General features: G+C 44.8%; 1 protein-coding gene across 1 annotated transcript; it reads left to right on the top strand.

Moving 5' to 3' along the window:
* Positions 1-63,849: 63,849 nt before the first annotated feature.
* Positions 63,850-65,131, top strand: LOC124687239 (protein MKS1-like). Its single transcript, XM_047221041.1, has one exon. The coding sequence runs from the start codon at positions 63,975-63,977 to the stop codon at positions 64,707-64,709; it is 735 nt and encodes a 244-aa protein (XP_047076997.1). The 5' UTR covers positions 63,850-63,974; the 3' UTR covers positions 64,710-65,131.
* The last annotated feature ends 6,958 nt before the right edge of the window (positions 65,132-72,089 follow it).

Raw genomic sequence — 72,089 nt, 5'->3', positions numbered from 1 at the left:
TCCAGTATGCCATGTTGACTCGTCCCGAGATAGCTTACGCTGTACAACAAGTATGTCTTCATATGCACGATCCTAAAGAGCCCCACTTTAACCTTATCAAACGACATCCTACGTTATCTTAAGGGCACCCTTGATCATGGTCTCCTCATACATTCTTCCTCTTCTCATTCCCTAACAGCCTACTCAGATGCCGATTGGGCCGGATGCCCGGACACCAGACGTTCGACGTCGGGATTTTGCATGTTCCTTGGTGATAATCTGATCCCATGGTCCTCGCGTCGCCAGACAACAATGTCACGTTCCAGTGCAGAGGCAGAGTATCGAGCTGTTGCGACGGCGGTGGCTGAATCTTGTTGGCTTCGTCAATTACTTCACGAACTCCATCGACCCATTGACTGTGCTACAATCGTTTATTGTGACAATGTTAGTGCAGTCTATCTTTCTGCCAATCCGGTTCAACACCGTCGGACAAAGCATATTGAGTTGGACATTCACTTCATCCGCGAGAAGGTCGCCCTTGGTGCAGTTCGTGTTCTTCACGTTCCTTCGTCTTCTCAGTTTGCGGAAATTTTCACCAAAGGATTGCCAACCACATTATTTCAAGAATTCCGGAACAGTCTTCACGTCGCTGCTCTCCCCGGTTCAGCCTGCGGGGGCATGTTGGAGTATATCGCACCAGACGTATCAGCAGGATCTCGTATATCCGGCAATGTAGATTCTGTAGCAGCTACCGTATCATTTTGGGTCTCCACGCCAAGTCAACTAGCTAACTTGGGATGTAATCCTAACTCTCATTGTAACCCGTATATATATTTGTATAAGAGCTGGACGAGGCTTGCAATCTGCAGCCCGTTCTTTTCCTAAACTGCACATCCCTCGACAACACAGACTCCATATTTGTTGCATATTCAATTTACGAGAGCTTTCATCATGCTCCATGTCACTTGATGCTTCACGGGTAGCACTCTCAACAGTCTGTCTGGCGTATGCACTTGAGGCAGAGGAGGATTAAGCTGAAGATTTTGAGGAACCATCATCGAGCTCACTCTCAGTGGGTCTCCACTTTTAAATCCGAGGATCATCGATAGAGATATGTTCTCGTCCATCTCTGATGGCACGTCCCGGACAATGGAAGAATGACATCTTCTACAAGGTAATCATCTGGCAAGTAGTGTGCCTGCTGAAAACATGAAGAAACTATGATGCGCCTCTATAGCACTGCCACTTTTAATAGTCAATGCAAGCATAGTGGCAACTCCAAGATTTTTGCTGCACATGAATTTCATTTGAAGTGTGTGTTCTTAATTGATGTTTCAAGATTGTGGCTGTTACACTGACATTGCACACCAAGCTCATAATGATACTATTATTCCACCTTTGAAATTTCAATCCTCGAGAAGCAAAAAACCATAGGATGGAGTATAAATTATGCAGATTTGAGGTGGCTTCAATGTTTCGATCAAAGCAAAATAATTAACAGAAGCGCATCATCCAGCTTCACATCCAAATCATGGCCATCGGCACTAGACTAGAACACTTCACGTACAACTCCTTTAAAATGAGCAAAACAATAAACACCAAGGGCAGAGACCTCCTTATCGTGTGAAGGGAAACACATAGCACCACAGTCAACCTCAGGTGTATGCACATCAGGAGCAAAGGAGGGGTCGGCTAGATTACCATCTTCGGGACGACATAAGCTGTACCACCTTTAGGAATCGTCGTCGTGGCCACAAGATTAACACATATGAACGAGCAGCATTCAACAACATCTTGGCGAGAAAATCCATCAACAAGGAGATGGCAGCCGACATGGCCACCCCTTTCACTGTTTTAAACCTCACCAATTGGACCTCCTGCCAGAGGGTTTGACGTAGGAGTCGGGGGCGCCGGGACCCTAGATCTGTTGATTCTTGCCGGCGATCCGCCAAAGCTTGCCTTCCTGACTTGGCCCAAAATGAAGCCAAAATCGGGCCCGACCAGGCTTGCCATCGTTGCATTCGTGCATGCATTCCTCTCCATCGTGGTGAATCTGGCAGAGGGTATCACTCTCTCACCAGGGAGATCAAGCTCGGGATCAGGAGGAACATGGAGAGGACCAAAAGGAGCCCTAAAACTACTTTATTTGGAGGTGAAAGAAACCTAGAAAGACTACCTATTCAAGTCCAGACCTCCCTCCCTCTCACCGCCGGCCACCGTTGCCTCCAACGGCGGGGTAGAGGGAGGCCAAGGGAGGGCAACCATGGAGGGCTCAGTCGCCATAGGCCAAGTCATCAAAAAGCGATAGATCGACGATAGCCAAATTAGATAGGACCAAATATGTATTGTAGTAGCATGATCCATCCCACCATGAGGGTAATATTGTCCCTTAAGGACACATGCACAAAGGGAGGTGGTGCTAGTATGTTTAAAATAATATGCCCTAGAGGCCATACAAAAGTGGTATTGTTATATTTTTAATGTTTATGATCATGTTTATATTTCGTGCTAGAATAGTATTATTCTCTCAATGCAAGATGCCGAGGAAAACCTGATTATATGTGTGGAAAAATATAAGCACCAAAATGAGATCGCCAATCTCGTCTCTAAGACTCTCATATATTATTGATGGTCTCATATCTTCATGACCATGTGCATAATTGAAGTTTTATGAGGTTGCCGGTAATACGTGAGAACAACATTGTATGTGTAAATAATGGTGTTGGATATACCCCGTCCGTATTTTCTAATGACAGGCATTAACATTTACTTGTTTTTATTAACTATGATAATAACGTAGACTTGGATACCTAATGGTTGCCACGAGGTCATCAAACATTATGTTCATACTTGCTGAGGCGGTGTGCATCACGGGCTAGGTGCTTTGGCCTGATGCATTTCCCCCGGCTGATAATCTGGTTATTGCCAACCGGCTTCGCGATGCCTCCAACTCACTGCGCATTCTCCTCACGCGATCGCACATGACCTAGCCAGCTACGCCTTTTCCATGACAATGGTGTGGTCCAAGGCCGAGTATGACCTGGAGCGGGCTTCCAGCCGAGATCCTACTAGTCACATAGTGTACGACAACCTAGATAAGGCGGGCATGGGTGCCGATCACGTGACGGCCTTCCTTGTTCCTCTTCCATGAGACATGCATGATATCGAGTAACCTTTGTTAGTTACCGGCTTGGCGGATGATTTCACGATAAACTATGTATCCGGTATGCTAAACATGCCCAGCTTATGCTTGAGCGCTCCTAATTTCCGCCATTCAGCCTTATCTTTCCTCTATTTGTCGAATCCAAGCGTCACACTTGTTGGCCGGATAGCTTCTCCTTAGTATGTCACTACTAGGAAAACAACCACTAGTGGCGCACCATTTTTTGGTGCCAGTGGCACACCATCGTGTGCCACTACTAGTGCGCCACGGTATGTGCCCTACAGTGGCTCACCACGTAGTGCAACACTACTATGATTTTAAAAAGTGGGAGGCAGTGAGGAAGAGGAGGGCATGGAGGAAGGGAGGAAGAGGAAGAAGAGGTAGGAAGAAAGGGGAGGAGGCATGGAGAGAGGAGGAAGAGAAAGAGAAGGTAGAGAGAAAGGGGAGAAGGCAAGGGTGGATAAGGGATGTGTGGATGGGGATATGGCGGAGTTAGTGAGGGAAGGTTGTTGTTTCGCTATTTCAAAACTAGTAGTGGCGCACCACCACAATCTGTGCACCACTGCCAATATTTTTTTAATTTTTTGCGTCAAAATCTATAACCTTTGAAAACCCTTTTTTTTTGTTTTTTAGGATTCTAAAAAATTGGTAAGTGGTCTTTGAAATCAGATGTAGCTTTTTATGTTGATACGTTTTCATATAAGTTTTTTTCATCCGGTGTTGTATGCAAAATTCAGAGCCGTTTTACTGAGACATGGCGTCATTTTGCAAAAAAATATCAAAATTCATGTTGTTATTTTTGCTAACAACTAGACATCTAAAATAATATATCGTTTTCTTTTATTTTGTTCAAAACTGCAAATGCGATAAATGGGAAAGGGGTGAGAATTTTGGTCCCCACTTACCAGTGGCGCACCACATCTTAGTGCGCCACGGGTAGTGGGGCACCCCTAGCCACCCTAGTCCAGACTTACCAGTGGCACACACTGTTTGAAGTGGCGCGCCACTACTAAGTTCTTGGTAGCAAACCTGCAAATAGTTAGTTTTTTAGTAATGTGGGCCTCTGGACAAAGTGCATCCACCGGTAGTGACGCATATATTATTGAGAAGCTCTACATATAATGGTGCAAGGTTTAAGCGCATCTCAAACAAATTTTTGGATTTCAGACTTTGGTTTCACATGTAGCCTCCTTCTGATTTTGAGCTATTCGCGGGGCCCGTCGCTACCCTATAGGCACAATCTAGAAACTTGTATCTGCAAAGGGAGCATGGACATGAGGGTGCCACCGATCTACTAATAGCTTGGAGCCTTGTCCAAGGAACCGTGGCCGGCTGAAAAGCCTCAGCCGATAGTTGGACAAGTGTGCGTGGGCTAAGAAACTCGGCATGTTACTTGCTAGGTAGAATTTCAGGGTGGTGCTAAAGATGAGAGACACGGGCCACTTCACCATTTTTTTGAAAAGAGGGAAAAATCCTTGCCCTATTTTATTAATTAAGAAAAAGAGTTTGGACAAAGAGTCCATTTGCAACCCAATTACAAACCCGATTACAAAGACCGCTACTCTCGCGGCATCAAATTACTCATGTTACCCGTAAGCACCCAAAGCCTAGCCTCAAGCTTGATCTTATGAAAAAAGCACCGTGGGGGCGCACGTTTCTTCTTAAAGACCCTAGCATTCCTTTCATTCCAAACTTCCCAAGAAAAAAGAAGGGTGAGTGAGGCCAAGTCTTAAAGACCCTAGCGTTTCTTCTTAAAGACCCTAGCATTCCTTGAATTCGGATGTAGATTTTTCGTGGGAACATTTTGATATATTATGCATTTTTTTTCGAGTTCGTATGCAACCAGAAATCCAGTTTGATGATTTTCCCACGCAATTTTGCAAAAAAAGTCGAAATTATTGTTTGTTAATTCTCAGTGGTAAAAGATGACATAATACATAGGCATCTTGAAGGGATTTTTTTTTGAAATTTTTATCTATTTTTTTTATTTTTTACAGAGGTTAAAAAGGCGATCCACGGGGGGGGGGTGGAGTTGCATGGAACTCATGTGCGCCACGAAATAAGGCTTTCGTGGCGCACCATCCCACGTGCGCCACGAAAGTCTTAGTTCCGTGGCGCATCGGGAACAATGCGCCACGAAAGTCTTAATTCGGTGGCGCACCGGGCCGATGCGCCACGGAATGTCTTATTTACGTGGCGCACGTGATCCCGTGCGCCACGTAAATAGTGAAACCAATGATTTGGGTTGGCCCCACCAAATTTCCGTGGCGCATGGATCCCCGGTGCGCCACAAAATTAAGCTATTTCTGTGGCGCACCGTGTCAGGTGCGCCACAAAATAATTTTCTGTGGCGCATTTTAAACGGTGCGCCACAGAACTAAGCATCGCCTATAAGGGTTTTCCTACTAGTGAAAGCATCTCCACCGGGGCGGTCCATAGCAGCATCGGTAGTGTTTTGCGGGCCAGCGTGATTTTTAGGTTCACACCGGTAAGCCCCAAAAGGCGCCGGCTAGACTGTAATATCCCAGGTATTGGGGTTACAAAAATAGAGGAAACAGATGTGTGCATTGCATTCATGCATAGAAAATCTGGGAAATTTTCGCGCTTTAAAGTAAAACAGTCACAGTAACTGAAGTTTCACTTGACCTTGGTGGAATTGAAGTGGCTCATCAAGTCAAGTGTTATAAACCTCAGTGTGACCTTGTTAAAACCTGTTTTGGGTAGAGATGATTTGACCTAAGGGGTTAGATCAAATGGAACTAACACAACAACACTTTAATTCAATTGCTTGATCTTATAAAAGATCATAACATGGTATTCCTTGCCATAACATAAGAACATCTATTCAACTAGAAATCCAAGTAACAATAAATGGAGAATCCATTCTTCACTTATCTTTTCCATGTCTTAAACTAATCCATGTTCTTACCATGAACCTCATGGTAATTCTTGAACTAAATTCTTGAACTCAACACCAACACAAGCTTAGCATTAAACCCTAGAGATGGGAGAAGCCTATATCCATCAAATAGATAATAATCAAACTCTAAGTTATTAACACTTAAAATTTAAGAAACTACACTTAGGGTATAATTGAATTCACTTTAAAACTAATTACCAAATATGGTAAAACACAAGGACCTAAGTGCATAAAAGCCACACATTCTGATTTCAATCATAACTTATTAAATATGTGGAATATCACAAAACTAAATTCGTTTACATTACGAATTATAGTTCAAACTATTTGAATAAAATAAACTATGAGTATTTTGAAACTCTTATGATCATGCCTTGGTGAAATCAAACATTACCATTCAAAATTGGGGTATAATCCTTATCCTTGACATTTTGATCCCAATAATAATAAAAATACAATCACATATGATATAGTGACTCAATCACAAGCATAAAATCATTCAAAAGATATTTAATAACAAAAGCCACTTGGCTATCCAAAAATAAATCACATGAGAGGATAATCTCAATGCCACATAGGATGAAAATATCTACATAGCTTGAATCCTAAGCTATGCCACCTCATGCTTAAAGGATTGCTATGGATAAGAGCATGACAACCAAGCACCTTACTCATCAAATTAAAGCAAGAGTCATCCACCCATGTGTCATGATATTAGAGCATGCCCAAGCCTATAAAAGGAACCCTCTACCTCATTCATCTCATCATCTTGCACCATGATGCAAGAAGACCAACACATTGAGCCACTCCATAAAATAGTTAGGATCAAGATGAAGCAGCTAGGAGGTGGAGGCATGCCACAAGATGCAGGTTTATCAGAATTCCTGAAGAATAAGCTACAAAAGATAGCAAGGTAGAAATTCTAAGGAAGACCACATATATAGATAATCACATCATCATTCCTAGAGTAGAACCTTAGATTATAATCCAAGTCCTTGTGGAGTGAGAGGGGTAATTGGTAAAACCATATCTAAATATTTCTAGTAATAACTTAGGAAGCCAAACCTTGATCATTATAAATTGTGTAGTGATCATAAACCCTAAGAACTTGAAGTAGAAGATATAAGCTCATAAGTAAAGCTTAGAGTTAAAGCCTATAATATATATGGTAAAAAGCCATTCATCATTATCACCAAAGTTAACTATAAAAAGAATTATAGCTACTTTAGTTACTTTAACAATAGATTAAGAATATAAAAGAAATCTATTGGTATAAGATAAAACCAATTCTCAAGTCCTTTGTAACTAAAGGAGAACAACAACTATTAAGCAAGTAACCACCTTATCATGGAAAGTGGAAATTAAACCCTATCCAATGCAATATGGTGTCATCTCATCTCTATAACCAAAATTGCATCCTCATTAATATCTTATGCTTCAATTCATGAACATATATAAGAAAACCTTGTGCCACATTTTATGATTAAAACCATATGTGTAGTGATCAACCATTTATCTTTGTAACCAAGGTCAACCATAATGGAAATCATACCTACTTAGATACTTTCAAAGGTAATGATAATATTAACCTTAAAGGGGGTTATGATGGAAATTATAAAAACCCTAATCCATTGGTGCTCACATAAAATCATATGTAATTGACCAACCTCTTAAATATGTAGACAAGTCCTCATAATAACTCCTAAAACATTTAGACCAAGAACAATGAACTCTAATTATCCAAAATGGTGTTATATTACAAATGAGAACATGAATTAAAAGGAATACCTAAATTCATGTCTAATTAAAAATTGCAACAAGGCTCACATATATTTAATGTTTAATCAAAAACAATGCAGTAATACAATGATCCTTGTATTAGACCTCATGAAAACCAAATTGTGAAACAGCTGCAAAATAGACAAGAATTCAAATTTGAATTAAAGCCAGAATTCAAAACAAGAAATAAAACAGAAAATAAATAAAAGAGATAAAGGAGAGGAGACTTACCTGGACCTTACCAGCCAACGCAGCCCAGCAGCAGCCCAGCAGAAGTCCACCAACGCAGCCCAAGCCACCACCCTGGAGCAGCCCACTAAGCAGCCCATACCCCTTCGTCTAAATATCTCGGGACGAAGTCGTCCTCATCCTCTCCGTGAGCTGGAGGGCAGCACGACGACGTGCTCCCTTTCGCCTCAGCGCTGGCGTCTCCTCCTTCCTCGATGGTGTGACGAGGCGTGCTCCCGCGTGGTATAAAACTCCTGGACGAATCCTAGCTTCCGATTCTTTCCCCTCTGCTTCAATTCCTCCCATACCGAAACCCTGGCTCCGCCAGTCACCATTAACGCCGGCGATGGAGACCTCCCCAGGCCAAACTGTGACCACCACTGTGACCACCGTCCTCGACTTGGTCACCGTGCACAAGGAATCAAGCTGAAGCGTCTTCAATCGACCGTGCCAGGGCGTCTTCTCCGACGACGGCATCGAGCAATCCCGGCGATTGCGACCTCCCCTCGCCTCGCCGACAAGCCCGTCGTGTTCTGGGTGAGTCACTGAACCTCCTGCGCATCCTAGCCCTCTCGTTCGTGCCCTACATCGCCGTAGCGCCGATCACCTACGAGCGCCGCCGCTCGGGTCTCTCCGTCGAGCTTGCTCCGACGACCATTAGGAGGCGGCGCTACCATCAGTCAGTTCCTTGCACCGCGCTGGTTCGATTGGGACCAATCGCTAGTCCCCGTGCGACCGGAATCGTCGTCGCCGGCGACAACTGCCCGCCGGTCACCGTGAGTCAAGAACCGCCAACGATTTTGACTTGGTCCACGCTTGCGTGGCGTCTGACGTGGACCTCTGGCCCACTGGTCAGTGCCTCTGTGGGTAGAAAGCCGGGTAGGTTTAGTATTCCGTTTGTTTAATTTCAAATTCATAAATTGCTGCAACTTCAAATAAATCTAGGAAATTCAGTTTAACTCAGAAAAATACAAATGAGACATCAAAATTCTTATAAAAGAAAAATCTATCCAATTAAAATATAAAATGAAATTTATATTTTTAATAAAAATTCAATTATTTAATACTTGTTAATTAAGTCTTATTCATTAATTATAAATTCAATTAAACCTCAATAATTAGGAAAACTATCTAAAATAAAGAAAAAAACCAGTGAAGTAAATAAAGAAAACATTAAAACTATTTTTCTTTATTTGTTATTTTGTTAAATCATTATCAGAAGGATTTAAAACCTAATTAATAATTACCTTAATTATTAGTTCTTTAAAAATAATAAAAGGAAAAAAAACCAATATTATTTTCATCTCATAGTTATTAATAACTTCAACTTTATAATGAAGTTATCAAGCTAAGAACTATATGGTGATTAGGAAACCCTAATTCCATATTGAATAAAGAACACAACCTCATAATTGTATGTGAAACCTAAAACCCTAATCTAATTAGGAACCCTAGCTCCATTACTTCATATGAACCTAAATTGTTCCCAAACCTAAAACCCAAGTAACATGTGATAATGTTACTTCATTAGTAACCATAGATTCATATTTAGCATATAAATGCTTGTTCAAATCCACATAAAATATGGGTATCCCATGTATTCATCTTCATCAGACCTAGATAATCAAGTAGGGTGAACCAAATATAAACCCTAGATTCTATTACCAAAACCATCATCCTCAACTATCCATGCTTAGCATCACACCATTGTGATGAACCCTAGTAGTAACCATACCAATTATTTAGCATTACCTGTCCATATTCCACTAAACCCTACTAGTGTGAGATACTTATGAACTATCCTATTTAGGAACCAATTATTCCTTACTGAATAAATCCACTAGTGAAACCTAGACCACCTCAACCCTAATTGCAATACTTCTTATTACTTAAGAAATATGTTCTTCAAAAGTTATTCTTTTGAAGTAATCCAAGAATCATCACCAACCCTGCTTATAAGGACCTATAAACCCTAGCTAGCTATCACCAGCAAGATGAAACCACCATGATAGCAACCATAGATAATTAATTGCTTAAGTTGCTCATCAAGCCTAGTTGTTGATGAATCCAACTATGTTGCGATCCATCTTATACTTACCCAGAAACTACACTGGAACCAGAATAAATTATAGCAAACCACAAACCCAATTGTCATACTTGTTCTTTATTAAAGAACATGTTCTTCAAAAGTTATTCTTTTAAAGAATATAACAAGTAATCATTAACCATGCCATAAATTATTAAAACTGAAAACTGCTCTTTACTTACTATACTACTAATAATCTTTGCTGTGTATGACTGTTACTTTACATTATACCACTTGCTTATGATACCAAGTAATCACCCTGAATAAGAACCTTGTTTGTGAATCACTCTAAAAGTGCAACACACCCTGAACCCATCATTACAACTCACTAATCCTAAATCATCGGGGTTAGCTCACGCTTAGAGCGATTGCATCTCAAATTTATGCATTATTGCATCCTTGCCAATCTTTTAAACATCGTCCTTATCGGACGATGATGCTATTTCAGAATTTGGAGTTATTGCGTATCGAAGACCTTGCCTGCATAATCTTGCAGTCAAGAAAGGCAAGTTCATCACTTGCTCATGTCATTTGAGTATTTCTATCAAATTACTTGCAAAGTATTATGGTTATCACTATTGCATAAAAATCAAAACCACTACTTTCATAACTATGAATATGACTATGTGGTGGGCAATGGAACCATGGATTGTGTTGATATGGTGGAGGTTCCATTGCACGGGTTTATATCCATCTAGGATTAAACAACAAATGTCGCCAAGTGATTCTTGTGCCGTAATACCCGTGTTAACCATAAGATCCGGAGTGGGACGGAGTAGTCAAAAGTGTTTCCACCTCTCGTTCATCAACGGATGCGCTTTACCGTAGACACTTGTATCCGTCGGGGCAAGCGGTTGGCTGGGGAAGCCTTAAGTCCCCACGGCATAGTCCGTAGACACTTGTCGCTCGAAGTGCAAGCGGTTGGCTGGGGAAGCCTTAAGTCCCCACGGTATTGCGGTCTATGATGGGTTGCGGCTACCGGCGAAGGAGTTTGGTTAACGAGTCCCAAACCGTTGTCGTGGTCGGGGTCCACCCGTGAGTGGGAATAATGGGACCGGCGAGGACCCGGGGTCGGGGCATGCAACAAAGGGTGGGTGTTCGAGGTAGCGGAGGAACATGATTGGCTAGACCTTATACCGGGCCTCACACCATAGGAAGTGTGGACGAGCTCGCGGCTCGGTTGGCACCAAGGTTAAGATCTCTTATGGGTAAAGCAACACACCTCTGCAGAGTGTAAAGAACCGTGACCTGTCACTCCCTGTTCCGGGATATGGAACTGCGAACGCGGCCGGAAAGGAGCTCCATGAAGTTCTAGTAAACCGGTGAAGGCTGACGGACATAGTTCTTCTGAATAAAAGCAACCTCTTGAAGAAATAATTATGAAAACCTGCATTGGTATTAGACTTTCTGGTCTAATGCCGTAGCTAGTGCATTAAACACCTCTTTCCTATAATGAACTTGTTGAGTACGCTCGTACTCATCCCACTCTTAAATCCCCTGCTTAGGTATGGAGGCATCGAAGGAGGATCTACAGTGCAACTCAAAGGCCGAGGAGTCAACAACTACTTCAAGAGACAGGACCCCGTCAGTGGAGTCAGATATCACATCCAACGAGGAGAAAACATAGTTTAGCCATAGAAGGGAACTAGCTTCCTAAACCTAGCTCCTATTTAGCTAGAATCTATTCATAGCCCTATAGCTAGTCAAATACTCTACAAATAGAGTTCGTGATAGAATTAGACTACGAGTCGTTCTTCCGGAGTTCATTTGCGGATTTACCTCATTGTAAAGTAGGAGGTCTGTGCTGATCTTATGTAATAGAGTCAATGTTGTAATTCTATAGACATGCCTTGGACCCGCATATGTTTCGTTGTACCACTCGAGCGATATAATACTAGTGGAACGGTGTTTCATTGGTGTTATATCAGACTTGCATACTACACCATGCAGTGGTATGCCGGGTCACCACAGTTGGTATCAGAGCAAATGCTTTGACCTAGGATTAAAAACCTTTAAAGGAGACCTATAGGATTGGTAGTGTCTATAGGAAGTTGTCTTAGCTGAACCAAATATTCTTATGACTTGAGATGGATATTCACTTGGGAATAATCCTGACACACTTGAGTCAATTTTTTTTTTACCTATCTTTCCTAAGTGAAGTTAGTTAACTAATTCCAAACATATAGTACATCATGAAGTCCTCAAACAATAGATGAGTAGACCCCAGTTGGTATACAATACATGGTAGTCCAAAGAGAGGATACAACCATAAGGAAGATATCCTATTGGAAGATGTGTACCAACAAATGTTATGGTTAAACAGAGTTATCTAGACCTATAATAGGAGTGATATCAAGTAATGAAGATATGTGTAGAAGAAAAATATCCTATTAGAAGGTGTAAACTAATACAAGTAATGGGTAAGTAAATTATCTAAACTTGTAAAATAACTGATAGTAAGTGATAAATATAAGTTATATAAGGTAGTATCGACCATGATGAGTCAATCATGGGAGGTAAGGAAGAGATAAAAGAAATGAAATAGGTCTATTTACATGGTAGATTTGTTAATTATATATGATCCACCTGAGAATAGTTATGTGATGGACTAGAACATCATAAACCTTTAGGAGGAGAACAATAAGAAACCAATTGTTCAACAATAGTGCAAGAATTGTGTACCAAAACAATGGGAAGTGTGCCAAGCACATCAAGACCATATGTTTATGGGAAAACTTGGAAGTATCAGAGCTATATTCCAATAGTTATGTATTTAGATTAGCTATGTTAGAACCTAGACATATCAGGTGAGATAGTCCTCAACAAAATGGAAGTTAAGTAGTATTTCCAGAGAAAACTAGGTTTACTTTAACTATCCTAGCCTACTTTGTTTCAAGTTTATCTCATTGCAAATGTGCAATTAAGGTAAAGGTTGAGACAAATAGTAGAATCCCATATATTCGTGCTAAGTATCACGATATAAACCTATCTTATGTGGTGTTGTATACTACACATCAGAGCCTGATGTTTAGAGAGGTCTTACTCAACAATCATATTCAGGCTTATGATGATGTGTATTATATGCACAAAGCTGAATCTTCTTGGATTTTATTGGATTTTCATTGTTTGACTAGATCCATACATGAAGTTTGACTTTGATACGCAAATGCATGTTGCAATATCAAGTTCTTACTTGATGCTATAGATCTAGAGGGTAATGGTATTCGTGTGAGGAAGTGACGAATTCTGAAGATTCTGAAGACAAGATGAAGGTGCATCAGAAAAAGGAAGAAAAGTTGTGGGAAGTAACCGCAATACTCTAAATAAAGGATCAATCAAAACCCATGCTTTACCTCAACAGAGGAGTACTTTTGTACATAAGAAGCATGAGGTAAGAAATATGATGACTATGGAGAAGTAGAAGTAGAACCATCATCATTATGGAAGAGGGAATGCATGGGTAATCACTTAGGATACTATATTCATAGTGTCAGCTAGTGGTTTTTCTGCAAAATAAACCCTGAATGAAGGAAGATGATTTAGGAAACTATAGCAGTTATAAGAAGACCGTAGTTGGTATCAGAAAACCACAAATGGTATAGGATCAATACTGCGAGATAAAGCAGAAGATGTCTCGTCCAGTTGATCAGAACCTATAATAGAACCCATTTTTAGATATCAAATAGCCACAGTTAGTATAATAACCACAGCTGGTATCAGTTGGTATTACAAATAGTCTACGATTTAATTAGTTGTAACAAAAGTTTGTGAACAAATAAAAAAGTCTTGTCAGCCAAATAGCTAGATCTATAAACATTTAGTCAAAAGATTCACATTGGATGTCCACAATTGAGTGGATACACCACAAAGTTTCTTCGCAAAACCTTCGAGGAATATAAATTATAAACAAGACATATACCAATATTCTAATCATAAGTCCAATAGTTGGAAAAAAAGGAGTTGAAGACCTTAAGCAAACTCTAAGGGGTAGAGTAAAGATTGAGTTGGATGTACAGTAACTCAATACTTTAAGCTATATAGAAGCAGAAGGTCTGAACTGAGAGGAAGTTCGATCTTATTTTCATAAGATTGTTGAACACTACTTTCAGAAGGATGTCAGACCAGAAGCCGAGGTTTATACCTCGAGGAAGTAAGAAGTGGACTATAACTTGAGAAAGTGAGTAGTATTTACTCAGAAGTACGAAAGCTCAAGTAAGTCGAAAATAAAGAAGTTGGACGAAGAAAATACCATAGACCAAATACAGCTCAAGAAGGCCAAAGACTGAAGTAGATTGACCATACCAGAACTAAAGTCTAATTGAAAGATTCCTTTCATGGAACCTAAAGAAACCAAAACAGTTATAGGTATCAACAATAAACCATGATTGGATAAACTAAATGAGTCCAATCCAGTCTTAGTGAAATAAACATAAGGACCATTTCCATGGTTAGTACCTTATTAAGCACTATTACTGCAATTTTGGTAGTAAGGGAAAACAAAGACCTATTTACCAAATAGGAGAATGTTATCCAATTAGTCCTCAATCAAGACTGTCAGAACAAGAAGAAGTCCCAATCCTTGAATCTTCAATGAGAAAGGAAACAAGCTTATAGAGTTGGAAGAAATCAATGAACCCAAGTAAGAACCATGGTTCAGAGACAGGTATTAATAGATTCCAGAGAAAAATCATAGAACTGGAAAAAGAAACTAATGTTCAGAGACAGACACTAAGGGATTCCAGGAAGAATCTGGACAAGGGATATATTCAATTATATCCAGTTAGATCACCACGGAGTTCGAGAAAAGTTGTAGTCTGCACAACTCAGATTCACACTCCGGAAACGTGAGAGAGATCAAACTTCGAGGACGAAGTTTAGCTTAAGGGGTAGAGACTGTAATATCCCAGGTATTGGGGTTACAAAAATAGAGGAAACAGATGTGTGCATTGCATTCATGCATAGAAAATGCAGGGAATTTTCGCGCTTTAAAGTAAAACAATCACGATGACTCGAAGTTTCACTTGACCTTGGTGGAATTGAAGTGGCTCATCAAGTCAAGTGTTATAAACCTCGGTGTGACCTTGTTAAAACCTGTTTTGGGTAGAGATGATTTGACCTAAGGGGTTAGATCAAATGGAACTAACACAACAACACTTTAATTCAATTGCTTGATCTTATAAAAGATCATAACATGGTATTCCTTGCCATAACATAAGAACATCTATTCAACTAGAAATCCAGTAACAATAAATGGAGAATCCATTCTTCACTTATCTTTTCCATGTCTTAAACTAATCCATGTTCTTACCATGAACCTCATGGTAATTCTTGAACTAAATTCTTGAACTCAACACCAACACAAGCTTAGCATTAAACCCTAGAGATGGGAGAAGCCTATATCCATCAAATAGATAATAATCAAACTCTAAGTTATTAACACTTAAAATTTAAGAAACTACACTTAGGGTATAATTGAATTCACTTTAAAACTAATTACCAAATATGGTAAAACACAAGGACCTAAGTGCATAAAAGCCACACATTCTGATTTCAATCATAACTTATTAAATATGTGGAATATCACAAAACTAAATTCGTTTACATTACGAATTATAGTTCAAACTATTTGAATAAAATAAACTATGAGTATTTTGAAACTCTTATGATCATGCCTTGGTGAAATCAAACATTACCATTCAAAATTGGGGTATAATCCTTATCCTTGACATTTTGATCCCAATAATAATAAAAATACAATCACATATGATATAGTGACTCAATCACAAGCATAAAATCATTCAAAAGATATTTAGTAACAAAAGCCACTTGGCTATCCAAAAATAAATCACATGAGAGGATAATCTCAATGCCACATAGGATGAAAATATCTACATAGCTTGAATCCTAAGCTATGCCACCTCATGCTTAAAGGATTGTTATGGATCAGAGCATGACAACCAAGCACCTTACTCATCAAATTAAAGCAAGAGTCATCCACCCATGTGTCATGATATTAGAGCATGCCCAAGCCTATAAAAGGAACCCTCTACCTCATTCATCTCATCATCTTGCACCATGATGCAAGAAGACCAACACATTGAGCCACTCCATAAAATAGTTAGGATCAAGATGAAGCAGCTAGGAGGTGGAGGCATGCCACAAGATGCGGGTTTATCGAATTCCTGAAGAACAAGCTACGAGAAGATAGCAAGGTAGAAATTCTAAGGAAGACCACATATATAGATAATCACATCATCATTCCTAGAGTAGAACCTTAGATTATAATCCAAGTCCTTGTGGAGTGAGAGGGGTAATTGGTAAAACCATATCTAAATATTTCTAGTAATAACTTAGGAAGCCAAACCTTGATCATTATAAATTGTGTAGTGATCATAAACCCTAAGAACTTGAAGTAGAAGATATAAGCTCATAAGTAAAGCTTAGAGTTAAAGCCTATAATATATATGGTAAAAAGCCATTCATCATTATCACCAAAGTTAACTATAAAAAGAATTATAGCTACTTTAGTTACTTTAACAATAGATTAAGAATATAAAAGAAATCTATTGGTATAAGATAAAACCAATTCTCAAGTCCTTTGTAACTAAAGGAGAACAACAACTATTAAGCAAGTAACCACCTTATCATGGAAAGTGGAAATTAAACCCTATCCAATGCAATATGGTGTCATCTCATCTCTATAACCAAAATTGCATCCTCATTAATATCTTATGCTTCAATTCATGAACATATATAAGAAAACCTTGTGCCACATTTTATGATTAAAACCATATGTGTAGTGATCAACCATTTATCTTTGTAACCAAGGTCAACCATAATGGAAATCATACCTACTTAGATACTTTCAAAGGTAATGATAATATTAACCTTAAAGGGGGGTTATGATGGAAATTATAAAAACCCTAATCCATTGGTGCTCACATAAAATCATATGTAATTGACCAACCTCTTAAATATGTAGACAAGTCCTCATAATAACTCCTAAAACATTTAGACCAAGAACAATGAACTCTAATTATCCAAAATGGTGTTATATTACAAATGAGAACATGAATTAAAAGGAATACCTAAATTCATGTCTAATTAAAAATTGCAACAAGGCTCACATATATTTAATGTTTAATCAAAAACAATGCAGTAATACAATGATCCTTGTATTAGACCTCATGAAAACCAAATTGTGAAACAGCTGCAAAATAGACAAGAATTCAAATTTGAATTAGAGCCAGAATTCAAAACAAGAAATAAAACAGAAAATAAATAAAAGAGATAAAGGAGAGGAGACTTACCTGGACCTTACCAGCCAACGCAGCCCAGCGGCGAGCCCAGCAGAAGTCCACCAACGCAGCCCAAGCCACCACCCTGGAGCAGCCCACTAAGCAGCCCATACCCCTTCGTCTAAATATCTCGGGACGAAGTCGTCCTCATCCTCTCCGTGAGCTGGAGGGCAGCACGACGACGTGCTCCCTTTCGCCTCAGCGCTGGCGTCTCCTCCTTCCTCGATGGTGTGACGAGGCGTGCTCCCGCGTGGTATAAAACTCCTGGACGAATCCTAGCTTCCGATTCTTTCCCCTCTGCTTCAATTCCTCCCATACCGAAACCCTGGCTCCGCCAGTCACCATTAACGCCGGCGATGGAGACCTCCCCAGGCCAAGCCGTGACCACCACTGTGACCACCGTCCTCGACTTGGTCACCGTGCACAAGGAATCAAGCTGAAGCGTCTTCAATCGATCGTGCCGGGCGTCTTCTCCGACGACGGCATCGAGCAATCCCGGCGATTGCGACCTCCCTCGCCTCGCCGACAAGCCCGTCGTGTTCGGGTGAGTCACTGAACCTCCTGCGCATCCTAGCCCTCTCGTTCGTGCCCTACATCGCCGTAGCGCCGATCACCTACGAGCGCCGCCGCTCGGGTCTCTCCGTCGAGCTTGCTCCGACGACCATTAGGAGGCGGCGCTACCATCAGTCAGTTCCTTGCACCGCGCTTGTTCGATTGGGACCGATCGCTAGTCCCCGTGCGACCGGAATCGTCGTCGCCGGCGACAACTGCCCGCCGGTCACCGTGAGTCAAGAACCGCCAACGATTTTGACTTGGTCCACGCATGCGTGGCGTCTGACGTGGACCTCTGGCCCACTGGTCAGTGCCTCTGTGGGTAGAAAGCCGGGTAGGTTTAGTATTCCGTTTGTTTAATTTCAAATTCATAAATTGCTGCAACTTCAAATAAATCTAGGAAATTCAGTTTAACTCAGAAAAATACAAATGAGACATCAAAATTCTTATAAAAGAAAAATCTATCCAATTAAAATATAAAATGAAATTTATATTTTTTAATAAAAATTCAATTATTTAATACTTGTTAATTAAGTCTTATTCATTAATTATAAATTCAATTAAACCTCAATAATTAGGAAAACTATCTAAAATAAAGAAAAAAACCAGTGAAGTAAATAAAGAAAACATTAAAACTATTTTTCTTTATTTGTTATTTTGTTAAATCATTATCGGAAGGATTTAAAACCTAATTAATAATTACCTTAATTATTAGTTCTTTAAAAATAATAAAAGGAAAAAAAACCAATATTATTTTCATCTCATAGTTATTAATAACTTCAACTTTATAATGAAGTTATCAAGCTAAGAACTATATGGTGATTAGGAAACCCTAATTCCATATTGAATAAAGAACACAACCTCATAATTGTATGTGAAACCTAAAACCCTAATCTAATTAGGAACCCTAGCTCCATTACTTCATATGAACCTAAATTGTTCCCAAACCTAAAACCCAAGTAACATGTGATAATGTTACTTCATTAGTAACCATAGATTCATATTTAGCATATAAATGCTTGTTCAAATCCACATAAAATATGGGTATCCCATGTATTCATCTTCATCAGACCTAGATAATCAAGTAGGGTGAACCAAATATAAACCCTAGATTCTATTACCAAAACCATCATCCTCAACTATCCATGCTTAGCATCACACCATTGTGATGAACCCTAGTAGTAACCATACCAATTATTTAGCATTACCTGTCCATATTCCACTAAACCCTACTAGTGTGAGATACTTATGAACTATCCTATTTAGGAACCAATTATTCCTTACTTGAATAAATCCACTAGTGAAACCTAGACCACCTCAACCCTAATTGCAATACTTCTTATTACTTAAGAAATATGTTCTTCAAAAGTTATTCTTTTGAAGTAATCCAAGAATCATCACCAACCCTGCTTATAAGGACCTATAAACCCTAGCTAGCTATCACCAGCAAGATGAAACCACCATGATAGCAACCATAGATAATTAATTGCTTAAGTTGCTCATCAAGCCTAGTTGTTGATGAATCCAACTATGTTGCGATCCATCTTATACTTACCCAGAAACTACCTGGAACCAGAATAAATTATAGCAAACCACAAACCCAATTGTCATACTTGTTCTTTATTAAAGAACATGTTCTTCAAAAGTTATTCTTTTAAAGAATATAACAAGTAATCATTAACCATGCCATAAATTATTAAAACTGAAAACTGCTCTTTACTTACTATACTACTAATAATCTTTGCTGTGTATGACTGTTACTTTACATTATACCACTTGCTTATGATACCAAGTAATCACCCTGAATAAGAACCTTGTTTGTGAATCACTCTAAAAGTGCAACACACCCTGAACCCATCATTACAACTCACTAATCCTAAATCATCGGGGTTAGGTCACGCTTAGAGCGATTGCATCTCATATTTATACATTATTGCATCCTTGCCAATCTTTTAAACATCGTCCTTATCGGACGATGATGCTATTTCAGAATTTGGAGTTATTGCGTATCGAAGACCTTGCCTGCATAATCTTGCAGTCAAGAAAGGCAAGTTCATCACTTGCTCATGTCATTTGAGTATTTCTATCAAATTACTTGCAAAGTATTATGGTTATCACTATTGCATAAAAATCAAAACCACTACTTTCATAACTATGAATATGACTATGTGGTGGGCAATGGAACCATGGATTGTGTTGATATGGTGGAGGTTCCATTGCACGGGTTTATATCCATCTAGGATTAAACAACAAATGTCGCCAGTGATTCTTGTGCCGTAATACCCGTGTTAACCATAAGATCCGGAGTGGGACGGAGTAGTCAAAAGTGTTTCCACCTCTCGTTCATCAACGGATGCGCTTTACCGTAGACACTTGTATCCGTCGGGGCAAGCGGTTGGCTGGGGAAGCCTTAAGTCCCCACGGCATAGTCCGTAGACACTTGTCGCTCGAAGTGCAAGCGGTTGGCTGGGGAAGCCTTAAGTCCCCACGGTATTGCGGTCTATGATGGGTTGCAGCTACCGGCGAAGGAGTTTGGTTAACGAGTCCCAAACCGTTGTCGTGGTCGGGGTCCACCCGTGAGTGGGAATAATGGGACCGGCGAGGACCCGGGGTCGGGGCATGCAACAAAGGGTGGGTGTTCGAGGTAGCGGAGGAACATGATTGGCTAGACCTTATACCGGGCCTCACACCATAGGAAGTGTGGACGAGCTCGCGGCTCGGTTGGCACCAAGGTTAAGATCTCTTATGGGTAAAGCAACACACCTCGCAGAGTGTAAAGAACCGTGACCTGTCACTCCCTGTTCCGGGATATGGAACTGCGAACGCGGCCGGAAAGGAGCTCCATGAAGTTCTAGTAAACCGGTGAAGGCCGACGGACATAGTTCTTCCGAATAAAAGCAACCTCTTGAAGAAATAATTATGAAAACCTGCATTGGTATTAGACTTTACTGGTCTAATGCCGTAGCTAGTGCATTAAACACCTCTTTCCTATAATGAACTTGTTGAGTACGCTCGTACTCATCCCACTCTTAAATCCCCGCTTAGGTATGGAGGCATCGAAGGAGGATCTACAGTGCAACTCAAAGGCCGAGGAGTCAACAACTACTTCAAGAGACAGGACCCCGTCAGTGGAGTCAGATATCACATCCAACGAGGAGAAAACATAGTTTAGCCATAGAAGGGAACTAGCTTCCTAAACCTAGCTCCTATTTAGCTAGAATCTATTCATAGCCCTATAGCTAGTCAAATACTCTACAAATAGAGTTCGTGATAGAATTAGACTACGAGTCGTTCTTCCGGAGTTCATTTGCGGATTTACCTCATTGTAAAGTAGGAGGCTGTGCTGATCTTATGTAATAGAGTCAATGTTGTAATTCTATAGACATGCCTTGGACCCGCATATGTTTCTGTTGTACCACTCTGAGCGATATAATACTAGTGGAACGGTGTTTCATTGGTGTTATATCAGACTTGCATACTACACCATGCAGTGGTATGCCGGGTCACCACATAGACCAATAGAATCGCCGGCAACCCCGTGTCGGCCCTTCGTAGAGGGCGCGGATCGGGCGCGTCGGTGCCTCGCGGCACATCAGAAACCGTGCGTTGGCTCCGCCTACCAGCCGGACGCACCGCTTTCCCCACCTCCCAGCCACGCCCGAGCGTCGTCCATCGACACGGCCACCACCCCCTCGATCGGTGGCTGCTATTTCGACTGGAACAGAGGTCGCCGCCACCACCGCACAATCGCCCCGCCCGCAAGGTGTTTGTTGGATTGCCGCGATGGACATCGACGACGAGATGATGGTGCAGCTGTTCACAGAGGAGCAGAACGCTGAGGCTTTCCGGCGGCAACAATAGTAGCTGATCCTGACGAGCTTGATCCATGTTTGCCAGCCTTTGTTCGCCGTGCCTCGACGAGGCGGCTCAAAGCCAGGCAAGAGGAGGAACATCAACCGACATCGTCAAGCCGGCGCAATGCTGCTTGGCGCCGACTACTTCGCCGACGACGCGACTCATTCGCCGAGGTAATTTCGGCGCCGGTTTAGGATGAACAAGGATCTATTCATGAAGATTATCTACGGCGTCAGGGAGTACGACAACTACTTCATGATCAAGCAAGATTGCACATGTTTATGGGCTTCACCTCAATCCAGAAGTGCATTGCTGCAATGCGTTGTCTTGCATATGGAGATTCTCCAGATACAACCAATGACTACCTATGGATGGCGGAGTCGACATGTTCACGGACTCTCTACATGTTTTGTCGATCCGTCATAGTGATGTTTTGTAAAGACTATTTGAGAGCACTAAAGGCAGATGATACAGCTCAGATCCTGGAAAATAGTTTAGAATTAATCCAGGAGTACCTCATTATCACAATTCCAGCCTTATCAGACCTGTTGACATTTAGATAAGTTTAGAATTAATGTCTATGCTTTTGTGTAAAAGCAAGACTCATTTATTCAGACTTTGGGCTCCTTTTAAGTGAATTTTGCCCTTTATTCGATTTATAGTTTATGATCTAATGATCTGCGGGCACCATGATGGAGCTTTGTATTAGTGAAGTGTTACTGACTTGATGCTCCGTTACCCTTGCCTGATCTCTCTGAATAAAAGTAAAGGCGTCTAAACCCTCTCTTAGTGTTAATCACTTTATCAGTCATTTACAACTACGTTTTACTTGTATGTGTCCTAATGCTCGATAACTACTCCCTCCGTTCTTTTTTAATTGACTCAAATTTAGTACAACTTTGTACTAACTTTGTACTAAATTTGAGTCAATTAAAAAAGAACGGAGGGAGTACATCTTTACCATAATCTGCGTCCTTACTAAAAGCCTCTACTTTGATAATATGCACACTGTAGGTGTCTTACAGCATGTTGCCCAACTCCTGACTGAACCCATCGACCAAGCAATGGCTTTATTCATGTGCGCGACAACAACTACTCTTCCTGTTTTCCAGTGTTTGATGTACTGTATTAACCTTTCGCGGCTATCTAGTGCCATGCCAAGTGATAAGGAATCACATGCAACCTCTCGGATATTGAACTATTTTGGTAAGTCTCCATGAATTCTCAACAAAGGCTCTGCACTGCATGGGTTTTGCATACCCGGGGGATATTTGATAATTTGAGCATATTTTTTCGAAATGGGGAAAACGCTAGTGGCATCAATCGATATACAGATCTTTATTACATTATTATAGAACTGAGTTACACAAAGTGTTACAAATCATGGATCACTCAAAGTCTCTAAAATAACAGCCAAATAAAAATGAACGAGAGCACAGCGCGCCACAAGATCTTCATGTGAGCCGCCTCTTAGAACGCCAGCTGCACTGGTTGAGTAAATCCCGTGTTGCACGCAATATTCATGTCCTGGGGCATATATATGGATCTAGTGCGCAGCCAATGAAATAACCTGCATAAAAAATGGGAAACTTTTTCTCTTAAAAATAACATCATTGCGCACCGTCCATACAGTCCATAATAAAGTGCACACACCAACTCTATTGTATCCCTTATCTTTTTTTGCAACTCCATTTAACCAATTACCAACATATTTGTGGCATTTGTTGACGGGGGAATACTAAAAGTCATGAAGACAATACGCCACACTATTTTAACAAAGGGACACGAAAAGAAAAGATGTTCATTGTCTCATCTTGATCACAAAAAGAACATTTAGAGCATCCCTACCAATTTCGCTTTTTAGATTATCCTTAGTAAGAATCACCTTCTTATTAAGGAATCACAAAAAAAATCCATTTTAAGACCTTAATTTTCCAAATATATTTCTTTAAAAAGTTGTACGACTGTCAAATAGATCAAGATACATGGACTTAACGGTCAAAATGCTAGATGAAGTAAGTTTCCTCGAAATATATCATCTCTATCAGAGAGTTGAACCTTCATAAGTCTCAAAACTAGATGAACCCATCTATCCAATTGATCACCCGATAAAACCCTCCTAAAATCTATGTTTAACGGAGTTGAACCCATAACGTTAGCCACCGTCACGTTAGGATGATTAACTATACGATATAACGATGTGTATTGATCACAAATCAGCCTATCTCCTAGCCAATTGTCTTCCCAAAAGCGAGTATTCTGACCATTTCCTACCTTCATTGAGCCTCTCATGAAAGCAATCATCTTTTATATGCATCAACCCTTTTCAAAATGGGGAATCCGTCAGTTTTGTTGAAACCTAGGATAAAGTTTTCGATTTTAAATACTTATTTTGTAGGAGTTCTTGCCAAACACCTTGTTCATTCATAAGCTTAAATAGCCATTTTCTAAGTAGACTTATTTTTTTAATTCGAACACCTCAATACCTAGACCACCTTGATTCTTTGGTCTACATATTATATCCCATTTCGTGAGTCTATACTTTTCCGTATGACTATCACTTTGCCAAAAAAAAAAGGGATATGGAAAGATCTAGTCTTTTTCTAACCCCCACTGGAATCTCTTAAGAATGATAACATAAATATTGGCAAACTCATGAGTACAGAATTAATGAGAATTAAACGATCTTTATAGGATAGCATCTTGCCAACCCAGCTACCGAGGTTTTTCTCAAACCGATCTTCAATTGGTTTGCACTCCCCATTTCTGAACTTCTGAAAATGAATTGTGATCCCAAGATACCTAAAAGGAAATGAATCTATGTCACGGCCAAAGAGAATCTTGTAATCATCCTCCATCTCTTTAGCTTTCCCAAGGCAAAAAAATTTTACTCTTATGAAAATTTGTATTGAGCCCGGATAGCTGCTAAAAATGCACACAACCAGCTTCATATTAAGAGCTTTATCTAAATCGTACTCCATGAAAAGGATGGTATCATCACCATATTGCAAATTAGAAATCGCACCATCAAAAGCCACAGCCGGTGTGGAGGTACATATTCCCTTCCTCGCCGAACAAGAACTCCATAGGCCACCAGCAAAAGTCGCAGCTTACTTCCCGTAGGGTCACCTCGGCTGGCTCCCGGCCGACGAGAAACTCGACGAACTTGTCCGGGAGCTTCTTCTTGCCGAAAGGGTCGTTGCTGATGAGGAAGACGAACTCCAAGTACTTGTCATGTACGCACTCCGTCTCCTCTTCCTCTGGCGATGGCGAGCGTCAGCGCAGCCGCCCCTGCCAAGGCCACGGCAGTCGTGTCCTCGACATCGGCCAGTTGAACCTGCCATGGAGCAAGGTTGGAGAAAGGTAGGTGTGTGGCGCTAGGGTTGTGGATGTGGTGGCTAGGGTTGTGTCTAGGGCGGTGCGAGCACCCCAATTTATACGCCGGAGGCAAGCGAGGGGCTGGCACCCAGGACAAGGCGTGACGAGACATCTCCTTGTGCGTCTGTGGAAACTGCAGCATCGCTGCATGGAAATTTATTTTCCTTGGCCAGAGGTAAGCGATGGGTGCGCGGAAACATCTATGTGGCTAACACAGTTGCCCCGCCACACGCGACCCGGTTTTTCCTTGCGTCTGGCGCCCGCGCAGCGTTCCATTTGTAGCGGAGATAGGCTTGGGGCGTTGGACACCGTATCGAGTCACGATCGATAAAAAAGGATTTCGGGTGCGTGGCTGGGAGCGGTCAAACGTTCAACGCGGCTCAAATCCATTTACGGGACGCTTTGAGGAAACACAAATGGAGGTATGATACGTCTCAAACGTATCTATAATTTTGATGTTCCATGCTTGTTTTACACCAATTCATATATGTTTTGCTTACACTTCGTTGCACTTTATATGATTTCCGGCACTAACCTATTAACAAGATGCCACAATGCAAGTTCCCTATTTTCTGCTATTTTTGTATTTCAGAAAAGTTGTACAGGAAATATTCTCGGAATTTGACGAAACAAAAGCCGAAGTCAATATTTTACCGAAACAAAGACGAAGTCCAGAGGGGGGTCGAAGAGGCGCCACAGGGCAGCCAAACCCACCCTTGGCGCGGCCTGGACCTCCCGCGCCAAGGGGTGGTCTGAGCCCACCAGGCGCCCAACCGACCTAATTTCTCCGCCTATTTATACATCTTCTCGGGAAAACCCTGGATACCCGAGTCTCCATCCATGAAAAGTTCCGTCGCGGCTGCCATCGCCGAACCCATCTCGGGGGGTTCTGGAGCTCTTCCCGGCACCCTGCGGAGGGGGAAATCATCGCCGGAGGCATCTACATCGCCATGCCCGCCTTCGAAGTGATGCGTGAGTAGTTCATCCCTGGACTATGGGTCCATAGCAGTAGCTAGATGGTTGTCTTCTCCACTTTGTGCTTCATGTATCGATTTTGTGAGCTGCCCTACATGATCAAGATCATCTTTATGTAATCCTATATGTTTGGTTTGCTGGGATCCGATGAATGTTGAATACTATGTTGAGATGATTATATATTCATGTCATATGTTATTTGTGATCTTGCATGCTCTCCGTTGCTAGTAGAAACTCTGGCCAGGTGGATACTTGTGACTTCAAGAGTGGGTATTTATGCTCGATAGTAGATTCATGCCTCTAGTTTCCTGAGAGACTGACTTTATAACTTCTAAGGTTGTAGATGTGTTGTTGCTACTAGGGAGAAAACAATAATGTTTTATCCAAGGGTAATTCTATTGTGTACTTTACACATATTGCTTAATGACTTAATACTGAAAGGGGTTCGGACGATAACCTGATGGTGGATTATTAGTTATAGACGCAGTTGGATTACGGTCTATGTATTATGTTGTAATGCCCAATACCAAATCTCATAGTAATCATCTTGTCATGTATGATCGATATTTTGTCAATTGTCCAGTTGTAATTTGTTCACCCAACATGCTACTTCTTTATGGAGAGACACCTCCAGTGAACTGTGGACCCCGGTCCTATTTCCTTTACTGATAAATTCAACTGCAATCATGTTCTGTTTACTTTCTGCAAACATCTATTTCCATTCGATACGTCTAATTCTTTGTGTTCAGCAAACCGGTGAGATTGACAACCTCACTGTAAGTTGGGGCAAAGTACTTTGGTTTTATTGTGTGCGGGTTCCACATTGTTGCTGACGCCGGTAGTGCGCCCTGCCACTAGTCTGCCAGCAACACCTTCAGAAGTCACACATTTCTCCTACTGATCGATTAAACCTTGATTTCATACTGAGGGAAAACTTGATGTTGTGCTCATCACACCTTCCTCTTGGGGGTTCCCCAACAGCGTGTCTGCATACGACGAGCACACGCCATCAAGGTACTCTTAGCCCCATGGCTTTCCCAAACAGATCTAAAAGGGCAGCCTAAAAAAAAATAAACCACCTGTGGTAATAGTGTTGGATTGACCCCGCCGCGTGGTGCCACTTTTGGACGCGTCTCTACCCAGCCGCGTGCCTCAAACGTGGCCCTCAAATTTTGTTTTATTTAAAATAAATACTTTATTTATGATTTTGGAGATGATTCGTGGCTCTTACGTGAAAAAAAACATTAAAACGGCCGAGAAGAACATGCAAAAAACTTGGCAAGACACCAAGAGAGAGCATAAAAACCTAGACTAGAGGTTCTACTGGCCCTCGGCTTCTTGGATGCCATCGTCGCTTGAGTCGTGTCGTGGTAGTGTATACGGCAAAAATCTTCATCGGACACCTTGGCGCTCATCTCGTCGTCGCCTTCGTAGAAGAAGTTCACCAAGCAGCCGATCTCCAGGTTGTGGGCCCGGGGGAACTTCTCCAAGCCTATGTGAAGGTATATCTTCCCTTGCACGTCGTATAAAACCTACACGGGCCACCAACAGAAGTCGCAGCTTGCTTCCCGCGGGTTCACCCTAGCCGGCTTCCATCCATGGAGAAATTTCGCTAACTTGTTTGGCCGATAGGGGTCATCGTAGATGTGGACGACGAACTCGAATTACTTGTCGTGGAGGCATTATGTCTCCTTTTCCCCAGGAGACGGCAAGCGAGCAACATGGCCGCCCTTGCCACGGCCGCGACGGTCACGTCCACGACCGCGGCCAGTTCCGCCATGGAGCGCGTGTGGAGGAAGTTAGGTGGCGGCGTTAGGTTTGTGGATGTGGGGCGCTAGGGTTGTCTGTGAAGGACGATGAGTGAGCACTCCATTTTATATGCCGGAGGTAGGCGAGGGGCAGTGGCATGCAATAAAACGCCTGCACGCGGAAGAAGGCACGACGAGACGTCTCCCTCCGCATCTGGAGAAACTGCAACGTCACTGCGTAGAAATTTATTTTCCTTGGCTAGAGATATGCGCGCCAACCCTATGTGGATGATACGGCTGGCCCGCCAGTCGCCACGTCGATTTTAGTTTCGTCAGGCGCTTTCGCAGCGTCTTCGGGATGGGCTCGAGGCCCCGGGCATCATATTAAACCGCACCTGAACTAGAAAGAACTTTGAAGCCTACGGCTAGGAAGGTCAAACGTCTAGGACGCCAAACCTTTTCGGAGGACGCGACTGAAGATGTGGAGCTCGTCTATGAGGCGCGGGAAGTAAGTACGACGTGGACGTGGGGAAATACCATGATGCACCCGGGTGTAGGTGCACCCGTTTTCTTTAATATTAGAAAAAATGCTATTTAAAAATCTCAAAAACTTGAAATAAATGTTTGCATGTACACATTCCGTTGAAACTTACTGGTGTAAAATACACTTGTATGTAGCCTACACGAAAATGACGAAATGTCCAAATTGCACTATAATGATTGGTTGTATACTGTTCACGGTAATAAAGAAAATCCCATTTTCACATTTATGTGTAGGTCACACATAGTCATTTTTATGCCAAAATCTGCACGAATAGGTGTCAACATTAGATATACATGTGTGCATTTTTTCAATTTTTTCTAAAACTTTGAAATACCATTTTTTAGAATTTTTCGTTATAGTGCGCACGTGCACATGAGTGGCCGGGTCGATGTGGCCCGTGCAGACAGCGGAGGGAGCATTTATGCCCAACTTATCCCAACAGCCATGTATGTGTCTCGTCCAGCTACTACGTTTACTAAATGTTGGGCCCTCAAACGTTATATCGTCATCAGCTTGCTAGTTTCATGCTATGCTGTACTCGACTGATTGTGTCCTAAGGGCATCTCCAACCGCGCGACCCAAACGGACGCGCTGGGTCGTCCGTTTTGGGCCGTTTGGATCGCACGCGGCGCCCAACGCGACGACCCAAAGAGACGCCACGTGGTTCGTCTTCGTTGCGCGGCGCTGCGCCATGGTAGGCCTCGACGGGACAACCATGGTGGGCGGTGGAACGCGCGGGAAAGATCCCGTGCGCACCAAGGTTCCCGCGCGCGCGAAAACGTCATTGGCGCGCGCTCGCGCCCAAGTTTCCCGCCAGACCGCCGGCTATAAAAGACGGCGGCGGTCTCACACAGACCGCATCACCGTTCTCTCCCCTCCACCTTCTCCGGCGCCATGCCGCGCACCCTGCAGGCCACGTGGGCCAAGCTCTCCCTCGCCGCCCGGGCCAGGTTCCCGCGGACGGAGGAGGAGGAGCGCGCGGACTCGCGGTGGGTCGCCGACGACGAGGCGCTCCGCGTCGCTGCGGAGGCGGCGGCGAAGAAGGAAGGGGATGCGGAGATGGTGGAGGCGGCCGCGGACGGATGGCACGAGACCGCGGACGGCTGGTACGAGGCCGCGGAGGAGGGGGCGGCCGCCGCGGAGGAGTCCGTCGACGAGGAGGACCTCGCGCTGGCGAACATCAACGCCGCCATCGAGGAACGTCTCGCCGACCTCACGCGCGTGACGAAGGAGCACGAGGCCACCTGCCGGGCCGGCCGCCGCCGATTAGGCGACCTCCTCGGGCAGAAGAACGAGCTGCTCGCTATGCGAGCAGCCCGTCACCTCATCCAGATGCCCTCGCCCGAGCGGCGCGCCCGGGAGGCTGCTGCGTCGGCGGAGCGCGGCCGGCAAGAGCGCATGCGCCGGCGCCTGGGGAACCACGAAGCCCAGGCCGCCGGCCGCGTCCGCCTGGAGGCGCGCACCGCTGTGGAACGCGCGGCCCTGCAGGAGCTGGAGCTATGCGGGAAGCGGATGGTGCCGCAGCAGGAGGCGGAGCGCGAGCGCGCCCGAGGCGCGCGGACGGAAAGGAGGAGAATGATGGCCACCGCCCAAGCCGCCGCTGCCGCCGCCCGCGCCGCCGCCTGCGCCGCCGCCGACGCGCCACCCAGCCCGTAAGCTGGAGTGGAATCCTCACGCGTACTGGCCGCCCGCGTCGAGTGAAATCCACGGCCCCGACGGCGAGCCGGCAAGGAGTCGCCGGCGAAGCCGCCGGCCCCGTACGTATTTAGGATAGAAGTAGTAGCTAAAAAATGTAATAAGTTCTTTTTAATGAAAAAAATTGTTTATGCCTATGACACGCGGGCCAGGGGCGGACGCGAGCGACCAGCCTTTCGCGTCCGCGCCCACGCAAACCCGGCCAAGATTTGGGCCGGGTTTGCGTCAATCCGGACGCCGCGGGCATCCATTTTAGGGATGGGTCCGCGCGCTGGGCCGGGTTTTTGTCCGGCTGGACCCATCCGGACGCGCGGGCGTGGGATGGGTCGCCCGGTTGGAGATGCCCTAAGGTTCTCGGTGCACGTGGTGGTTGGACATAGAAAGGTACATGGCGGCCGTATTTATGCCTCCCGTCTATAGCACCGCAAGCGGTCGAGGTAAGGGCATCTCCAGCGATCTCCAGCGGTGCGATGTATTTTAATCTCCGTGAGCGTCCATTTGCGTCGCGCTGCGGACGCTAAAATGATCGTTTTTGTTCGCGCATCCGTTTGCGTCTGTGGGCTGCTCCAGCGGGGCGATGTATTTATTATTTTTTTCTTTTTTGTTCCTCTTCTCCATTTAAACATAGTTTCAAATATTACATTTTGAAACATGATTTTACATAAACTAACACATAGTTTGAAACATGGTTTACACAAACTAACACATAGTTTGAACCATGGTGGACACAAATATAATTTTTTTTTAAAGAAGCCAGTTGTGTTGATTTCCGTATGTTCGCTGCCAAGAAAGAACATTCGAGGGCACACCCAATCACCCAAACTGGAAAATCCAGCGGGAGGAGACATTGCCCTTGTTGGTTCTACCGAGGAAGAACAGACAGAGACCTCCACTACTGGCTTCGTCTGGCCTATAGCCAGATTCCCTGCAAAGAAAGAACACTCGAAGTTCTAACTATCGGTGTCTGAGCCGGATTCGCGGGTGGAGTTCCTGCGGCAGGCTGTATCGTCGAACACCTTGACGATCATCTCGCCGTCCCCCTCGTAGAGGAAGGTGAGCTGGCAGCCGGGCTCGAGCGCGAGGTCACGGGCGAACTTGTCCCACCCCGTGTGCAGGTACATCTTGCCCTGCCCGTTGAACAAGACCTCCACGGTCCAGCGGCAGAAGTTACAGCTGGCTTCCCATAGCTGCAACTGCGTCGGCTCGACGCCGTCGACGAACTCGGCGAACTTGTCCGGGAGCCGCTTGATGCCGAGTGGGTCATCGTCGATGCGGAGGAGGAACTCGAAGCAGCGCTCCTCCTGCGAGGACGAGGAGGGTGCAGCGGCGAGCGTGGGGCCGTAGCTGCTCCACCACGGCGGCCCCTGCCCCGGCCACGGGGGCGCCCAGGACCGTGGCCTCGACCGCCTCGCCGGCCACCAGGACCGGCCATGGACTTCCTCGCGGGCCTGGCTGCGTCGCTGGAACACCTAGGCGGCGCTTCGGTCGAGCTTTGTGGCGGCTAGGGTTTCTTTGGAGGAGTGGATGAGGAAGAAGAACGCGCGCCCCCATTATATAGGCCGGCGGCATGCGGTGTCCGCGGGACGCGTGGCGTCGCCATTAACGTGGTTGGCGTTGGTGGGCGGCCACTCGGCAGCCGAGGCATCGCCATTAACGTGGCGCAGACTGCCGAAGCGACGCAGCGGCGCCAGTCTCTCGCGCGTTTGAGAAGACGCATCGACGCATGGTCGCTGCCAGGCTGGCCCGACAAAACGTCCGCTAGACGCGAGCGGACATTTTCCGCGTCCTTCGAGCGTCCGCAGAGACGCATCCGAGGCGCATATTTGAGCCAGGTTTACGTCTCCGCGGACGGCCCGGTCACTTTGCGTCGCTCCGCTGGAGGTGCTGCCAGACGCATTTCCGGTCACGGCGGACGAAAATAGTCGCTCAACGTCCGTTTGCGTCGCGTCGCTGGAGCTGCCGTAAAGGACTTTCGCCCGACCATGATCCGCAGTATGGTCAAGCTAGTGGCCAAGGGTACGTGTTGGCTACCCGTTTATCTCCGCGCATGCCGACGTTGGTGTGGCCGCACAAAAGTGCATTCTTTGGGGAAGATGTCTCCACGACAATTCCTAGACGCAAAGCGACTGCATTCTGCATGGTGAGTCAGTGAGCTCGGTGTTTTTTTCTTTTTTTTATTGAACATAGGGAGGGGTCTAGAAGAAGACCCCTGAGATTTGTCATCACGAAAGCTGACACGGTGGATTGGGTTTTTCTGCTCAAGCCTCTCGGTTCTCGCCAACATAGGCTTTGGGGAGAGCTTTGTCTCGTGGGTTTGTGCCTTTGTGGCATCCTTTCTTCAAAACTGGATGCACAAATGGATGACCGCTTGGTTTGGCGGTGTGCTAGCAACGGTGGGTATTCCTCCCGGTCAGCATGCAAGTCCTTCTTTGCCGGTACGACCAAGGCACAAGGCATGTAGCAAGTCTAGAGATCAAAGCCCCGCGGGGGTGTCAGTTCTTTGCTTGGCTGCCGGCATGTCACCGTTGTTGGATAGTAGACATACTACATAGACGTCGACGGGGACTACCGCATCCGGCTACATGCCCGCTATGTCATCAAGTTCTAGAGACGCTGTAGCACCTTCTGTTGGGCTGAGTAGTTGGGGGAGACTTGTATAGGATCGTTCTATTAAGTGAGATCATAGGTAGAAATTACAAAAAAAAAACAATGAAATTTGTATACAACATATCTACGGGTGTATCTACAACTACAAAAAAAAAAAAAGATCATCTCAAAAGTCCATCTACAAGTAGAGAGTCAAAAAAGATAGTGTCAGCTTTAGGTGAACATGATTTCACACTTTTCACACCTTAGATTTGTCTTTTTTTTGTTGTTCTCTAAGTATAGGTTGGATTTAAAGCTGTGATTTTTGGGGTAGCATATGTTTGTTGTCAAATCTTTTTTGGAATATCTGAATATATTTTGTTTGTTCAAAAAAATTGATCTCATAGATTCTATGCAAAGTCAGATCCTATCCAAGTTGCCCCCGAGTAGTTGCTTGCGAGGTATGGGCTCAAATCCTTGAGTTATGGGGCAAGCTGGAGTGGATGCCAGAGACTGACTCCCCACAGATACAATGGTGGGTTAGCAAGACGATTAGCATGAACAGGAAGCTAGACTTGTGCACGGCGATACCCTTGTTTTCTTGTGCCTCTCGAGTCATAGAAACAATGTGGTCTTCAAGGCCGAGAGGCCGTCGCCTTAGACCTTCATGCGGTGGATTAGGTAAGAGTTCGAGGCATGGAAGAAGGTGGGTCTTTTGCGCGGTGAGGCGTTTGGCTTTCCTCCGCCTACACTTGCTTGGTTGCTAGAGGGAGAGTAGGAGTTAGTGAGGATCTGACATCCTTTGTTGACAACAAACTAGTCACTTAACAGTGTTGTAAACATTGTATCTTGGCACTGCTTCTATGATATGAAATACATATTTCAAGGTGTATTCTAAAATAATCAATATAAAATGGGTATAATATAAAAAATACTTTACAACAAGTCTAATATATTATCATACATTCTATAGTGTAAATATTTTTTAAAAATATTTGATCAAAAATTTCAAGTTTGAATTTAACATATCCTATAAGGCGGGGTAAGGGAATCTCCAGTGGGGCAACCCAAATGGTCTGATTCTGCCTGTTGGGTCGCATCACCGATAGAAATTAGGTCGCGGTTCGTCTGACCAGGTAGCGCAACGACCCAACTTCGCCGTAGTTCTTCGCTCGAGGCATACTCTCGCGCTCGAGACGGTACATGGCGGTCGATGGTGAGGCCTAAGCAGAGGCGGCTCCCTGGATCATCGTGAATAGCCGCCTCATGGTGAACTCAGCGTTCATGTCGAGCCACTCATCTTCGATGCGGGTTTCCTCGACGAGGGTCCTAGTGTTATGCTCAAGGATCATCTGTCACTCGGTCTCCATGAGGAGCCGCCCAACCTCCTCGGTAGGCAACCCCTCACGGGAGACCGCCATGACGCGTTGGAGAAGCTGCCAGTCAACGCGTGCTCTAGGGTGCAGATGTTCCTCTGGTCATGCGCTAGCCGACAAGGCTGTTGTATCGTCGTTGGCTCCATATCTGCCACTGGCTCCTGCTCCTCCTTGGCCACTTCGCGTTTTGCGCCGACCTCAAACTGCATGTCCAAGAGAAAGGACTCCGCTATGTCGGCCTAGTTGAGGCGTAGGTTGAAATTGTCAGACGGGTTCCAGCTACGCTCCGATTCCGGAGGCGGAGGTGTAGACACCGTGCAGCGAGGCATGCTGGCTACACGTTGGAAGGAAGAGTTTGGTGGTGAGCACAACAGAGACCACGTTAAAAAGGCTGAGGCATTGTATGCTGGCGCGGAGCATGATCCGTCGGCATTGATGAAGGAGCGATGGCGCCAGCGCAGGCGGCGGTGGCAGTGGGTGGTGACGCCGATCAACCTCATGTCGTCGTGTCGCTTCCAAGTGAGGCGGACACGACGCAACATCCTCAGTTTTCCCAACTTTGGTGGGCCGGTGGGTCACACCGGACGGGCCATGTTGTCCGCAGGGACACATCGATTTGCTAAATTTAATAAGCCGATAGATAGGTCCATTTGGCTGGACGCTGAAACATGCGCGTCCAATATGTCTATCACAGTTTCGAACATACAAAATCCTGATGGGTCTCGCCCCGCTAACCCCGTTAGATATGCCTAAATAAAACAGAGGAAGCATATCGTAAGGGCATCTCCAACGGCGTGACCGTTTGCGTCCGGCGGACGAAAAATGCGTGGGGTTCTTGCTCCAGCGGGGCGAGGCAAAGTGATCGAGTCGTCCGCGACGACGCAAACCTGGCCTAAATATGCGTCTCTGCGGACGTTGTGTGGACGCGCAAAGTGCCCGCTCGCGTCTGGTGGATGTTTCGTCGGACCCACCTGGCAGCGGCCCTGCGTCGATGCGTCTTTTCAGGTGCGCCAGCGACTGGTGCCGCTGCGTCGCTTCGGTAGTCTGCACCACGTTAATGGCGATGCCTCGGCTGCCGAGCGGCAGCCGCCCACCTCCGCCAACGCAGTAATGGCGACGCCACGCGTCCCGCGACCATCGCCTGGCTCCAACCTATATAAAGAGGGCGCGCTCTTCTTCATCATCCACTCCTCCACACAAATCCTAGCCACCACAAGCTCCACCGTAGCGCCGCCTAGTTCTTCTACACATGGGATGGCCGCGCCCTCGCACTCGAGCCCGGCTGCCAGCTCACCTTCCTCTACGAGGGGGACTGCGAGATGATCGTCAAGGTGTTCGACGACACAGCATGCCGTAGGCACTACCACACCGACGAATCCTGCTCGGACACCGATAGTTAAAACTGTTAGCGTGTTCTTTCTTTGCAACCGAAAATAGCTACGAGCCAATTGAAGTCAGTAGTGAAGGTTTCTGGTTGTTCTTCCTCGAAAGAACCAACAGGGTTACCATCAGCAGCTGGATTTTCCAGTTAGGTGGTTGGGAGTGCCTGGAAGTGTTCTTTCTTGGCAGCGAACATGCGGATGGCTTTCCTCATTTTGCAATGTTTTAATTTGTGTCAACCATGATTCAAACTATGTATTAGTTTGTGTAAACCATGTTCCGAACTACGTATTAGTGTGTGTAAAACCATGTTTCAATATGTAATGTTTGAAACTATGTTTAAATGGAGAAGAGAAAAAAACAAGTAGAAAAAAAATCCGTCGCCCACTGGAGCTACCCAGACGCAAACGGACGCGTTAATAAAATAATCATTTTCGCTTCCAAGAAACGACGCAAACGGTTGCCTGACTATAGGCGATGCTGTGATAGGGCACAAGGGGCGATTTGCACATAACCCAAAAGTGAAAGAAAAGCACAGACTGACCCTCCGGCGAACTATTTCACTCATCTAACCCTTTTGTGTGGCGCCCCTCTCATGGGCGCCACACATGCCCATGTGGCGCCCGTGCTGCCGGCGCCACAAACCCATCCGACGTGGCACGTCGACGCTGAGCTGGTGAGCCGATCCGACGTGGCAGGCCGTGTGGCGCCGCTCTCGCCGGCGCCACACTTTGAAAGTGTGGCGCCCGTGGCAAGGGCGCCACACGTCCACTTAAATTTGGCCACGCGAGCCCGCCCAGCCCGACCCAGTTTCTTTCTCCTCCCTCTGTTCTTCTTCTCTCACAGGAGGCGGCCGGCTCTCTCTCTCCCCCCCTCTCCCCCCACCAAATCCACCACCAAATGATCAGATCTGTCCGTGGAGATCGTTCCCAACTCGTTCCTTGAGGTAATCCCCTTCGAATCTTTTCCATTCATCCACTAATTTCATAGATCTTGCTAGATTTGGACATGAACCCTAGACATGGAATTTTTTTTGTGCACTCTATATTGTAGTGTATGTGTTGAAATTTGTAGCCTCATGTATGCATGTGTTTGAACCATAGATTTGTTGAAACCTAGATATGAAATTTCACATGTATGTGTTGAAACCCTATGTATGTATGTGTTGAAATGTGTAATATTTACCTACGAAATGCATTCAAATGTGTTACATATGCCTAGTATTTGTGATGGAATAACTCATATTTGTTAGTGGAATGGGTCATAATATGGTGTTTGATGTAAACATGTAGGATGGCCGGTCCTGGTGGCCGGCGAGGCGGTCGAGGCCGCGGCCCTGGGCGCCCCCGGGACCGGGGAAGGGGCCGCCGTGGTGGAGCAGCAACAGCCCCACGATCACCGTCACCTGCACCCTCCTCGTCTTCGCATGACGAACGCTGCTTCGAGTTCCTCCTCCGCATCGACGACGACCCACTCGGCATCAAGCGGCTACCGGACAAGTTCGCCGAGTTCGTCGATGGCGTCGAGCCGGCGCAGTTGCAGCTACGGGAGGCCAGCTGCAACTTCTGCCGCTGGCCCGTGGAGGTCCTGTTCGACGGGCAGGGCAAGATGTACCTGCAAACGGGGTGGGACAAGTTCGCCCGTGACCTCGCGCTCGAGCCCGGCTGCCAGCTCACCTTCCTCTACCAGGGGGACGGCGAGATGATTGATACGTCCAAAACGTATCTACTTTCCTGAACACTTTTGCTATTGTTTTGCCTCTAATTTGTGTATTTTGGATGCAACTAACACGGACTAACGTTGTTTTCAGCAGAACTGTTCTGGTGTCTCGTTTTTGTGCAGAAATCCAACTTTCAGGAAAATCCTCGGGATTTATGCAGAAGGCCCTATTTTCCCAGAAGACTCACGAAGCCAGAAGGGCAAGTCAGGTGGAGGCCCGAGGGCCCCACACCCTAGGGCGGCGCGGCCCAGGAGGGGGGCGCGCGGCCCTAGCGTGTGGCCCCCTCGGCTGGCCCCCGACGCCCTCTTTCGGACTACTTATTGCCTTTGATCTAAAAACGCACGGGAGAGAAGTCGAAGTCGCCAGAAACCCTCCAGAACGCCGCCACATCGCGAAACTCCGTCTCGGGAGCCAGAAGTCTGCGTTCTGGCACTCCGCCGGGACGGGGAATTGGAGGAGACCATCGCCATCATCACCACCGACGCCTCTCCATCGACCAGCCATGTTTCCACCATCCATGTGTGAGTAATTCCCCCGCTGTAGGATGAAGGGGATGGTAGGGATTGGATGAGATTGGTCATGTAATAGTGTAAGATTGTTAGGGCATAGTGCCTAGTGTCCGTAATTGGTACTTTGATGATATTGTTGCAAATTGTTATGCTTAATGCTTGTCACTAGGGCCCGAGTGCCATGATCTCAGATCTGAACATGTTATTATTTCATCATGATATTCATTGTTTATGGTCTTACCTGCAAGTTGTATACACATGTCGCTGTCCGGAACCAATGGCCCCGAAGTGACAGAAATCGGGACAACCGGAGGGGATGGTAGTGATGTGAGGATCACATGTGTTCACGGAGTGTTAATGCTTTGCTCCGGTACTCTATTAACAGGAGTACCTTAATATCCAGTAGATTCCCTTGAGGCCCGGCTGCCACCGGCTGGTAGGACAAAAGATGTTGTGCAAGTTTCTCATTGCGAGCACGTACGACTATAATTGGAACACATGCCTATTGATTGCTTTGTACTTGGACGCCGTTTTATTATTATCTGCAAATGCCCTGCTTGATTGTTACATGAGTTTCTCTCATCCATGCAACGCCCGTTATCCGTCCCCGTGCCTACAGTATTTTAATCCTGCTGTTTACTATAATCACTACTGCTGTCTCTGTTACTCTGCTGCTGCTATTTCACTACTGCTACTGCTATAAAACTGTTACTACTGATAAACTCTTGCGAGCAAGTCTGTTTCCAGGTGCAGCTGAATTGACAACTCCGCTGTTAAGGCTTTCAAGTATTCTTTGTCTCCCCTTGTGTCGAATCAATAAATTGGGTTTTACTACCCGCGAAGACTACTGCGATCCCCTATACTTGTGGGTTATCAAGACTGTTTTCTGGCGCCGTTGCCGGGGAGCATAGCTTTATTTGGGAGTTCACTTGGATTGATATTGTTCGCTGCAAATTCTCCATCATGGGTAAAACTCGCGATCCTAAATTCGCCATATTACCATCCACTACAAGAAAAGGTACAACTCTGAGTACCTCTGCTGCTCTTGATTCACCATCTGTGATTGATAAACTTGTTTCACCACCACATGCTTCACTTGCTGGTACTTCTGCTGAATCTGAAAATTCTTATAATATTGATGATGCTTCTGCTGTGCTTGATGATAGTGGTTCATTGGGATCCTTTCTAGATGCTACAATTGCTAGGTCTAGACAAATTGAAAATACTCGAAACTCCTAATGTTACTACACCTGTTAATTCACCCGAACTTGATTATTCTAGTGATGATCCTGATGAAGATTATGTGGAGCTTAATGATGATCTTATTAATAGATGCAATGCTACTCGCTGATGCAAGTAAAATTAAAAAGTTTCTCACACAATATACTCGTTAGACATAAGTTATCTCCTGATCCTAAATTTGCCACATCTCCTATATGCATTAAGGATAAAGATTATGATTTTTCTCTTGATCTATCTCATATAGCTATTGTAGAGAAAGCACCCTTTTGTGGTACTGAAAAAGAAAGTGCTTGTAGAACATATGATTGAACTTTCTTCTATGAGTAGCTTGTTTTCCGATGATATCAAGATGCGTACTTATTTTGTCGCTAAAATTTTTCCTTTCTCATTAAAGGATGATGCTAAAACTTGGTATAATAATTTGCCTCCTGGTTCTATTAAAAGTCCAACTGATTTGCGTGATGTTTTCTTTCGAAAATACTTTCCTGCTAGTGCTCAACATGTTGCTTTACGGAAAATTTATAGATTTGACCAGGGAGATGAAGAGAAATTGCCCGAGGCTTGGGCAAGATTTTGTTCTCTTATCGAGCTCGACTCGTACATGATTTAGAAAAGAATGATCTACTTGATATATTTTATAGTGGACTAACCATTGAGTCTAGGGCATATTTGGATAGTTGTGCTGGTTGTGTTTTCAGGAAAAGAACTCCGGACGAAGTCGAAGAATTATTGGCTAAAATAGGCCGGAATCATGATGATTGGACTACGCCTGAACCAATTCCAACGCCAATATTGAAGAAGAGGGGTTTAATTAAATTGAATGATGAAGATATGAGGGAAGCCAAGAAGTCTCTCAAGGAGAAAGGTATTAAATCTGAAGATGTGAAGAACCTACCTCCCATAGAAGATATATGTGAGATAATTCCCCCTTCATCCATGATTGAGGTAAACTCCCTTCAACGCTTTACTAGGGAAGATATTCCGTATTCAAAACCTCCTGCGCAATGCTTAGATGAGTTTGATAATTATATTGTTAAGCAAGAAAATTTTAATATGAGAGTAGAGAATCATCTAATGGAAAATTCTCAAGCTATTACCAATTTGCATGATATTGTGGAGAGAACCTCCAATGATGTTAAGATGCTTGTTAAACATTTTCAAATGGTTCAAACTCAAATTGATCAACTCACTAAAGTGCAAAATGACTTATTAAAAAATAATTCTAAATAGAAACATGCTTATGAAGTAACAACTAGAGGTGGTGTCTCTACCCAGGATCCTCTATATCCTGAAGGGCATCCCAAAAGAATTGAACGAGATTCTCAACGCATTGAACCTAGAGATCCTTCTAAGAAAAAGAAGAAGAAACATAAAAATGTTGTAGAATCCTCTGAACCTGTTAATGATCCTAATAGTATTTCTATTTCCGATGCTGAATCTGAAAGTGGTAATGAACATGATAATAATAATGGTAATGATAAGAATGATGTTTCTGATAAAGAAGAGGTTGAAGATGAACCTGAAAAGCAAGATAAAAATAAAAAGTATACTAAAGAAGATTTTATTGCTAAGAAACATGGTAATGAAAGGGAACCTTGGGTGCAAAAGCAAATGCCTTTTCCTGCTAAGAAACTAAAATCAAAGGAAGAAGAACACTATAATAAATTTTGTGATTGGATGAAACCTTTATTCTTGCAAATCCCTTGGACTGATGCTATTAAATTGCCTCCTTATTCAAAGTATATGAAAGATATTGTTACTAACAAAAGGAAAATCCCCAATGAGGAAATTTCCACTATGCTTGCTAATTACTCTTTCAATGGCAAAGTTCCAAAGAAGTTGGGCGACCTGGTATACCTACTATTCCTTGTTCTATTAAGAATAATTATGTTAAAACTGCTCTATGTGATTTGGGAGCTGGTGTTAGTGTTATGCCTTTTTCTCTTTATAAGAGACTTTACTTAGATAAGTTGATACCTACTGATATATCTTTGCAAATGGCTGATAAATCTACTGCTATTCCTGTTGGTATATGTGAGGATGTTCATGTTCAAGTTATTAATAACTGCTTGATATTAACTGATTTTGTTGTGTTGAAAATGCCTGAAGATGATAATATGTCTATTATTCTTGGGAGACCTTTTCTTAACACCGCAGGGGCTGTTATTGATTGCAATAAAGGAAAGGTTACTTTCAATGTTGATGATAGGGAGCACACCGTCTATTTCCCCAAGAGGATTGATAAAGTATGTGGAGTTAATACTATTTCTAATGTGAGAACTATCAAAGTGGGAACTATTGATTGTCCAATATATGAGCCTAAAGAAGAATGTCAAACTCTTATGATTGGATCCATATTAGTACAATACAAGGTAACATGATTGATTTGAGGTTTAATTCTTCTTATGTTATGTAAAATTTATTTGGTGGCAAGACTTGATCAACCTTGTTAACAAATTCATTTTATATGCATAGAAGAACTAAACAACATCTCTTTCTCCCTCCACATGTTTTACTTGCTGTACCACTACTTGTTTTGCAAAATGCTTTAGTTGTTTAGAAGTTTGAACCAAGTGCTTCTTCATGGGCACCATGGGGTTGATCTCCACTTAGGCCAAAAGCCTAAGCTTGGGGGGAGGTATACCGGCATCACTCATTCTTTGCATATTATAGTTGCTGGATACTTGTACATACTTGTTTAGTTTCTTTGAGTGGTTTTCTAATGAGAGGGAGATGATATTTGGGGAAGTGCTGCCGGAAAACAGATTCTGGACTGTTACTAGAAAAATTCGTGCGCACAGCCAGAACGTTATTTTGAGCTGCCAATTTTTGTGCATATTCCCCAGGTTGTTATCTAACTTTCATTAGTTGAACACTTTTCGAGCTGAGCAGCTTAAGAATTTCTTTAAAATCGATTACTCGTATCGCTATCAAGTTTTGGCAGATTTCTGCCATCTTGCTTTTCTGTGTTTCTTTTAGTTTTCATTTTCTTGTTCTTGCTTTATTTCTTTCCTAAAACACAAAAAGACCAAAAATAATTCTGTTGTTTCTCTTCACCACTTGTTTATTTTAATTTTCTTGCCTTTATCTTGCTTTATTTGCTATTGCTAGGTTGCTATAAGAAAACCCAAAAAGATTTTGCTTTGTTTGCTTGTTTCCTTTTGTTCTTGTTTCCAAATTCGAAAAGACCAAAAATATTTGCTGTTCTTATTTGGTTTTGTAAAGTTCTTTATGAGTTCAATGGTCTTCGGTGGCTGGAGCGTGGTTTTCATTCCATATTATTCAAGCTACACAAGTGAAAAGGCAATAATGACGATATACGACGATCTGATTATGGTGAGAGGCTGGTAAGAACTCTATTTGTTTTCATCTTTGTACATATACTCATCCATGTGAGCATGCTTAGTTGGTTCATGTGAGGTATATGTCATTTAAGAAAGTCTAGTAGTTCATGATCTCTCATGTTTAGCTCCAATTTATTAATATGAGTAGCATGTCATGGATGTTTGCTTGCATTGTTTTATTCATAAATAGGTATGATATTGTGGTATCCTCCTCTGAATAATTCTCTTGAATCAACTTGGCACATGCTCACGCATGCATATGACTGAACAAAATGTCAATTAAGCCTCGATGATTTACTTTACCTCAGAGTTCTTGTATCACCTTTATGCCTCGGTTAATTTATTTTGTCTCAAGCATGATTATGACGATTCATCGCTCTCTTGATTGTCGCTTCCCGGTCTATTGCTAGCCTTCACTTGTACCGAGCGGGAACGCTGCTCGTGCTTCCAAACACATGAAAACCAAGTTATTCCGGAGTGTCCACCATAAATACCTATGCATGGCATTTCAAACCATTCCAAGTAAATTCTCATGTGCTACCTTTAAACCTTCAAAATGCTTCTCAATTTGTGTTAATGTTTCATAGCTCATGAGGAAGTATGTGGTGTTTATCTTTCAATCTTGTCATTTACTCTTGACAGACTTTCATAATGGACTAGTGGCACATCCGCTTATCCAATAATTTTGCAAAAAGAGCCGGCAACGGGGTTCCCAGCCCCAATTAATCAACTTTCATTAATAATTCTCTTCACATGTTTTGCCCCGATTTATCGGTAAGCAACTTAAATTGCAAATAGACACTCCTCCATGGTATGTGATTGATGGAAGGCACCCGAGGATTCGGTTAGCCATGGCTTGTGTAAGCAAAGGTTGGGGGAGTGTCATCCATAATGAAACTAAAATACGTGTGTAAACAGAAGAGAAGAGGGATGATTTACCTTGCTGGTAGAAATAACGTCCTTCATGGGAGCCGCTCTTGAAAGTCTGGTTGACGAGGTAGTTAGAGTACCCACTATCATTCGTTGACAACAACAAACACCTCTCAAAATAATTTTACTCATGTTTTACAAATGAAAAGCTCTAGCACATGTTAATCCCTGCTTCCCTCTGCGAAGGTTCAATCTTTTACTTTTACATTGAGTCTCCATCCTTTCTTTGAGCACTTTCTTGAGAGCATAACTGTCATTCTTAGTATAATATGCTTGTCCCAAATGTGATTAATTGTGGTATAACTTTGATGCTTTAATCTTTGATAACCTCTACTTCCAGTCTTCTCATGAACCTCAAAGGTGCCCAAGCATTTATGTTTTGCTGATCAAATATGGGCAAGAGAGATACCACTCTATCATACTCTTTTATGAACATTGCAATCCTGCTTATATACATGATTCATGATGCTTATTATTAATTGTTGGTACCTTTCCATGATTGACATAGCTATTAGATGATCTTATTTGCATGTATCTTATTATGAACTGCCTAAGTGTTAGCCATAGCATGAGAATATTTACATCATATGAACAAATGTGTTCGTGAAAGTTCTTTTATCGCTCGGTTGTTAACCGAATTGCTTGAGGACAAGCAATAAGCTAAGCTTGGGGGAGTTGATACGTCCAAAACGTATCTACTTTCCCGAACACTTTTGCTATTGTTTTGCCTCTAATTTGTGTATTTTGGATGCAACTAACACGGACTAACGCTGTTTTCAGCAGAACCGTTCGGTGTCTCGTTTTTGTGCGTAAATCCAACTTTCAGGAAAATCCTCGGGATTTATGCAGAAGGCCCTATTTTCCCAGAAGACTCACGGAGCCAGAAGGGCAAGTCAGGTGGAGGCCCGAGGGCCCCACACCCTAGGGCGGCGCGGCCCAGGAGGGGGGCGCGCGGCCCTAGCGTGTGGCCCCCTCGGCTGGTGACAAAGTATCAACTTGTCAATGCCTATGGATTATAGGCTAGGGTTTGGTTAGAAGTAGAGGGTAAGTAGATCTCGAAGGTTTCAGCCGAAAAGTACTCGACGATTATGAAAACTAGGGTTTGTGAACAATGATTCGATGATCTCTTCGTCCCTCGACTCCCCCTTTATATAGGAGGTGGAGCCGAGGGTTTCGTTTCGTACAAGTTACAGAGTCCGGGACGGTTTCTAACTTTCCTTAATATATCTTGGGCTCCCGAATCTTCTTATTCTTCGGATAATGGGCCTTCAATAAACCCCGGGTACTATCTTCGGCAAGCCCATTTTGGATGCCTATGTCAGTAGCCCCCGAGATTTTGCTTGAATCGTAGAGTCAGGGAAAATCTCCACTGTTTATTTTTATTCGACAACTTAGACTTTTCTATATTTCTTCATATAAATTTCTATATTGTACAGGGATAATGGTAGTTGGGGCTAGTTCATCCGACGGATCGGGTACTAGTTAACCGCTCTAGTGGCAATCCGCAAAAACCTACTTCAAGATCACGTCCCTGGACATGATCTCGGGATATCGGTGCAAACTTCGACAGGTGCCGCTTAAGGTCTTACCATTCTGTCGAGTCCCGGTCAAATTTATCGAGTACCTAACGCGTCCGTTAGGATTTTTCTTCGTATCTGTTGATACGGATAAAAGTAGCAGAGCGCAGTCTTCGGCGATGCCACGCCCAACAGAACGGATCTGGGGTCTTACCTTCGCAAATTTGCGGCATTCAGAAATTGATCGCAACTTTGGCGTTCTGAGAATATATTGTCGAGTGCTTTTCCGGCTGTTGGAATGACACATTTTATCGAGTCAAATATAACTTACATTGTTCTCCCGATGGGAGTATATGTAGAGTTAATTATAACTCGAAATATACTCTCTTGCTTTTATTATTATTTTTTTCTTTTTCAATTTCATCGGGCACGCGAACAGCGTTCCCGATGGGAGTAGCCCCCGAGGCTACAGCCAAGAATTTGTGCTTGGTTGTAGGCTCAACATTTTAGTCCACCTTGTCGCTATATTGTCATTATTTCCCGATATGATCTTCTTTTCATCTCTCCGGTGCGCGAACAGCGCTCCCGATGGGAGTAGCCCCCGAGGCTACAGCCAAGAACTTGTGCTTGGTTGTAGGCTCTCACAATTTCTATATTTCCATACTCGAAATTTTACTTTTATCAAAGTAGCCCCCGAGCATTTGGGCAAAAACTTGTATTTGACCAAAGGCTCCCGAAGTATTCAAATAACTTCTTCGTCGCCAATCTTCTTTTATTTTTCTTGTCGGCACGCCTCCCTTAGTCAAATTCACTTCATCTCTATTAATAGTCGGGATTGTTCTGCCTTGTGGGTCCATTGTTTCCACCACGTTGACACGTCGTGCAAGTGGGGGGCACACGTTCTCCGCTTTTCCTGGCGCACGTACGGTAACGCATGTTCTATTCCATCTCAGTAAAAATACCTTTTTACCCTTTTATCTACAAGATCTTTTTTCACCACACGATTTCTTCATCCAACGGTGCATTGCTTCTCCCGATTCCTATATAAACCTTTCTTCAACATCGGTCCACTCCTTCGCTTGCGCCGCACATCTGTTCCCCTTTGCAAAAACTTCCCCTGCGCCCAACTCTCTTTGATCTTCCGCACGCACGAGCATTGCTTTTCCAGTGCCGTTGATGCCACCGCGCACGCGACTCACTCGCCACAGTACTCCAGAATCCAAGATGGCCGCTGAAGATCTTGAATGGGAGAGATCTAAAATCTCCAACCAAGATGTCAACATGCTGAAGAGGCTTGGCCTGATGAAGAAAGAGGACGCCATCCGCTTTCCCAGCGAAGAAAGCTACCCAAACCCTCCAATGGAGTACCGGGTTAGTTTCGTTGATCACCTCATTCGTGGCCTTTCTACCCCAATTCACGATTTCCTCCGCGGCCTTCTCTTTGTCTATGGGATTCAGCTGCACCAGCTGACCCCCAATTCCATCCTTCATATTTCTATTTTTATCACGCTATGCGAATGCTTTCTTGGAATCCCTCCTAACTCGGGTTTTGTGGAAACGCATTTTCTCGCCTCCGCCGCAATGGCTCCCACAACGCCACCTATAACATAGGCGGTGTTGTTATCCGTGTCCGAACCGACGTTGATTACTTCGACGTCAAATTTCCTGATTCCGTCCAAGGACGGCGCAAAAGGTGGCTCTACATACACGAAGAAAGTGCCAATTCCGTGGAACACAACATAGTCCCTTTTGACGGAAGTGCCAAAATTCAACGCCGCCGCTCCCGGGATGTTGAGGCTTCCGAAGAAGAGAAAAAGGCGACGAAGCACTTATATCTCGTATTCATCGGCTTCAAAATACTCGAGGCAAAGAACCGTCCGGCGTTCAAATCACCGCCTACTTTCTTAGAATTAGAGTGCAGCCTCTTCGAGCTCGCAAAAATCCCCTTTGGACGTATGCTGGTGAAAATGACGCCAATAGGCTCTCCAATGATCTTTCTGTGAAGGACTTGGAGAAGCTGATTCGAAGAATTTCCTCGCTGAGCAAGAGGGATCCTATTCCTTCCTCGTGCCGCGTGGAACCATACAGCTCCGCCAATCCTCTCCCCAAGGTATTTTGTCTTCTCGAATTTTTACTTTGTTCCGAACTTTCCATGCATCTCATTGTATTGATATCTCTTTAATTTTTCTTTTGTCGTTATTTTTCTGCAGAACCATCCTACTATGGCTTCCCTTCCTCCTCTTCCTGAAGGTGGAGATGTCGAGGAAAGGGCCGTTATTGCCGATGACAACCAGGAGGCCCCCTCTTTTGTGAATGAACCCGCAGATTCTCGAAAATCTGCGGGATCTATTGAAAAGGATGCTGCCTCTGAAGGTACTACATCAGCACATTCTCCTCCTCCTGTTGTTTCTCCAAAGAACAAAAGGAAAAGGAGTGATGTCGAAGATTCCGGGACCTCCCAACCCGAAGAAGTTGCTCCTTCACCGCGAAAGGCAGCGTATGACCCATATCTCGAGAGTCTCATCAGTTCGTGAGTTCCCTGTCTTTTTTTTCTGTTCGAAGAATTTTGTTTGCCTTGCTTTTTATGCTGCCACCTCTTTTTCCACAGTGATGAGGATGAAGAAACACCAACTTTGGATGTGGCTGCTCGAACGAGTACGTCACATACTCTAGTTATTTCGGAGCCGCCAGTTGAAGGAGAAGAATCCTCGCCTCCTCAACGAACGTCGGCGCGTCTACTCCTCCTTCGAGCCCCCTTGTCCCTTCGCCAAAAAGGGCAAGGACCGAAGCAATTCCGGAACCGAGTCTCCAACCGAGTAGCTCTTCTAACCCTCTTTTGGATGATGTAAGTTCTCCATACTCTTGTCACCTGTCTCGTACTTCCTCTGTTTGCTTCGAATGCCATTATATTTTTCTCATACCGAAATTTTCTTGCTTTGTCCCTTTCTTTTCTTAACAGCCCATGATCAAAGAGCTTATTCGCATCGGTGCTCAATTCATTGGGTATCGTGAATATGCCAACAAAACTGAAGGTGATGCCTTGCTGCTTTTCTTTTTTACCATTACTCTGTTACTCCGTTGTTGTCGATATTTTAACGAAGTTTTATCTTTCTTGGCAGACAAATTGGCGGCTATCAACGAGCGTGCCAATGCACTTGCTCAAAAATTAGAGCAAAGTGAAGAGGCTCGTAAGAAGGCCGAATTAGATGCTGTTCAAGCTAGAGCGAGAGGCCGACAAGGCCAAGACTGAAGCTGCTAGTGTCGAAGATCTTAGGAAGAGACTTCACGCTGCCGAGACTTCACTGAGCGAGCATATAACTGCACAATCTTCTCGCGAGGAAGCGATCCTTAAGCGTATAAAGACGCAAAGTCGCCGCTTTCTCAGTAAGTATCTGAACCACTTCATATCCTTTGTACTTTCTTCTCTGCACTCGTTTGTTGCTCAATAAGTTTCTTCCTTGACAGATAGAACAGCTCAGGAGTTCGAACTTGAAGATCCCGACGATGATCCTCTTCTTGACGCCCTTTATTTCCTTGAGTTTCATGGGTCAGAGGCACGCGAAGGCATTTATCAAGCTAAAGCAGGGCTGTCGCGGCTCTTTCCCTATTTCTTCCCAAAGAAAGAGGAACCCGCAACTTTCCTTAACCTGGCCAAGTGCTTTAATCCACCAGAAGATCTTGGGCTGAAGGTGCGTCATGAGAATATGAAGGTCGCCGTTGAAAACACTGTTGCCTTGGTTGCCGATAGCCAGCAAATTATCGACTGGGCGAAAGTTGGCGACACTGAGAAGATAGAACAATCGAGGTGGAAGTCGTTGATCAAGGCAGCTAAGCCCAACACGAAGAAAATCCTGGCCTATCTCGGGATCAAGCCGTCTTCAACTCCTAGCTCATCAAGGCCGGAGGTCTAGTTGAATGCCTCTTTGCTTTCTCTTTTTAGCGTACCTCTTTCTTTTGGCATTGTCGCTGTAGTGTTCTTGGCGATAACTCGCTTCGATAGGTCTCTAGAAGGTCCTTCTTTTGTAATAGACATGTATATATTATGGGAATGAATGGAGATCTATCTTTACTCAGTGATTGATGTCGAAATATTTCTTTTTCCAGTTAATTTTTGACAATTATACGCCAGCTCCTGGTCCTTCCAATATTCCGCCTTCTTCTCGCTCAAGGAGAGCTTTTGCTGATACTACACCTGCCGAAGATTCCTTGCCGCAAGAATTAGATGAACTTCGGCAGCAACTTCAGTATGCGAAGAAACAAACACTTGTGATGTTGGAAAAGTCTCGTAAGTCATCTGAAGCCGAAAAAATTGCACTTCAACAAGCTCACGAGGCCATGGCTGCTAGGGAGATTGCTACTTCCGAGGCTGAAAAGGCGACTGCTCGAGAGAATTTCATGCTCGAGTTAATGAATGAAGCTAGTGCGGATATGTCGGGTATGCTTGTTTCACCCTCAATATCTTCTATCTTCATGCTACGTTTCTTAAAGTTTTTTGCTCCTTTGTTTTAATAGGTTCCTTTACTGATCTTTGTTGCCGAAGAGGAGAGGGTAAATACTAGGGCAAACCTCCTTGTTAACCTTTCCCTTGATCACGGTTCTCTATTTTGGGCTACCCCAGAGAGGACCCGCCAAATTGTCAGATTTCAGGATCGCGCCTCTCAAACTCGCGACTTTCTTGACTTCTGTACCAAGACCTTGTCTATGGTTTATAATTCCATGTTTCCTCGGAACGTTCAGCCAAAAACTCTTCTCGAGTTAATGGAGAAATTTAAGGATGCCCATAGGATCCATGACTTTCTCAAAGCTCAACTGGTAGCTGGCGCCAGATTTGCCCTTATCATGCTTCAGATCTGCCACTCAAAGCTTGACCTGACCCAAGTTGTTGCGAAAGTTCACGCGAAGGTACGGCGTCGAAGAGTTGGTGTTGATCGTATTAACACGAAGGTTTCGCCTATAGCTGAAGAAATGATTGAAGACCTTCTTCGGATGGATGCCGACTTTTTTGCGGATGGTCATTATGCTGATTTTCTTGGCGCTGCTCTGAAGAAAACGAGTTACCCTTGATGATATACTTGAATCATGACTAATTATTTTCCTTTGGTAGACAATTCTTCCTTGTAAATCATGATTGTATTATGAAGCAAACATCATATTTCTATATTTGTCTAGCCCCCGAGTGTTTTCGGTGGCTATTTACTGTATTTGTATAATGCGAGGTTTTGAACCAAGGCATTTATTCAATATGTAGTTTTGGCGAATATCAGCCCCCGAGCTTCTTTATTGAGTACTATTTTTTATTTTTATTGACTTACGAGGTATTTTAATACCAAGGCAAGGCTTTTCTTTATGCGAGGAACTATATTGAAATTCGTCGGGTCGGAGATTTGAGCATGTCGATAAAGAAAAGTTATATTGACACTATCTTTATTATATTGCAGCACCGCGAGCCCGCCTCATTAAAAACCTTTCCCGGCCCCACTCGGTGCCCCGAAAAAGGAAAAGAGTGCGTCTGAAAACTCGCGGGCGTTTCAGTACATTGAAGTTTTACAAGGACTATATTTTGGCTCTAGGCGTAGAACCGCACTGAGTTGCGCCACGTTCAGGGGTTTTGCTCCTCCACCCCTGTCTTCTTGTCCTTTATCCTGTATGCTCCTCCTCCGATTAATTCCGTGACAATATAAGGACCAAGCCATGGTGACTCGAGTTTTTCATGACTTTTTTGCGTGAGCCGAAGAACTAAGTCTCCCACTTGAAAGGATCTTGGCCGCAAACGTCGACTGTGGTAATTCTTCAAGTTTGTTGGTATTTGGTTACCCTTGATAATACTTCGTCTCGAGCTTCGTCGAGTGCGTCTACGTCGTCTTCCAATGCTATCCTGGAGGTTTCTTCATTATACCCTGTGACTCTGGGGGAGTCGTGCTCTATTTCTATTGGTAGTACTGCCTCTGCTCCATGGACCAGAAAAAACGGGGTCTCTTGTGTCGCTGTATTTGGTGTTGTTCGGATGCTCCACAACACGCTTGGTAGTTCTTCTGGCCAGGTATGTCGAGCTTTTTCCAGTGGTCCTAACAAGCGTTTCTTGATGCCATTGCAGATGATGCCGTTGGCTTTCTCGACTTGCCCATTGGTTTGAGGATGTGCAAGCGACGCAAAGTGCAACTTTATACCCACTTCTTTGCAATAATCTTTGAATTCGTGGGATGTGAAGTTACTGCCATTGTACGTGACGATCTTTGTGGGGCACTCCAAATCCGAAGACGAGGCCTTTTATGAATTTTACTCGCGGATGCTCCGTCCGGTGAATTTATCGGCTTCGCTTCTATCCACTTTGTAAATTTGTCGACGAGCTACTAGCATGTATTCCTTTCCTCCTCGGCCATGATTTGTGTAACTTGCCCACCATATCGAGTCCCCATTGTGCAAAGGGCCACGACAATGGTATTGGTGTTAGTTCTGCTGCTGGAGAGTGAGGTTTTGCGGCAAACCTTTGACACGCATCGCAAGTCCTTACTATTTCTTTGGCGTCCTCGATTGCTGTCAACCAGTAGAATCCTGCCCGAAAAACCTTGGCTGCAATAGCTCGACTACTCGCGTGGTGGCCACATATTCCTTCGTGTACATCCTTCAGAATTATTCTTCCTTCTTCGGGTGTGACACACCTTTGCGGGACGCTCTGAAATACTTCGCTTGTACAATTCTCCTTTGATTACCGTGAAAGCTTTAGAGCGTCGAATTACTCGCCTTGCCTCAACTGGATCATCGGGTATTTCTTTCCTGAGGATATATGATATATATACTTGCATCCAAGGAACCTGTACCATCATCACCAGCTCTTGTTCCTCTTCCTCCTTCGTGGTTTCTGCGAGGGATGTCGAAGTTTTCTCTTTTGCTTTTTTCTGCACCTTTTTTGGCTTCGTAGATCTCTCCGCTATTTCTTCCCAAAACACTCCTGGCGGGACTGGGAGGCACTGCGACCCGATGTTTGCGAGGACGTCAGCTTCATCGTTGCTCAATCTACTGATGTGATTTACCTCGCATCCATCAAATAGCTTCTCGAGTTCATTGTACACCTCCTTGTATGCTACCATGCTATCATTGACTGCATCACATTGGTTCATAACTTGCTGGGCCACCAATTGTGAGTCGCCAAAGATTTTTAGTCGAGTTGCACCGCATGCTTTCGCCATCTTCATCCCGTGTATGAGGGCTTCATATTCTGCCTCATTGTTGGATGCGTTAGGGAACGTCATCCGAAGGATGTACTTCAATTTGTCGCCTTCAGGTGATATAAGTACTACTCCTGCGCCAGCTCCTTCTACTCTCTTGGACCCGTCGAAATTCATGGTCCAGGTTCTCGACAAGTTTGGGGGTCCTGTGTTTTGCAGCTCCATCCACTCTACGATGAAGTCTGGCAGAACTTGCGACTTGATTGCTTTTCTTTTTTCATACGTGATATCCCGAGGGGAAAGTTCTATTCCCCAAAGGGAGACACGACCCGTAGCTTCTGGATTGTTCAGTATATTTGACAAGGGAGCCTCATTGACCACTATGATCGGATGTGCCGAAAAATAGTGGCGCAATTTTCGTGCTTGTTGTGAACACTCCGTATGCTAGCTTTTGGTACCGAGGGTACCTTTGTTTTGATGGTGATAAGACTTGCCGACGAAGTATGCGGCCTCTGTACTCCGTGGAGTTTTCCTTCTTCTTCTCTTTCGACAACTAGCACCGTGCTCACCACTTGGGGCGTGGCTGCGATATATAGTAGGAGAGGTTCCTTTTCCTTCGGCGCCACCAAAATTGGTGGTGTCGAAATTCTGTGCTTCAAATCTTCGAAAGCTCTGTCGGCCTCTTCGTTCCACTGGAATTTGTCCCCTTGCTTTATCAGAGCGTAGAATGGTAATGCTTTTTCTCCCAGCCTGGCGACGAATCTGCTCAAAGCTGCGACTCGCCCAGTTAGCTGTTGTACTTCTTTCAACTTTGTTGGCTTTCTCATTGTTACGATAGCTTGTATTTTGTCGGGATTTGCTTCAATCCCTCTTGCTGAGACTAGAAACCCCAAAAGTTCTCCTGCTGGGACGCCAAAGGAACACTTCATCGGGTTCAACTTCAGGCAGAATTTATTGAGGTTGTCAAAAGTTTCCTTGAGATCCTCGATCAGTGTTGTCCCCTTTTTTGATGTTATGACGACATCGTCGATATATACTTGCACGTTTTTTCCAATCTGTGTCGCCAAACACTTCTGCATCATCCTCTGATATGTTGCTCCCGCATTTTTTAGACCGAAGGGCATTGTTTTGTAACAAAACACGCCGTAAGGTGTAATAAACGCTGTCTTTACTTCATCTTCTTCTTTCAATCTGATCTGGTTATAACCGGAATATGCGTCAGGAAGGAAAGACGTTCGCATCCAGCCGTGGAGTCGATAATTTGATCGATCCTCGGGAGGGGAAAGTGATCCTTTGGACAATGTTTATTGAGACACGTAAACTCGACGCACATGCGAAGGACCTTAGTGTTTTTCTTTGGCACCATCACAGGATTTGCTACCCATGTGGCTTACGTGAATATCTCTTTGATAAACCCAGCTTCTTGTAGTCGATTAATTTCGACGAGCATAGCTTTGCGGTATGGTTCCGAAAAACGCCGCAAAGGTTGTTTGATTGGTCTCGCTGATGGATCCAAATTTAGGTGGTGCTCGGCAAGTTCCACAGGTACTCCTGGCATGTCAGCTGGACACCATGCGAAGATTTTCCAGTTCTCACGGAGGAACTCGACGAGCGCGCTTTCCTATGCGATATCCATGTTGTTTGCGATAGATGTCGTCTTTTTGGGTACTGTCGGGTGAATCTGCACCTCCTTAGAATTTTTCTCGGTATTGAAAGTTGATTCTTTATTTGGCCTTCCAACGTACGGCGGTACGTCGTAATCAGTCATACTTTTTGACGCCAAATACTCAGCTTGCATCCCGAAAGTTTCTGATAACCGATGAAAATCCTTGTCGCACTTATCGGCTAAGGCGAAGCTTCCTTTGACTGTGATTGGTCCCTTTGGTCCAGGCAATCTCCACAACAGGTATGTATAGTGTGGTACCGCCATAAATCTAGCATATGCTGGTCGTCCCAACAAAGCATGGTACTGCGATGGAAAATCCACGACTTCAAATTCCAGCTTCTCGATTCTATAATTTTCTCGGGTTCCAAAACTGAACGTCGAGATTTATCTTCCCCAATGGATAACTTGGTTTCTCCGGTGTGATGCCGTGGAACCTTGTGTCTGTTGGCTTCAAGTTTGCTAAGGATATGTTCATCTTCCTCAATGTATCTGCATACATAAGGTTTAAGCTGCTGCCGCCATCTATGAATACTCGAGAAACATCAAATCCCGCAATAGCTGCTGGCGAGAATAAGTGCTTGACTGCCCCGGTCGAGGAACTTGCTTGCGGATGATCCGCTATGGTGAAGCCGATGTCTTGCCACGACCAATTGAGGTACTCAAGCTGTTGGTGGAGGCATTTTCTCTGCCATGAACACCTGTCTCGAGATTACTTTTTGAGTTACGTTGGACGGCCTTCCCTTCGAATCATCGACACCGCTCCGTTTGAGTTAGGATCGACATAAGGTGGTGGTGGAGGTGCTGCCGCTATTCTGAGCTGATGCCGATTGTCGTCTGTAATCGCGGGAGGTGGTGGTAGGTGAACCTCGCTCCTGGGCTCCCGAGGATTTCTCTGTGCTGCTCGAGCGTGAGCGTTTTCTGCATATCTGAACATTGCCTGAAAATTTCGACAGTCTTTCTGCAGGTCCTCGACTTGTCTTTTTCCGTTGCTTGTCGAGGAAAAAATGCATACGGCACGGTCCATTCAGCATTTCTTCGGGGGACACGAAAGGCCTTGGGAACCTAGGCCCGCTATTTTGCTGTTGCGGGAGTCGTCCCTATTATCGCCTCGCTGCTCATTGCTTCTCCGATAATCATCTCTATTGTTTCCTCCTGTGTTTGCCCGAAATCCTGCCGAAATTTGCCACAGGGCGTCATAGTTCGGGTACTGCCGAGGAAATCGTCGCCTCGATTGGTAATTTCGACCACGGTCCTCCTCTGGCGACCTGTGCCGTTTGTTGTGGACAGCATCTTCTCCGTCTGCCCATCTGTTTGCTATCTCCATTAACGCGGATACTGTCTTTGGATTGGTCCTTCCCAAGTCCTCGACGAAATCTCCACGCCTAATTCCTGCGACAAACGCATCTATTGCTCTCTCGTCAGATATATTTTCTGCCGAGTTTTTTATGATGTTCCACCTTTGGATGTACTTTCTCATTGACTCATCTGGTTTTTGTCGACATGCTCTCAATTCTTCTAACGACGCAGGTTTTTTACACGTGGATCTGAAGTTTTTGACGAATACGTCCTCGAAACTTTCCCAGCTGTCGATAGATCCTGGAGGAAGCTTCTTGATCCAAGATCGTGCAGCTCCACTTAAGTGCACCTGAATACTTTGCATGGCTGTTGCCCTAGTCCCTCCAGTTAACTTCACCGTCTCGAGGTAATCAACTAGCCAATCCTCTGGATCTTGCGGGCCGTCGAATTTTTTGAAGTGATCAGGCAACTTAAATCCCGAAGGGACTCGAGTTTTCGTACTCTCCTTGTGAAGCACGGCAAACCGCACATATCCTCGTCGTTTAGTTCCGGGGATTGTCGATGTTCCCTTACTGCCTTGCCGTGCTCTGTCTACCCTTGCTTGTGCTTGCCGTATCTCTTGCTCCACTTGTTCCTTCAACATTTGCTTGCTGCTGCTGCTGCCGTAGGTCGTGGACTATTTTGCCTTGCGGCTCCTTACGGCGGTGTTGATACAAACGCCGTTCCCATGACTTCTTGTCCTGCTATCGCCATATTGTACAAAGCCTCCCTTGGATCTCCCGGAGGTGGCATCGGATGCAAGGATAAAGGCTTGTGTCGCCATATACCCAGCTTACGGTGTTTTAGGGATAATATTCCCTCTTGTGTCTATCGACATAAAAGACATGTCGAGATTTTGAACCAGGTACTCTCTTTCTCCTTCGGGTATGTGTTGCAATCTGGACCTTGCTCGTTCCGAGCTTCTCTATGACTATCTCCCGAGGTTCTAGATTGTCGACTTAGATCTGCCCTTCTCCTGCTGGATGCGGAAGCTGCCTCCTTTCTCTCGTTCAACTCAGCTGTCTGTTTTTCCAATTCTCTGGCAGCTCGTGCGAGCCTATATTGATAAGCTTGCAATTCTTGGACTGTAGCAGTTGTCGTCATTGGCTCCGAACCATCTAAAGCTTTTGCAGCCCTATCCCAGGCCGTTTGTGGAAGTTGAACTCTGACGCGTGGTGTGGGCCCGACATATTTAGTGCCCATACCTCTCCTTAGATCTGAGGGATCGACATAGGGATTACCCAAATCGTCGAAAGCCTCTAATGTTTCCTCTTGATTTTCAATGGCATAAATCTGATGATATTTTGTGCTCAGATCTATGTTGGGTTTGGTGACATCATTGTTGAGATTGATGAAGACCTTGCCCACTGTGATAGATTTGTCGATGAAGTCGTAACTGTCGACATCGCTTGAGTCATCGCTTATATATGAGTCCGCAGATGACTCGAACGATATGTTGCCGAAGATTTTGGCGAGTTTCTCTCTTGCTCTGGTGCTGACGTAACGTGTTTCCGAAGTTTCTTCTTCTCCTGACTCGGTTGACGATGCATAGCTTGAAAAATCGGAATCGACTGCCGACGATCCCGACGCAATCGGAATTTCGACACGATACGATCCTTCCTTCTCGACGCGAAAGTGAAACCTTCCGAACGTCATCTCCATGGGCTCCGCCAGATACGCATATGGGTGGGTGAGGAACAAAATCGACAAGACCAGCAGTGATCTGTTTACCTCGATCCATTGTGTTGCTTGCGGTTGACGATGTCGAAGATCTTGAACGTGCCATCGAGATCAGATCCTTACGCCTCTAATTCCCACAGACGGCGCCAATTGACAAAGTATCAACTTGTCAATGCCTATGGATTATAGGCTAGGGTTTGGTTAGAAGTAGAGGGTAAGTAGATCTCGAAGGTTTCAGCCGAAAAGTACTCGACGATTATGAAAACTAGGGTTTGTGAACAATGATTCGATGATCTCTTCGTCCCTCGACTCCCCCTTTATATAGGAGGTGGAGCCGAGGGTTTCGTTCGTACAAGTTACGGAGTCCGGGACGGTTTCTAACTCATCCCGCCAGATTACAAATAGCACTTCTTATTACAACTCTAACTTTCCTTAATATATCTTGGGCTCCCGAATCTTCTTATTCTTCGGATAATGGGCCTTCAATAAACCCCGGGTACTATCTTCGGCAATCCCATTTGGGATGCCTATGTCAGCTGGCCCCCGACGCCCTCTTTCGGACTACTTATTGCCTTTGATCTAAAAACGCACGGGAGAGAAGTCGAAGTCGCCAGAAACCCTCCAGAACGCCGCCACATCGCGAAACTCCGTCTCGGGAGCCAGAAGTCTGCGTTCTGGCACTCCGCCGGGACGGGGAATTGGAGGAGATCATCGCCATCATCACCACCGACGCCTCTCCATCGACCAGCCATGTTTCCCCCATCCATGTGTGAGTAATTCCCCCGCTTGTAGGATGAAGGGGATGGTAGGGATTGGATGAGATTGGTCATGTAATAGTGTAAGATTGTTAGGGCATAGTGCCTAGTGTCAGTAATTGGTACTTTGATGATATTGTTGCAACTTGTTATGCTTAATGCTTGTCACTAGGGCCCGAGTGCCATGATCTCAGATCTGAACATGTTATTATTTCATCATGATATTCATTGTTTATGGTCTTACCTGCAAGTTGTATACACATGTCGTTGTCCGGAACCAATGGCCCCGAAGTGACAGAAATCGGGACAACCGGAGGGGATGGTAGTGATGTGTGGATCACATGTGTTCACGGAGTGTTAATGCTTTGCTCCGGTACTCTATTAAAAGGAGTACCTTAATATCCGAGTAGATTCCCTTGAGCCCGGCTGCCACCGGCTGGTAGGACAAAAGATGTTGTGCAAGTTTCTCATTGCGAGCACGTACGACTATAATTGAAACACATGCCTATTGATTGCTTTGTACTTGGACACCGTTTTATTATTATCTGCAAATGCCTGCTTGATTGTTACATGAGTTTCTCTCATCCATGCAACGCCCGTTATCCATCCCCGTGCCTACAGTATTTTAATCCTGCTGTTTACTATAATCACTACTGCTGTCTCTGTTACTCAGCTGCTGTTATTTCACTACTGCTACTGCTATAAAACTGTTACTACTGATACTCTTCGAGCAAGTCTGTTTCCAGGTGCAGCTGAATTGACATCTCAGCTGTTAAGGCTTTCAAGTATTCTTTGTCTCCCCTTGTGTCGAATCAATAAATTGGGTTTTACTACCCGCGAAGACTGCTGTGATCCCCTATACTTGTGGGTTATCAATGATCGTCAAGGTGTTCGACGACACGGCACTGCCGCGTGCACTACCACACCGGCGAATCCGGCTCAGACACCGATAGTTAGAACTTAGAGTGTTGTGAAATCTATCTTCATTGCTACGTGTTGTTTGAATTCTATCTTAAATTGTATGAAACTATGTGCTACGATGTTAGGTATGATGATGATATGTCTATCATGTGTGTACGAAATTGCTTTTGATATGATGTGTGTATGAAATAGCTGTTGACATGATGGCAGTTTTGTTGGAATATGGTAGGATTTTTCATGGTTTTACACAAGTCAATGTGTGGCGCCCTTCCCACTGGCGCCACAGTGCACTGTGTGGCGCCCCTCCCATCGGCGCCACACATCCATTTGTAATTGCCCAAAACATACTGTAAGACAAATCATCTGGGACTTAGCCGTTTTGGCGAGGCTCTATGTGTGGCGCCGATGCCACGGGCGCCACACCTCACAGTGTGGCGCCGATGCCGCGGGCGCCACACAAAGAGCCTCACCAAAACGACTAAGGACTAATCGTCCGGAGCCCCTGGATGTTTTCGACCCAAAAGTTGATATATGTTGGCATGTGTGGCGCCGATGCGAGGGGCGCCACACAGTGCACTGTGGCGCCAGTGGGAAGGGTGCCACACATTGACTTGTGTTAAAACCATGAAAAATCCTACCATATTCAAACAGTTTTGAGTACAACATTGCACTGAATATGTACGACACAGCATAATGGTTCAAACGACAAATAAGGTTCGACGACATCAAGGTTCCAATTACAATAAGGTTCAACGACATGAAGGTTCGAGAAGATCAAGGTTCACACAACATCATGGTTCGACAACATTTAAAGGTTCGACAACAAGAACATAGCCAAAGGGACATCCTTTGCGTGGCAAAGGCTCCCTCCCCCTCGCCTTCTTTTTCTTAGATTCTTCAGCCAATTCTTCCTTCTCCCTTATGTCACGAGCCAACTGAACGACCGAATCGAAGAAGTGGTGGCGCTCCTCCGTCTTTGCATCTTCCGCTTGAGCTCTTTCCTCCTTGATGCGTTCAGCCTCCCTATCCACCTCTTCTAGGTGCATCCTATTGGCCCTCTCCTCGCTATTTGCTCAAGTTGGCAGCTCCTCAGGAATTTTGCCCGTGCCTCGCGGTCCCGTTCGGCCTTCAGCTTGTCATTCCTCCTCTTGTCGCGCAATAGGTATTCCTCATACCCCCTTTCCATACGGTCATCTTCCTCCTTCTTCTTAGCTATCTCCTCCCGCCTCTTCCTCTCAAGTTCTTCCTTCTCCCTCTTCCGCACCGTCCTTACCGCCTCCTCCCAAACGGACTCCTCCTTCTCATTGCCCTCCCATGCCCCCTTCCCCTTGGTGGGTTGAGTTGCCATACCTGAAAACCAAATTGAAAAACCAAAGTTAGTCATGGAATAGGAAAATAGAAAGTACAATGCAATTAGTAACTTGGAGACACATACGAATAAGGCCCCGCTAGGTATCCTAGCATACTAGTACCCCGACGGCCACCATGCCGACCTCTACTAAGCCCAACATGAATCCTTGGTTGCCTTGGACCTTGTCGCCATTGTGTTTGATGCCTTGCGGCTTGTTGCCTTGGAGCTTGTTGCGTAGGAGCTTGTTGCCGTGGGGCTTGTTGCCTTGGAGCTTGTTGCGTTGGAGCTTGTTGCCGTGGGGCTTGTGTGCTTGGAGCTTGTTGCCGTGGGGCTTGTGTGCTTGGAGCTTTTTGGCTTGGAGGAGGTTGACACGGAGACGGTTGGCTTGGAGCTTGTTGGCTTGGGGTTTGTTGGCTTCGAGGTTGATTTGAAGCTTGTTGGCTACTTGATGCTTGACTTGTGGTAGCATCATTGCCCTTTGATTTTTTGCCGGATGTGCACTTCCTTTTATTGTGGCCCTTACTATTGCATGATCCACAATTAGTTGGCTCGCGAGCTTCTTGGAATAACTTTGTTTCCCGAATGACCCCATCTATCCATATCTTCGTGATACCTCTTTGTCTTTCTTCTTCCACGTTTCACAACCTTCCATTCCGGATCTGGCCAAACTTGCACACCATGATACTCCGGCCATTGTGATTGATCCAAGTAAGGAGAAAACCTTGGAGCCCATGTCCTCTTTGTGGCTTCAATTGAGAACTCGGACTCCCGAACGGTGAGCGGGTTATTGTAGTCGATACGTCTAGTGCGTGCCGCTGTTAGCAAGTGGGAGCAAGCCAAATGAAGCAAAGAGAGCCTCCTACATGTGCATTCACATGTCTTTAGGGACACACGGAAAGCCCGGCCTCCGTGTTGGACACCACCTTGTGTGGTGCCTCCCGGCTCATTCACTTGGTAAACCCGGTCAACATTGTCATAACATGTAGCCGTTTGGGAGTCCGCCTTCCTCGCTCGAAAATCCATGAACTCTTGAACCTTCGTTGGGAACTCGCAATTCATAGCAATTTCCTTCTCCGTTTCATTGGTGTAGTTACGGAAATAGAGATTCAACTTCTCGAATGTGTATTGAATGATTGCCGTCACGGGCAATGCACGGACACCCTTCAACACATTGTTGAAGCACTCGGCCATGTTGCTTGTCATTTGACAATATCTCCTCCCATCCTCATCATAAGCTCTTGCCCACTTTGAGTTAAATATGAGGTGTCTATGAAGAAACTCTTGACCACCCGCGTTGAGGTCTTTGTGCTTCAGCAAGCCGTTGTATAGGTTTGCGAAGCGGCGCTCCGAATAAGCGAGGCAACAATCTTGAAGAAGGTCGGACAACTCTTTGCTCTTGCATGCCCGGTAGAAGTTTGCACAAAAATGCCTCATGCACCATCGGTGATGCAAGGGAGCATGCCGGGAATTGCAAGCTCCACCGCATTGAGAATTCCTTGATGACGATCGGAGATGACACACACTTCCTTTGAGGGTGGTATGACCCTCGTCCTCAATATATGGAAAAACCATTCCCGGTTATCATTGTTCTCAATCTCTACCAATGCAAAAGCCGGTGGTACTAAACGGTTGCTCGCATCATTTGCTATTGCCACCAATAGTGTGCCCTTGTACTGCCCGGTCAAGAAGGTACCATCCACGGCTATGACGGGCCTACAATGTTCGAATGCCCTCGTGCATTGCTCGAATGACCAAAATGCACGGTGAAATACCCTCACTCTTTTACCATCATGCAATGTCATTTTGGTTGTGGAAGGCTCCACCACATGCACCATGCCGGGTTAGTTGCGGCCATCGCTAACAACAACCTAGGGACTCGGTTGTATGCTTCCTCCCAATCACCGTACAACATCTTAAATACGGCTTGTTTGGCCTTCCATGCCTTCCCGTACTTGACGTCGTAGGCAAACCGGGATTTGACCGTATCTTGCACGAACTTAATGCTCATGATAGGAAGTGATGATATCTCCGCCGAGAGCTTGTATGCGATGAACTCGGATGTGAGTTGACGGTGGTCCGGCTGAGCATCCTTGCCATCAAGCTTCGGCCCCCGGCACATGTGAGTCGCTACACAACTTGTTATGTGCCAAGAGGGCCCTTTTTTGAAAGGTCTTGCACGGACAACCCATGGGCACCTTTTATCCACACATTTTAGCGTGTACCGCTTCTTCAAGTCCGAGTGAACAACGAGGTAAGAGCGATGATGCTTAATGGAGAACTCCTTCAACCATATCTTCAATTCCAAGAAGGTATCAAACGTGAGCCCTTTAGAGATCATAGCCGTCCTACCATCCACATCTCTCTTGGATATTGGCCTAGCTCCAAGAAGTAAACTTTTGCCACCATCAACCACGGCTCCATCCGCAAGACTAACATCACGGAACAATGGTACCCGAGATATCCCGTCCGGTTACCTTCTTGAAGATCTCGGCTCTTTCGGCTTCCTTAGCCGTCAAGCCATCCTCGTCAACCTCCTCTTCGGGTCCATCATCATCCGAGTTCGACGCATAGCATCGGGAATAAGGAATGGAGTGGTCCATCTCCTGTTGCGTCCAATATTTATCCAAATCACCGACATTGGTGCCATTCATCTCGAAACCATCATCACCATCATCATGCTCGTCATACTCATTATCCAACGAAGGTTGTTGGGCAATGGGAGATTGGAAAATGGGAGATTGGGTGGCTTCTTCTTGGCTCATGGGTGGTGGACTCCTCTCTCGAACAGGGAGGAGGGCCGGTTAAGGTCAAGCTCGATACGAGCATCAACCGTCTTGGTTGCAAACAACTCCAAAGCCTTATCTTGTGACCCGGCCACCGTCTCCTTGTAAACGGACCAACGTTGCTCGGAGTTGATACGCATTGTCTTCCAACGGGTGTGCATTCCAAACCCCACATTATGCCTTCCCTCTAGCTCAACACCATCATTTGGCTCATTCCAATTCAACTCAACCCTCACTTGTGCTACCACCTCCGCAAAGCTAGGGCTAAGGTCAAACACCAAGTCAACCTCTTCCGGGTCCGGCTCTATGTTTCCCTTCAAGTAAGCATCCTTGTCCACATGATGAACATGAACAATTCTTTCCATCCCCCTAGCATAATGGGAACAACACATACACACATGTGTTCATTAGTTACCATAATCAACATAATCTACCCATACAAACTAGCACACTACCATTTCTCCTACTTCAACAACCCTAACATCCAACCAAATCCATCTCCACCCTCAAATCAACCAAATCCACATCTAGGGTTTCACATGTAGATTCAACCAAATACACAAAATCAATGGATGAAAAGAAGGGGAACGGAGGAGATTATCTCAAGGAACGAGTTGGGAACGATCTCCACGAGACGGATACGATGATTTGGTGGTGGATTTGATGGGGGAGAGGGAGAGAGAGCCGGCCGCCTCTTGTGAGAGAAGAAGAACGAGGGGGAGGAGAAAGAAAGCCGGGTCGGGGCCGGGCGGGCTCGCGCGGCCAAACTTAAGTGGACGTGTGGCGCCCTTGCCACGGGCGCCACACTTTCAAAGTGTGGCGCCGGCGAGAGCGGCGCCACACGGCCTGCCATGTCGGATCGGCTCACCAGCTCAGCGTCGACGAGCCACGTCAGATGGGTTTATGGCGCCGGCAGCACGGGCGCCACATGGGCATGTGTGGCGCCCATGAGAGGAGCACCACACAAAAAAGTTAGATGAGTGAAATAGTTTCGCCGAAGGATCAGTCTGTGCTTTTCTTTCACTTTTGGTTATTTTTATGCAGCACAAGGCCGAGAACAAACTGGTTTTGTGGCAGGAACCACGTGAGTTTGGTCGTGCGGTATCGAGTTCACGTCTTTTGGCACCTGCGGTGTCTTGCAGAGCTTGCTGGTGTACAGTAAAAGGGAAATCCACAACTCACATTGAGCAGAGAGCACACCCAGACAGACAAAGCCAGACCGTGCCGTCCTGAGCTGAGCAGCCGCAGAAATTAGCAGAAAAAGTCGCGGAGAAATCATCGCTTTGGATTTGGATCAGGCCAAAAAATGATTAACTAGTCAGCAAAAGTGGTAGTTAAGGGAAGCACGCACGACTTTTCCGTCCGTCGTCAACAGCGCAGCACACACCGCGGCTTCCTCCTGCTCGCGTTGATTTCTTGATAGCTGCGTCTGCAACTACAAAGCATTCCCGTCTTCTCCCTCCTTTTGGCCGCTTGCCTTCCTCTTCCTCCTCCGCCTCCCCCTCCGCGATCCATGGACGCCTCGTCGTCGGACCGCCAGTCGCCGCGCAGCCGGCAGCTGCAGCTGCAGGGTCCGCGCCCGCCGCGCCTCTCCGTCAGCAAGGACTCCCACAAGGTCCGGAAGCCGCCCGTCGTGCCGCTGCCGCACGGGGCCCAACAACCTCGCAACCGCCAGCAGCCGCAGCCGCAGCAGCCGCGCGCGCCGGTCATCATCTACGACGCCTCGCCCAAGGTCATCCACACGCAGCCCAGCGAGTTCATGGCGCTCGTCCAGCGCCTCACCGGCCCGGGCGTGGCCCACTCGATCGAGCCGCAGGAGGTGCCGCCGCAGTTCCAGCCGCAGGAGTTCCTCCTCTCCCCGACCGCCGGGCTCTCCCCGGCGGCGCGGTACGCCGCCATCGAGACGTCCGTCCGGCCGCTGCCGCCCGGGCCCGCGCCGTACGCCGGCTCCTGGGTCGACCTGGACGGCCTCGCGGAGGTGCTCGGCCCCGGCCGGCCGGGGATCCTCTCGCCCCTGCCCTCCACGCTGCCGCCCGCGGCCTCGGCGGGGCTCTTCTCGCCGCTGCCGTTCGACACCAGCGCCGCCTCCCTCGCCTGGCTCAACGACCTCAGCCCCTTCCTCCCCTCCGCCGGCGCCCGCGACGCGCCCTTCGCATCCAGCCCCGGCGCCGGTATGCTGCTGGCCACGCCAACCATGCCCTCGCCGGGGATGATGATGCGCTTCTTCACCGACTTCCCGGACCTGTAAATCAAACCCTATACTTAGCTGATTTCATTTGTTTATTCTTCACGTCCGGTGCGACGAAACGTCTCGCTCTCTCTTTTACCGCCCGCGCCACACGGCGGTCGCGGTAATTCGGGGTGGCGGCTACCGGAGACGGCGGATTGTGCAGATGCAGTGTATCAAACAAACACTCCATGTGATCCATAACATTCTTTTAGAACAAATTCATACTCTATTGTGTAGGTGAGAGCAGTTGGCCTGGTCTGTGCTAGGTGTACTAGATCTTTCTTCAAGTTTTTCTTTCTGTCAATGAATTGACATTGTCAACTCTAGTAGATTGGTAGAGCAGGTGCTAATCTTTTCTTTCCTATATCCTTGTTTTATAATTCTTGTCATGATTTTATTTTAAATTCAAATTAAATTATGACAATGATTATGGGACTGAAGGATATGTTTGCCGCGTTGTTTCCTTTTGTTAATTGTTTTTATGTTACTTGTAAACATCCTTTCCACTTGGTGTCATCTCGATCAGTCATAATGAGCATAATACAAGATTCATAGTACTACCTCTGTCCATAAGTAGATGTCTTAGATTTATCAAATTTTGGATGTATGTAGATACTATTTAGTGTATAGATACATCCAAATTTAGATAAATAGAAAACATATATTTATGGACGGAGGGAGTACCATAATTCCACGAGCAGGTGCTTTGCATTGCTTTACTTTTTGCTAAGCCCTGGATGCGATCTATCTGATATCTCCAAGCATGATGCTCTAATCGCCGGTGTGAGGATAACAAGCCGTGGAGAACAGCAGCTTCAGGTGTATGTGTGGTTTTCGCCAGTTTTATCTTAATTAACCATGTTTTGTATGATCTTTCGGTCCGATTTCCTTTAATAACTGATCTATTTTCTCTTTTCTTATAATGCAACGAGGGTGCTCCCCACCCTCTGACGTGGTTCCCTAAAAAAAGATTTATGTCTGTACTAGAAAACAGATCATTCCATAATGCATTGCTGAAAATCTTGTCACAAACATAGATGGGATTTTTCAAATAGATGAACAGAGATAATGATTAATGTTATCCATGAACGTTTACACCCTACATGCTCCTTTTGGAACTACTAGTGGGTGAAGCAGACCCATCGGCTTGGTTAAGCTATATTTAGCGCGTTGAAAAACAGCACATGGAGTCACTGATGGACGAAGAAGCTTTCAAGTTAGACTTGAGGGTTGAGGCCTAGCCAAAGGAACAAGTCCTCCAAAGCTTGCTATGTGGTCTGAATTTCTGAGTGGCCTCTCCCAGCACAAGTGTACAAAGTGTTAAACCAGTTTCGTTTGCAACCGATCCAGATGAGCCATTTTTGTTCGGTCACGCCGTTTTGCAGCTCATGTCCTTGTTCGTCCAGACTGACTAGAACGAGCCGCGCTAATAATCCTTGTTTGCTACCTGCCCAACAGCTACAATGGTTCCACATAAATTTCTCTCATAAATTGAATGCTACCTGCCCAACAGCTACAATGGTTTGCATGAGAGCCTGAATACTGAAACTGTCCAACGCGGCATAGAGCGTCAACAAACGTATCTTCTTCTCCTTTGCGACAGAAGATCTTGAGGTTTTGGCTTGCAATCCAATCAGGTGAGTCACGGCCGTTCCTTGCATCTCGGACTGCAGATGTTGTTCCTCTAGGCAGTTGAGACCGTGGTGATAGATTCTGATGATAAATCAATCAACCAAGCCAACTTTGGTCTAGGTGGGCGATGGCCACGTTCTACGCCGTTACCTTGATGAAGTCATCGCCGTGCAATGACTTTCAACCCACTCGTGTTGTTCTGAGGGAAACCCTAGGATCTGGTCTTTGAGCACAAACGATGGCGACATTGTGGTGTCGTTTCTCTGTTGGGAGCATCGTTTGCGAAGCAGCACGAGATGACATAGGTAGAAGAAGGAGATGTCAAATCATGCGGCCGATAGGTGGTACGCCGGATCATGTTAATTTAACAGGTGCTACGCATGACAGATCTTTCATGGCATCGACAACATGTCTCGCAAGGGCTATATGGAGATGCTCCCAGGGTCTGCTAGGCCTGTTGTGACCTCCTGTTTTCGCCATATGGTGATTCAGGAGTGCCCCTGGCTATTAGTTGGTGGGCGTTATTTTTGTTCTACGGTAGAGACCGTGACAACATGTTACTTCACCCATTGTCAGATTTTTGGGTGTTGAGTGTTGGCTTTCGAATTTTATGATGTATGTTTTTAACATATTTCTGTTGAACAAAACTTAAATAATGATCATATGCATCGCTTTGATGCAGAGGTTCGTGCTTCGTTCTCCCCATTTAAAAAAAATCAATCAACTAGCTGCAAGCACTAACGCCACCTCTTGATCACGAGAATTAGAGCGGGAAATTCCTTCTTCTAAATTGATAGCTTCTTGTGTGCTAGTCCGAGTTCTTTTACTAAGGAATGCCACTCGATGACCGTGTTACATCAACATAGCTTCCACTATGTTATCACAAGTGTCTATTTCAATGATGAGAGAGTGCGAGAATTGGCGTGTTGGTCATTGCATTTTTTTTTGAGGTGCTCAAACGCTTCAATGGCTTGATCACTCCATTCAGATGCATTCTTCTTCAGCAGTGGCGCCAAAGGTTGCGCGATAGCCTCATAGTTGCATACATTCTTTTTCTAATAGCATATGAGGCCAAGAAAGCGGTAGAGCTTTCCTATTGATGGTCATGGCTGAACCATGACTATCGTCTTCGTTGGCTCTGTTGTGAAGGCTGGGTCCAACATGATATGTCCTAGATACTAGTATAACCTAGTGTGAGTAAATGTGCACTTCGATAGCTTAGCAAACAACTGATCCTCACTTCCTCCAACGCCAGGTTGTACATAAGAATGTCATCCAAAAGACTAAAGAAAATTTGCCCCCCAAGTGCGGTCAAGCACCACTTTCATCACAGACTCAAAAGTGGTCGATGGGTTCATTAGGACAAATGCCATGAGTCGGGAAGGACCAAGGATGTCTGACTAGAATGGGTAAATAACTAAATATACAACCAGAATTATTATATTTTTGTTGATTTTAGGAAATGTAAAATTAAAAGATTCACTATAATGCAACTATGCGGTATAATCTACAGTGTCAACTGTTACTCTAGCAACAAGACACACGAGATAAAAAGATAGAAGCAGCACTAAACAAGACAATAACAAGCATAGAAATAAGGAATTTCTAGTTTCGTGCCCCTGCTTCGTTAGTTGTACTCAGTTTTTCCCAGCTCGTTAGTTTTTCCTCAGTTTTCCCCTCCCTCTAGTTTGAAACCCCTCGAAGACGCGGGTTGCCGTCAGGTCAGAGGCCTTACCGTTACCGTGAGGTCAGTTCCTCGCTGACCGTCTCGTGCTGACGGGTGGATCCATCTACCGCTGACGCGTGGGCCGTTTTATTTCCTGATTGTATACGCGGTGCTGCCAATGACAAATGGGGCCGCTCTATGGGGCTGCCGCAACCAATGACCAGTGGGTCGTCTATTTATTTATAGAAAATTATATATTGCCGCTCTGTGGAGAATATAATATAGAGCCGCTCTGTAGGGGTCGCCTCAGCCCATGGCACGTGACTATTTTCGCAGCTTAATCTAAAGTGACTCTTATGCTAAACATTGTGCATCCCGACGTTGACCTAGCAGTGGCGGCGAGCATAGCCGTTCGACCATGCCGATATCGGCATCGGCATCGGCATCGTTTGGAGGATGTGGTGCTCGAATAATAGTGGAAATGCGATATTATTTTTTACATGCATAATATATAGAAAATAGCTAGATCTCTAAATCGATGCATATGAAGCTACATATATATTCTTGGTCATAATCCCCTTAATTATCTAAAGGGGATGGATGCATGGCTTCACGTCGTCGTCGCTTTCATCGTCGGTATCTTCGTCGTCCGAGTAGTAGTACCTCCTGCACATTGTTCCGTCGAACACCTTCACTCGTGAGCACATCATCGCCTTCATATTTGAAGTGTACGAACCAGCCGAAATCCACACCGTGCGCGATGGCGAATTTCTCCCAGCCCTTGTCGAGGTACATCCGGCCTAGTCCAGTCAAATAGGACCTCCACGGTCCGAGAGACGAGGACCGCGAGTCAGCTGCTCGCAGATACACCTTAGCTGGCTCCTTGCCGTCAAGATAGTCCGCAAATTTTTTTGGGAGTTCCTGCAAAGAGATCGAGCGCCGATCGTTTGAAATTAGGGAACCCTTGAAATTAAAGGTTTTTTAGAACATGCCCATAATTAATCACATGCATCATATATGTGGGAACGCGTACGTACCTTCTTGACCAAAGGGTCTTCATAGACGACGATGAAGAACTCCTCTATGATCAATGGCAGTGTTGACGGTGGTGGTGGCAATGATGATGATCCACTTCCCCTTCCCCTTCCCCTTCACCTTCCGGTCCGCGTCCGAGACGTGGAAGTCATGGCAATGGATAAAGTGTATGTGAACGAAAAGAAGAGAGAGGCAGAACCTATTGACACAAGGGATGGCCGTGTGGGTGTTTATAAGGGAGAGATGACCGTTGTAGGGTTTACACAATAAAATAAGGAGGAGATGACCGTTGTGGGGGTTTATACACAATAAATTAAGGAGGAGACGACCGTTGTGGGGGTATAGTTTATCATTTTACCGTGAAAAGTAATGCCTAAAAGGAAAGTAATGGCTACAAGAAATCGGTGATGGTTTATCGTTTTTGCGTGAAAAGTAATGGGTACAAGAAATGGGTGATGGTGTATCATTTTTTGCGTGAAAAGTAATGGCTACACGAAATGGGTGATGGTGTATCATTTTTGTGCGTGAAAAGTAATGGCTACAACAAATCGGTGATGGTTTATCATTTTTGTGCGTGAAAAGTAATGGCTACAACAAAATCGGTGATGGTTTATCACTTTTTGCGTGAAAAGTAATGGGTACACGAAATGGGTGATGGTGTATCATTTTTGTGCGTGAAAAGTAATGGCTACAACAAATCGGTGATGGTTTATCGTTTTTTGCGTGAAAAGTAATGGGTACACGAAATGGGTGATGGTGTATCATTTTTGTGCGTGAAAAGTAATGGCTACAACAAATCGGTGATGGTTTATCGTTTTTTGCGTGAAAAGTAATGGCTACAAGAAATGGGTGATGGTGTATCATTTTTTGCGTGAAAAGTAATGGCTACAACAAATCGGTGATGATTTATCGTTTTTTGCGTGAAAAGTAATGGGTACAAGAAATGGGTGATGGTGTATCATTTTTTTGCGTGAAAAGTAATGGCTACAACAAATCGGTGATGGTTTATCATTTTTTGCGTGAAAAGTAATGCCTAAAAAGAGTTTATAATTTAGCTCGTGAAAAATAATGCAGAAAACCAAACTTTGCGTGAAGCTAACCGACGATAGAGAGAGAGAGAGGGTGGTGGCCCCGACCAGAGAGAGAGATAGGGGTTATCCTGCCCGTTACATCATACGATCAACGGTCGTCGGGCACGATCCGCGTGACATGGGCTAGACCAATCAGGGAAATGTTGGGCGTCTGTGAGAGTTTGTGAAGGGAGAGGGCAAAGCCGAGTAGTATCAAGAAACCAAGGGCAAGTGAGTAGTAAACAGACTAAGGGATTCAAATATGAGATTTAAAAAATGGAAAATGCGTGTTTTGTACAATGAAACCCATCTTGGCCTACCTCAAACTATTTGCAATACAAATCTACATGAGTGTGAAAATTATGGTCTCATTCGGACAAAGTATGTTTTGGGGAAAGTCTGTTTTGGGTAGGGCTTATTATGGAAAACCATGCACCTTCATAGCTACTAGGTGATTTGAGAAGTGGCAATTTGTGGTGAAACTTGATTTATCTACGATTTATCTATGATTTGAGAAGTGGAAATTTGTGGTAAAGACTCCATGAGTAAGTGCCACTCTTTTTCGGAATTTTTTGCACATTAAATAACTCATTTAACTAGTTAATCCCATTTGTTGACTCTCTCGTTGACCAGCCACTTGAGGGTAAAACTGAGTATATTGCACTAGCCGGTATTAGCACTCAAGGTGAAAACTGAGCATACAAAAAATGCTAGTATATGACTCGAGGGTATACCCGAGTATATCTAAATTTCCAGGGTTAGACTCGAGGACGCGTGTTGCGGTGCAGAAGTGGAAGACGTGCCATTGTTGACGCGTGTCGCGGTGCAGACGTGGAAGACGTGCCATTGTTGATGCGGGTCGCATTTAGGACGCGTAAGCCCCTGTAACAACCCAAAAATTTCAAAACAAACAAAATGAATTTCCCTAGTTCCAAATTTTGGAACCAACAAAAACTTTTATTTAAATAAGATTGATACATATAGATCTGGTTTAAATCTTGTGTTTTGCCATGATGAGTGTTATTATGCTTATGTGCTAAACCCTAAAACCCTAATGTGATCAAGTGAAGGTCACCAACCCAATAAAATAAAAGAGAAAGAAATCAAATAAGAAAAACCTTAAACCCTAATCTTCTCCAGAAATCATTTTAGATCTATTTTGAGAAACACAAAATAAAATAAAAGACATATGTGGGCATATAGTCCTAATAGGTAAATCTTGAACCCTACCTTTATTAATTATGCTAAATGATGGTGAACCCTTGTGAACCCCATCAAACCCTAAACCTCACCCCTCTTCTCACCACCCTAGTTAAATTAAAATAAAAGGAAATTTAAATAAGAAAGAGGCATATGTGCCTATGGCCATATTTATAAAACTTTACCCTAAGCCTTTCTACTTTGCTTAGAGGTTTGGAAAACCTTCATACACCTTACCTAGTACATATCAAACCAATTCCAAGTGGTTTACAAAGAAATTAAAAAGAAACTAAAAATGCCATAGAGGCATATGAGAGTAAAGTGCAAATTTGTGAATTTAAGAATCTTGACCCTAGGACTTGTTGTGAATGGTTGGATCATGTGATTCCAAGTTGTAAGACCTTATGGTTTGTAATGAATGATGACTGTGATACTTAACTATTATGCCTCGCAACAACAATATTCCTGGGATTGCGATGTATGACATAATAGGCATTCGGACTTAAAAATCCGGGTGTTGACAAGTTGGTATCAGAGCCATTGTTTGACCTTAGGAGACCCTAGTTAGAATGGACGTCTGAAAAACTTAGTTTCAAAACCAAAGAAGTGAATATTTATGAAAACTTATTCTCACTCTTATCCTTGAAATCTTTTCAAAAGGAGAATTCCATGCTCTACTTTTCCTTGAAATTCTACCTAAAATTTTGCACACTTGATCACTTTAGTAGAACTCACACCTACGCAAGAGTTTGTATCAGGATCCCCCTTGTATCGTAGAGCGATGAATGGTTCTTC

Source organism: Lolium rigidum, chromosome 2 (assembly GCF_022539505.1).
Source record: "Lolium rigidum isolate FL_2022 chromosome 2, APGP_CSIRO_Lrig_0.1, whole genome shotgun sequence".
NCBI lineage: Eukaryota > Viridiplantae > Streptophyta > Magnoliopsida > Poales > Poaceae > Lolium > Lolium rigidum.
This window is presented reverse-complemented; position numbering and strand designations above follow the sequence as displayed.

Coding starts and splice junctions, on each gene's coding strand:
- LOC124687239 (XM_047221041.1), top strand. CDS start 63,975: ATGGACGCCTCGTCGTCGGACCGCCAGTCGCCGCGCAGCCGGCAGCTG.